Consider the following 71,402-nt stretch of genomic DNA (forward strand, 5'->3'; position numbering starts at 1 on the left):
CATGGTGGGCAGATGCGAGGTCTGATGGAACCACACAAGGGGTAATTTCTTTTCAGCTGCATGTTTTGTCCTCTCTGCTTACAGTTTCTCTCACAAACCGGTTGCTCTTACTATAGCGGCTCTTAAAACACTAAGGAAGAGATTCAATAGCATCAGGTGGGGCTGCCCATGAATTGAGTCCTGCCAAAATAGGTAGGTGGTAGATGTTGCCGGTGAGCCTAATAATTCAAGTGGATCCTTCCTTCTAAGACATATAAATTCATGGAATTCGACGGACCAACTCTATACAGTAGTGATATGAAAGCATTATTTATGAAGAAGAGTAATAATAAGACAATGATAAGTCACTACAAATAGAGTGATGTGTGTAATGATGATGAATTACAGAGAGGGGAGGAGGAAGAGAGAGAGTAAAATGATTATCGAGAGAGAAAATTGGACATTTTCCCCAACAACAACTATATTGAATGCAACAAAGGATAGGATAGCCAACTTTAATCATGCAGAGTATACAGAAAGGTTTTATACAGGGCTAAATTAAAAAATAAATCCGTTATAATTATTTCGAGTAATTTTAGGTAAAATACCCAGATCCCACGAAACATCTCGCCTTGATCCACCGTCAGCCTCCAGTCTTGTTGGCCAATTGTGAGACAGGCTGACCAATGGTTTCACATTTGACCAAGCAAGACTGCTACCTGACCTATAAATACAAACCTCAACCTGAAGCACCGCTCTTCTTATTATTCCACTATGCTATTTGAAAACATTGAGATATGGTACACATAATACGTGGACATTAGCTAATAAAGGAGATCATAAAATATAACCTCAACATACATAGAGATCTCTTTCACAAAAACATTGCAAATAAATACCCAAAACATAGGAACTGACACTACTAGAGAAAGTATTATCACCAATGGGCCATCACCGCCGTTTTAAAAGAAGCCAATGGTGATACATTTACACCGTCGGATTGTAACATGATCCTACGGTAAAAAATACAACCAACGGTGATAATAGAGTATCACCGCCAGTTTGTAATACAAACCGAAGGTGATAGTATCACTGTCGGTTTGTAAAAGGAGCCAGTGGTGGAAGTTAGCCGGACCGAAAGATACATTACATTGGATTTTGACCGAGACACACTCTGCCCTCTCTCTCCCTGATCTCCCTATCTTTCTCTCCCTTCTTATCCATCCGTATCCTCCTCTTATCCAAGTTGGCGTGTCCTCCCCTCTCTCTCTCCCCAATCACGTCGTCTTCTCTCCGTCCTCCTCTTTCGCTCTCCCCTACGACGGCAGCCGGCAAGTCCCATGCTGCCCCACCCCTGCCCCTCCGCTTTCCCCTCCCTGGGACAGCGAGGAGCAACGGGGGGTGAGGGACAGAGGCAGCGCTTGGGTGGGATGGGATGAGGCCATGGATGGTCGGCAGCGGCAGGCCACAGACGCGCTGGCGTGCAAGGCTACGATAGGAGGTGATGCGGTAGCGGCGGGCCGTGGACACGGCGGCGTGTGGGGCTCCGACAAGAGGGGATGCGGTAGCCGAGATCTAGTGGTGTACGTACGGGACGGCAACGCCCGGGCAAAGAACTAACTTGCCCATGGACTAAGATTTAGATTAAAAACACAACACATCAAAATCTACTGCTAAAAATGCAAACTCGTGACTTGTAGCACAAGAGTTTACCTTTGAAATTTAGGACAAACAATATCATTGAAGCCTTTCTCAGAAACCTTGTGTTGTCATCGACTATCAAGGCTCGGACATCGTTTGGAAAGGAGATCCCCCTGGTCCATCGATGAGAAATGGCGCGGTGGACTAATGACAAGAGCAGGCTCGGCTTGAGGTTTGTATTTATAGGCCGGGTAGCATTCTCGATCGCCGGCAATCGCGTGAAACGATTGTTCAGCCTGGCTCACACCTAGCTGGCATGACTGCAAACTGATGAAGGATTGAGGCGAGATGTTCTGTGGGATATGGACATTGTAGCAAAAATTAACCAAAATAATTATAATTGATCTTTTTAATTTAGCTCACTTTAAAATCTTCTGCATAATCTGCATATATGGTTACAATTTGCTATCCTATACTTTGTTACATTCAATGCATGGAAAAAAGATACAATTTTCTCTTTAGTAACTAGTCATTTTACTATCTACCTCTTCCTCTCTCCTTTGCTGTAATTCATTATCATTATTCTCTAATGACTTACTATTGTCTTATTATTACTCCACCTCATAAATGCTTTCATATCCAATCTATGCTAAGTTCGCCCACTGGATTCCATGAGTCTATATCCCTATCTTAGAAAGGGAAGTATCCACTTGATGACTTGAATTCTTAGGTCCAGTGGCAACATTTAGCATCTACCTGTCATGGCAGGACGTAATCCATGCGCAGCCTTCATATGGTATTATTGAACCTCTTCCTTAGCACCATAAGCATAGCCATAGGAAGAGTAACCAGTTTAGGTTACATCATTAAAGATGCGGTCATGTGTGGCCACAAGGCCTGCGAGGAATTGGAATTGGTCAACCATAAAGGGCAAAGCAGCAGGCACTAGAAAAAAGAAACTACCTCACAGGCCAAAAAAAAGAGAAAAAAATTCCATATATTGGATGGTTGTAACAAACGGCTCATGTATGTCGGTCATGTGATGAACCTTCCTATTCCTACATCTTGCATAAGCATATGTTAAATCATCGTTCGGCAAGCCATCGAGTTGTGAGGCCGTGATTTTGTAGACAAAAATTACCTAGGATAACAATGCAACTTTTAGCTCAAAGACAATTTTAAAACTATTATGCACTTATTGCCTTCTGCGTTACTTTTATTAATTTCTAGGAATGCATAATATCCTTGTTAAAATTGGCAATTTTATATGATAATAAAGAAATCAGCGTGCTCACTGTGAGCAAACATTGTGCGATTCTCTCTCTAAGAAATATAGTCGTATCTCTCTCTCACACTCTCTTCATTGATGATTGCAAACATCATTCCATCTCTAGTGAAATGTGAGTCGTCTTATATTATTTTCCACAGTTGCACAGGTTTTTAGATTCCATCTGTGAAGAGTTAGTCCACGCACAAAAAGTACTTGTTCACTTAAATTCCAGTGCATCTATGTCTCTGGTTGATTAATATCTGTGCATCGACCAGTTTGGCATGTTTCAATTTATGACTGTGCAGCCTCGTTCCTCTGGCATATACAGAGAGTACCCAAGAAGTGGAGATGTGGGTCCGCAGCATCGATATGCATAGGAGGCTTGCAGATCAGCAGCTAAAAAAATTGAATGGGCTCCGAGCTTTTTCTATTCTATCTATCTTGGAGCCATGGATGCGCACAAACCATGCATATTTAACTTTCCTTGATCTTGGCTTTGAGCAAACAATACAAATCAGGTACCAGTTGGCATGTCGTTGCAAGGCTTGCGGCCAGATCTAGCCTGCGATTTCTATCTCTAGTACACACTCAACACGTTAGCGGCTCAGCACAGTTGGTGTACTGTAGTGATGAGCATTGGATGTTTCCAGACATCAATGTGGCACGGCATTTTAGAATGCCACCGCCAAGGCCCGTAGTCCAGCAACAGTCACCAAAAATAAATTCTGTTCTACTATATCTCTTGCAGATGTTGATGCGTGTTTTACATTCCTAAGCCTCGGGCTGCACCAGCATACAAATAAGTTACCAATTGGCACATGATCATAGCCACATCTAGCCTGGTTCTATCTCCTAGAATACTCCCCGTCACGCCCCCTCTATAGCGAGAGGACATGGGTTATCGAGCCAAGCGAGAGGGAAGCAAAAAGATGACTTGCGATTGGATATCCTATCCTTTGTTTACATTCAGTGATACTGTGGAAAAAAGTTCAATTTTCTCTCAATAACCATTTTATTTGTTATAATCTGATACCCCTCATTATGCGCAGCAGCCCCCGATCTAGAAATGATATTGCGAGTACGACACGAGTTTGCATCGTATCAAGAACAACGTAGATGAATTTCATAGAAAACCCTAGATGACGGTGTTAAGGCAACCACGACAAGAGAATATTTGGCGAAGCCGACCGCAAATTTTTTAAGCACAACTTCAAAAGAGTACAAGTGATTGTCGCTCCCTCACAACCCTACTTAACCCTTTAGGACCCTATGATTCCTGCCCTATACAATAAATTTAGTGCTATAGAATTGTCTAGCCTATCCCTCTTGAGCGCTCCTAATTGCCTCTCACAAGCCTTGGATGAGATCTTGGTGTTTGCCTCTGATGCATTGTTAGAGGCTACACCCCCTTGTTTATATAGTCCCCTCTAAGACCCTCATACATGCAAGTAGGAGTCCTACACCTAGTAGAATTCAACACTCAAGTCCTAGTAGAAATAGAAGTTCTAATAGCACACCCCTATTGATTCATAATCCAACCTCCACCTTGACTCTAATCCTTTGAAGTCACCGTGCTTCTCCAAGTATTTGCTCCAAATCGGCTTCTTTTTTATTTTATTTTTATACTCCCACCATAGGGGCTCATGCACATCATCGAGATGTGTGTGTTAGTGTCCAGGCTTGAGTGTCTGGACCCTCCACCTGAGAGCTCCTTTGTTGTGTAGTTTGGTTAACCACACCGTCTTCTCCTACAGCCCTCCATGCCATAGGTTTATACCGCCTTCGAGCTCCACCTGCTCACTAATACTATGTGGTCGGTCCCACCACGTCTTCCTCCTTCCAACAGCTCGCAGCTTCGCCTCTATGACTTTTAGGTTTTGCAACCACTTTTGCAACCTTGCACTTGACCACAAATGAGATTTGAATACAGTCATTGACGAGATGACTTCCTTCTCCTTATTAGGATTTTTACCAAATCTCCTAATGGTTGCACCACCTTTAAGATTTCCTATCACTCGGTATCCTCCATGAATTCAGGTACTTTTCATGATTGCCCTTTGCAAGTAACTCACATAACTCCACCTTGAAGCAATAAGACACAACCTTGGAGTTCTAGTGACCTCAGAGATATTAGATTCTTTTTCAAAACTGGGATATACCAAACTCCCGCTAGTGTGCAATATGTTCCATTATGCATCTCCAATGTAACCGTTCCCACCTTAGTGATTGCATACTCCTTGCAATCTGCCAAGTGAACAATTTCATTCGTCAGGCGAAGAGATCCTTCGTCAAACATCTCCCTCGCCGAACATATATGGAAGCAACTCCTCGAATCTAATATCCATTCATGAGTAGTATCTGGTTGACTAACGATAAGTACATCACTTTCATCCTTACTTGCCACTGAGCATACTCATCTCATAGTCTTCAAATTTGGACAGTCTTTTATCATGTGACCCTCTTTGTCACAAAGATAGCATGTACGACTGCCCTTACTCTTGCCTTTCTTCTTCCCGTGATTCTTGACTTTTCTTGCTCCACCTGAAACAGTCAATGCTTGATCACCCGAGGATGAAGATTCTTGTCGCTTCTTCAAGGACTCCACCTCCAGTAGGTATGCGACTGTCGCGTTGAAGTTGAGAGTAGTTTTCCCAACGAGAATATTCATCACTAATTGCTCCCACGATGACGGTAAGGATGAAACCAATATGATGACCTTATCATTCTCCTCAATGTTCAGCTGCGTGACAAGCTTTTTGAAGACATTTAGATGGTCGACGAATCGTGCGCCTTCCTCCATGCACAACCTGAATAGTTGACGCTTCCGCACCCACCGATTTGTCAGCGACTTTGCCATATACGAGTCTTCTAAGCTCTTCCATAATTTCTTTGGTGAATTCTCCTTAATTACCAAATACTTTACCTCATCGGAGAGACAGTCTAATTGTACTGATAGCCTTCCGCTCCATCACCTTCCATTCTTCAGCAGTTGTTCCCTCCGGTTTGTTCCTCTCAAGAGCATCAATCAACCCTTATTGGACAAGCACATCTGTCACCACACACTACCACACACTGAAATTCTCTTTGCCATCAAATTTCTCTACTTGATTCTACATCCCTGACATTGTCTTGATTTCGTGCTTCCTAGCACTGCCGACCTTCTCACAAAATAAAATCAATCCGACCTCAACTTTGATACCATTGTTAGAATCTGATATCCCTCGTTATGCGCAACAGCCCCCGGATCTAAAAAGAATATTGTGAGTACGACACGAACTTGCATCGTATCAAGAACAACGTAGATAAATCTCAAAACCCTAGATGACGGTGTTGAGGCAACCATGACAAGAGAATAGGATTTTGGTGAAGCCGACCACAAATTCTTTAAGCACGACTCCAAAAGAGTACAAGTGATTATCGCTCCCTCACAACCCTACCTGACCCTTTAGGACCCTATGATTCTTTCCCTATACAAGAAATCTAGTGCTATAGAATTTTCTAGCCTATCCCTCTTGAGCGCTCCTAATTGCCTCTCACAAGCCTTGGATGAGATATTGGTGTTTGCCTCTGGCTTGATTCATTATTAGAGGCTACACCCCCTTATTTATATAGTAGGATTCAACACTCAAGTCCTAGTAGAAATAGAAGTCCTAATAACACACCCCTATTGAGTCACCATACAATATTATTCTCTCCCTCTTCCTCCCTCCCTCACTGTAATTCATCATCATTACACATGTCACTCTCTCACTAGTGACTTTCCATTATCTTATTACTACACATCTTCATAAATTCTTTTATATTCAATATGTGTAGAGTTACTTGTGGTGTCAAAGATGCGGTCACTTGTGGCCACAAGGTCGTGAGGAACTGGTCAACCAGCAAAGACAAAGCAAGCTGCATAAATTCTTCTGGTCCCTGCATGTCTTCGCCATCTGGTCCCTGCATGTCTTCGTTGTCTGTCATGTTGCTTGCCATCCACTGGCTCTGAAGGCACTATCTTCTACCTCACTTGCATCGTTTTCATCCCCTTCTATGGGTCGCCGGCAATGTTCTCCATCTTCAGTGTTTTCACCCACTTCAAACCTCCTTGGGAGGCCCCTCCTCATCGCCCCAAGCATCTTCATGGGTGTCTGGTGATGCCGATGCCTCCGGTGGCCCTCACCGGCAAGCTCCCTAGTGACGACGATGACAACATGCTACTTGGCCACGAGCTTTTCGTGTCCCTGTCTATTTGGGACTTGTTTGTAATTGGCACCTCTTTTGAGGGCATGTTTATAACGTTGCTGCTTCTTTAATATATATATTGGGTTATTATAAAAAATGGCATCCGAGTTTTTTATTCTATCTTGGAGCCATGGATGTCCATCACGAGACACAATGCATATTTGACTTTTCTAAGTCTTGGTTGTGAGTCCGTGACTTTTCTGAGTCTTGGTTGTGAGTCTGTTATTACCAGTTGTTAGCACATCATTGCTGCCAGATTAGTTACTTACTTCTACCTCTGTTGGAGTATAAGTGAATTGTCCACCTCTCCTCATCAGTTTAAGCTTTTGGGTTGAACTGGTTGGCGCATGCAACTCAATATGGTATCAGAGCCAGAGGTCTCGAGTTCAAAACCTAGCGAGCGCGATTAAAATAAAATAATTGTAGCCCACTCCAATCTCCATGTATGCGGCTTGAGGGAGCCTGCATGTGAGGGGGAGTGTTGGAGTATAAGTGAATTGCCCACCTCTCCCCATCAGGTTAAACTTTTGGGTTGAACTGGTTGGTGCATGCAACTCAATATGGTATCAGTACTAAAGGTCTCGAGTTCGAATCCTGGTGGGTGCGATTAAATAAAATAATTGCAGCCCACTCCAATCTTAACGTATGTGGCCTGAGGGAGCCTGCACGTGAGGGGGAGTGTTGGAGTATAAATGAATTGTCCACCCCTCCTCATCAGCTTAAGCTTTTGGGTTGTGCATGCAACTTAATAATCTTCATAGCACACTCCACCCATCGGCGGTCGAGGATGGCATGCATAGAGTATATAGTCTTATTAAGCATGTTTCATGTCTCATCATGTTGTCCAAAACTGGAATAGGCACAATATCGCGAAGTGGCTGCCACTATAGCGTGTCAAGTTTCTCTCCTTCCAATCAGGATTATATTTTTTAGTGTGAAGTGAAGTTCACCAGAATCGCTAGCTATATGCTTAACACAGGGTAGAGTTTTACCATTTTAGTTATAGATCAATGATATATATATAGACGCATAGATACATAATATATTATATGTGTCCTTGATTTTTCAAGGAAAGAAAAAGCCATAGGGCCAGCCAATATATGTCATGTCGGCATCTAATTTGTTGTCTATGCATATAGATCTCAAGGCAAATCTAACCGGTGGATTCCTGCAGAGCGGGCGCGTAGCTAGTAGCGGCGAGGCCCGCTTGATAGCGCCACTGGCCGTCGGCGCCTGCGTACGGCTTTAAGCCTGATATAGTTGGGATTATGGTCGGACTCAAATATTGATGTGTCATGTCGTGTTGTTTACAGTAGCGATAGGCGGATGTAGCGGCACACGGTGCACGGCTATGGCAGGCATCTCGGACGCGTTCAGGCCGTCGATGTAGCCTTTGGAAATTAGGATCAGCGATCTTGTAGGCGTTGGTGAACGTCACACATTTGACGCTCCTCCTATGCCTCGCTCGGGCTGCACCAGCATACAAATCAGTTACCAGTTGGCACATTATCACATCCCCGTCTAGCCAGATTTCTATCTATCTATTGGAAACACTCACCCGACCAGTGGCTCGGAGCAGTCAGTCCACCAGGGTGCAATTGCACATCACTTGCGCGACAAAAGAAAATGTCACCTACAGTAGAACGCGGCCCAGCAACAAGGCAGCCCACAAGATTTTCATCTTCCTGCCGGAGACGTGGTGGTGCGGTAGTTATTCTTGACTGATCGGATTTTCACAGGCAGCTTTCTCTTCGGTTCCTCTTTACCGTTGGCCAACGGCCGTCAGCCTCAACAGCAACGACGTGCCCGACGCGACGGCAACTACGAACCTGAAGACACTGCAGTGATGCCGAACAACCCTGTTTGCTCTGCCGCCGCGACGTTGACCAACCTAAAGGCACTCCAGCCGGCAGCCGCATACGCATGGCACAACCCTGCTCATTTTGCGGCCACGATATCGACGAACGAACCTGCAGGCGCTCCTGCCGTGTTTGTCAGCATTATCCATTCATAACCATCACTTATAAAACGAAAATGATCTGAATATCCATTCATAACCATCTAACACGAAAATTTTCTTTCAATTGTTTGCATAATGCAGCAGCGGATTTTCCACTGTTTGAGGCTAACTGTAGAAAAATCAAAGCATTTCCAGATAGTTTCCTATAGGACATCTAACTGGTTCCAGCAGGGTAGGTTGGCAAAATATTCCCCACTGGAAGCTGCAGCCACATTCAGGCCCTCGATGTCTCGATTCCTAGGCTAGGTAACAGAATGGTCAGGGGAGTGCGCCCTTTTCCGCACGAACTAACGGCTATCAATTTGCTCCAGTATGCTCCCTTCTATCCCGATGATTTTCACTGATGTATTTGAGTGGCCCTTGAGGAAGAAATCTGTGATCTGCAATGAAATGGTTCACAGTAAGTATGGTTTTCTTAGCCTGAAACAACTACTGATGCTGTCATGTCATGACTTAGTTATGACACTACCAATCAATTAACAGCATTCCTTACACATGATTGGAATTGCTTACAACATGTTAACAGAAACTGCATTATGTTGATATAGTATTACTTATTTACTACGAAGATCATCATACCTGGGTACAACCAAATAGCTTGAGAATCCTCAACGATGGGCAGCTGTCGGCAATCAACCCCAAAGCTTCATTGGTCAGTTGACGGCAGAAGGAAAGATCCAGAGCCTCCAACCGAACAGAGCACTTGCGGGAAATTGCAAGAGCAGTAAGGTCTCCAACCTAGATGAAATGCAGCAGATCAGAACTAATTATTTGCGGCAAACTGTTCATACTTGAAACAGCTGAAAGGCAAAAAAAGAAAACAGCATGTCTTGACAAATTCAATTTCCCAGTTGAGACAAGAACTTGCAAAAATAACAGTATAATATACATACACTCCAACCAACAAAGATTTGACAGCATCTTCAGAAAGTTCACCTTCTAGATCAGAGGGCCTTTTATACAGGAAAGATATTTGAACTAAGGGATTGAAACAACAGGTCCATGCTTTAAAGATAGAACTTCCAGTCATGGTAACAGCAATTTCAGTTAGCTGAAACTACAACAGGTTGGTTCTCAGTTCTTACTGCCAAACTAGTATGGGCGTGCTTTGTTCCCAGCCACGGGCTGCCATGCCACAATGCGGCGTGCCACAGCCTGTGGCGGGGAAAACCAGCGCCACAGCCACAGGCTGCTTTTGCTGTTGACTGTGCTGTGGCGGGGGAGCTGTGGTGTGGGGCACTATGGCCGGGTGAGCTGCGGCGGGGAACCAAGCACGCCCTATATCTATCGCCATATAGACACTGATGCATGTTCGATGCAGCCAGAACAAATCTCAAACATGGCCATGCCCAAATGGAGATTTGAAGTCTGTTCATACTCTCCATTGTGCCCAAACAATCATTTCTCTCTAAAGTCAAGTTATATGCCTACACCAAATAACCAGAAATGTTCAAATATGTACTCTTTCGTTCCAGCTTGAATGAATGGACTATCTGGGTGCATAAATGAAGTGCATCTCCCCATTAAAGTACAGTGTGATCCTTGTTACCGACTCTCTCGCCCATGCACATTATAATGCTCCTGATCAACCAACAGACATTTGTTGAATGTTAAGCCTTCCCAAAGGCTGCTCACTGGCATTTTGCCAAATGCTTACCTTTTCTATCAGAAACAGGTTGATTTATAGGAGTAATGCATATCTCATGTTCACATTATGTCAGATCAATGTTATTAGTACAAAGTTTCAATTAAAAAAGAAACTCGAAATCAATGCATAAATAGCCTTTTTCTTCCGCTGTATGCGGCATTGAACCATTTCATATGGTCTATTCCTCAAAAAAAAAGGAAAAAGAATAAAGGATCTGCATCTCAAACAAAATTAGAAGTGTGATATCCCAAGAATAAGATTTGTATCAGTCAGGGGTTATCACATTCAAGAAGACAGAATGGAGAAAGTACCTTCTCAACACTGTTAAGCATCAACTCAGTTAGGCATCCTCCAGATTCTTCCAAATATCGAGACATTGCTTCATCACTGTAATAAGGATCAAATATAACATCAGGAAGGATTTGCTGCGATCTCATTACACAACAGAGCATTTTATGATCAATACAAAAGAAGAGTACAATTAAATGAAATAACAGGTAATCATCTTAAAATGGAAGATATAAGTTCCATAATACTCAAAGTGTTAAACTCCTTGCTGGTTCCAACTTTGAGAACCCCTTCAGGAGAAATGGATACCAGTAAGAGTTCCTACCAGTTACAGTGGTGTATTCCTTTCCCTTTCTCTTAATACTCCATCAGGTCTAAGTTTTTCATAAATATAAATAGTAGTAATTTAATGATACAGATGGCACTAGTGCTACAAGTGAGAAAAACAAGCCATGAGACATTAATATGTCATGTTACTCTCAAACTTGTCATGATACTCTCAAATTCTCAGCACAATCTGGCAGAAAAACATATCAGCACTTCTACAATGCACAAATCATATTAAAAAGAAGGATACGAGTTATCATAATGAACAAGATGGTTAGAATGCTAGATAGAAGCTAATTAATGCATACATAATAATCATCATCCACCCATCTGAGTCTGAATACCTTTAAGATGCGGTGATGTATAGTAAAAAAGTGGTGGATCAATAGGAATGTTTGCACAGCACTTTATTCTGCTTAGAAATTAGACATTTCAAACTTGGAACAGCAAAGAAAAGGGGGGAGGGAAGATACCTGAATGTGTTTCTTTGAAGCTTCAGTTTCCTTATTAGCCTGCAACCATTGCGAAGATGCCTCATTGCTGAGTCACGCAACCTATTCAAGTTGCGGAGATCTAAAGAAATTAATTGTGGACAATTCTCCCCGATAGTCTTGATGGAAGATGAGGTAAGTTTCCTACATTTAGACAACACAAGAATGGCAAGTCAAATGCAGATTCATATTGTTTCCCTATACTTGCATAATAGTAATATATTAGGATAACTATGGGACTGCTCCTTCAAAAAGAAACTACCGACTAAAATAGGAAACTGTAAAGACTTACAAGCAACCAGCAAATGCTAGTTCCTTCATATTCGAACCATGTACAGGAATGAGCTCATTCACGAACTTGTCACACACAGATTGTATTCCAGACATTGACAAAACCTCTAGATGATTAATCTTCTGTAGAGCAGGAAGAATCGTCATAGCCTCCACGTTTGTGCAGTCATCTATATATAGTTCTCTAAGTACTGAATGTAACTTGTCAGCAAGAATAACTATTCCAGATGAAGTGAGAAGAGAACACTGGCACAAATTTAGTGAGCTCAGAGAAGGTGCGGCAGAGATAATTGTGTCTAAGCCATTATCAGAAAGACGATAATTTCCCTTAAGAGATATTTTTCTCAACAGCGGCATGCAGTTAGGAGCCTTAGCCAAGGTAGTTGGCAATATGTAGTCAGGCATGCATCTTCCAGATATATCGAGCTGTAGATCCTGCATTAAGACAAACACTGAGTGAGTCCTCAAAAGTTGACTTGACTTAACCAAAAGAAATAAGGTCTTATCAAAAGGTATAAACAAAGTATCCATAACGCAGAAAGTGCATAAAGTGTAAAAACAGTAGTACCTGCAAGCTATCTGTGTTGCATTTTCCAAAAGTTTTCTCAAAGTCATCATCACTCAGCCATGAACACTCACTGAGATGCAGTTCTGTAGGACTATCACACATGAGTTCATTGAGAAGATGGGTATTCATCCTCCTGGAATGACACAGAATCTTTAACAGCTTGTGCTTTAGCTCCTCTGGGATACCTCCAAGTGATTCAATACCTTCAGAATGTTCTGCAAGAGTATTTAAGCATAAGCTTGTAAGTGATGGGGCAGCCCGAGCTGGAAATGGATTTCTCTTATCCTTTGAAGGCGACCAAACGATGGCCTTATTAGCAGACTTGTCGACCTTTGAAGAATTCAATTCTCGAGCTCTCAACTTAGCTTCCCTCTCTTCATATATCCTGGCAGCAGTTGCAAATGGACCAGGCCAGTCCTGAGGGGCAGCACCAGGCTCTAACTCTTCTTCCTCATCATCTTCACTATGTTCATCTTTATCTGCTTTGAAGAATGCAAACTTAGGGGCCAGCCTGATAGCTCGCTCTCTTGCTGCTTGCCTGCGAAGTGGCTCCATAGAAGCAGAAGCAGAAGCAGCAACCGATCCTGAGTTGTTCTGAATCTCCTTAGAATCCACTGGTTTCGAATCCGGCTCATCCTCACTAGAGCTCAGAGATGATGAACTATCTTCTACTACCCTCTCTTTAGAATTCACTGGTTCCGAATCAAACTCATCCTCACTTGAGTTCAGAGATGATAAACTATCTTCTGCAGCCATCTTCCCCTTTCCTTTACTATCAGTACCAAATCTGCGGGAACTGGTACCAACTTGACTGCCCACATTAGCATCAGCACGGGAATTGTTGTTTCCCAACACTAGCTTCTCTTTGACATTGCCTTCCTTTCTAGGATTGTATTGGCCCAACTCTTCCTTGAAATACATATCCGCAAACCTTTCTGCTTCAGGACTTGAAGCACTTCCCACAGGATATGATAACTGCTCAATCACCCCACAAACAACTTCCTTCCATACCAAATTATCCGTGGGTTCCCCATTGCCTGCCTTGGCAGGATCATCCCTAGCCCCCACTTCAATCATATCCATGTTCATAGCAGCAGCAGCATTCAGTTCCACCTCGCTTGGACCAGAGCGTACCTGCGCCACTGGCATCTTCACGCCATCCTGCCCCAGCATGACGCTGTCCTCGTCGGAGTCACTCTCCGAGTCAGCCACATACTCCGTTTCCACTCCCCCGACCAATATGCTCCGCTGCCGCTTCGTCGGTGCGCCCGCGGCCCGGCGCAGCATTCCGTCGTGCACCTGACCTCCACCTGCCGACGACCCAGGCCCCGCCTCCCCGTCCGCCTGAGCGCCCGCCGCCTCCATCCGCCGCTTCGCGATCCGAGACCCCGACCGCAGGCTCATGAATGGCACCGCGCCGTCGGGACCGCCGCCCGCAGATGCCCCATCCGTCCCCGCCCCGCCGCCATCGCTCCCGGAGTTCCCGTCCCGCGGCGAGGCGGAGGAAGGGGAAGACGCGGAGGCCCGAGCCCGGGCCCTCCCCGTCCGCTTCACGCTCCCGCCGGAGCCGGAGCCGGAGGAACCGCCGTCTCGCGCGGCGGGGGTGTTGGGAGTGCCGGCGGCGGCGGCGCCGCCAGCGAGGCGCAGGCTGCGTCGGGGCGGCGCCGCGGCCGGGGATTTGAGGCCGAAGCCGTCGTCGTCGGGGGAGGCGGGGCCGAGGCCGAGGCGGAGGGAGGTGGACGGGGACGGCGCGGGGGTGCCCTGCGGGACACCGGCCGGCGGCGAAGACGGGGAGGCGGCCGCCGCCGCCGCCTTGGCGCGCGAGCGGAGGTGGGGCATCGCGTAGGGCGTGACGGCGCGGCGCGGCACGCGTGGGAGGCGTGCGTGACGGCGCCGAGGGGTTTGGGGTTTGGTTGTGGGGGGGGTGGGCAAGCTGTGGGTTTGGAGGGATATGGAAGTTGGAAGGGGAGGGGAAGGCTTGCAGGGGAAGGAGGCGGCGCGGGGCTTGGCGGGCCAGGCGGGGCGGCGTTTTTCTCCTCATTTTTTATTGGCTTTCCCGCGCAAACGGTGGGGAGAGCGGGGCGCGGCGCGGGGCGGTCGTCGTGTCTCCGGGGCGAGGCCCGAGGCCTGCGGCGCGGTGCGCGTGCGGGGGGAGGAAGCCTGGTTGGTTGGGTTGCCTGGTGGACTCGGTGTTCCTCCCCTGCCCCGGGTGCCTGCTGGGGCCCGTCTCTGACTCTCTGGAGCTCCGGTGCATGGGGTGTGTCTAGCCGTCTCGGCGGCTGTTGGGGGTGCCCGTTGCAGGGAACGGACGAATCGGAGCACGAAGGAGATGGTTTGGAAGTCGGACCATGCGGTGACCGCTGACCCGACCGGAGACGCCGCCGGCGAGGGTTTGCCGCGGTTTTGTGGCTTGCGTGCCGCCGTGCCCCCTGTGATCTCTTTTCGGTGGACGCGGTTAGCGGAATCGTGTGGCCTCTCTTCGATCACCACCCGATGTGGCCAGATTAGTGGAAGACGCGTCATCTGAGAACAAAAGCAGTTGAAACCTGAAAGGATAGTTGTGTGTGTGACCGATGGACGAAGCTTTGGCGGCTTCAAGGGCTCGTTTTGGGCAACTCTGGTATTCTTTGCTGCTTCGCTATCGTGTTGCCACTTGCCAGCCCTGTTGCTGTCATTTTTGGACAGTCCACAGTAGTTCCTTTTTCTGGACAGAAATAGTAGAATCGCAGGATCGATTCGTAGCGCCGTATAACTCTGTCAAATGGAGACTTTTAATGCGGTATCCTTTGCTTACTTTACGTTGTCGACCTCTTAATTTGGCTACACGCCGGATGGACCTTGCTGGCTGTATATAAGACCATCAGCAGATCAGCGACAGCACAGTTCGTGTACACAGCATGGACATGGCTGCGGATGCCGTTGATGCCATCCGACACATTTTATCAAAAGTTTCTTACAGTCCCAGCAAACATCTGAAGATTGTGCACAAAACTACTTTGATGAACATTCTGAACAGGTAACCGACAGTCTCAAATGCTGAACAATGATATAGATCCTTACATAGTTCACCTGCTCTGCTCAAACAAGCAAAAGAATGGCGCAACACTGCAACAGGAGGGTGTCCTGCTCCTTTCCTCACAAAGCAAAAGAATGGTGGGAAACAGCATCCCTACCCAAGCTCACAAAGCCAAGGCACAAGCCATAACAAAAAGAAGGGCTGCCACCAGCCTCGACGCACCAGCGATGGTCGGAACGGCGCCATTCGTCGGACTCGGACCCGCGCAGTCGTCGTTGTTGCCACTGAAGCATCCCGGGTGCATGGCGGTCTTGGGCACTTCGCCGTCCACCTTGAAGCTGGTGGCGGGCTTCCCGCCACTGAACAGGACGCACCAGAAGTACGGCCCACCGCCGTCGGTGCCGCTCACGGCCACCCCGATCTCCGTGTGGTTCTTGCTGTGCAGCACCTGAAGGTCCTTGGCGTCGTTGACCAGGATGTCCAAGGCCTCAGGTGGAGAGGGGTACTTGGACTGGCAAGCCACGAGCCTCCCGGTGATCTTAGAGAGCGTTGCCACTTGGACACCACAGTCCGGGGCGAATTTCTCGGCGAAACTGGACTCCGGAGGCTTCTTGTCACGCACATCGCTGCATTGGCCTTGATATGCTTTGATGTATTGCAGAGCAATGCATCCCAGACCTTGATTATCAGAAAGAGAGGAGGCCTTGCTGGCAGTACGGTTGCTGTTGACCAATGACACGAGCTGATCGGCAGGGTTGTCTGAAAAGAAGATAATTCAAGCACAATATTATAGAAAATTTAATTTTCACTTTTCAAAAAAAAATAATTTCAGGGTTTAAGAGGAAGTGAAGATGTAAATGCATCCTAGATGAATGCTACAAACACAAGGGTGTAGAAAGAGGAAGTGAAGATGCAAATGCATCCTAGATAAATGCCACAAACACAAGGGTGTAGAAATCAACAAGTGCGCTAAAATAAATATAGATGAGGTCTATGGAAGATTAACATCCTATTAGTTTAACAAAGCTTATGTAGCAGGCTAGCAGCTTTGTGGTACTTTCTGCTTTAACAAGTCTCCGAGAATTGCTAGCAGTATTGAGAACTTTCCGTGGATAAGAGAAGTATCACAGTGGCTAGTGAAACATAGCATTCCTTTGAAACAACTGATTTACAAGAATAGAATAAAATTAGCCATAACAAGGGTCCTACTAATAGAATGTTTATTTAAATAGTTAGGCATGGGAAATGAGCCTCTACAGAGAACAATCTGGTAGAAAGCATCCAGTTGTGCAGTAGGTTTGAATGTAAGGATTGATGAGGTAAAGAACTACAAGGGCGCATCATAGTTAAACACAGTGCAGCAGCCGGCCTCTTTCTATGGCTGATGTTCCATTTCATGGGCACATCAGGCTGTAAATTTAGACTGAGTGAGCATAATATTAAAGGATTTATTATCATAAATATCCGATTGCTATAATGTTCCAGTCAGCAACATAAGTAAACTATGTAGATTGTGCTATTGCCATCAATAGCAATAACACAACATATCCGCACTTATAACTTAACCACGAAGATGAGTGATAGAATTGCCACCAAGGTTCCCACACATTACCAATATAACCAATCTTAAAGAAACCAATATAACCAACCAAGTCACTTAAAGACATGTCAAGACAGAAGTTGGCAAGGTTACCAGCCTTTAAGAAATCCTCACAATTTGACCCATCACAACTAACCAAATACAATCAAATCCCCTCACTCAACCTCAACAAAATTTTGCGAATTGACATTTGAAAATTGGCCACGGATGCCAAATGTAGCAGTCAAGCAGACAATACTACCATACAGTACCGTCGCAACTTCGCATACAAACATATGCCAAAATTGGTAACGACACAAAATTCCCCCAGGATTGGGCATTTGGGCTCAATATTCGACCATTCAGTAACCACTAACCAGTCAATTATCCGTTCAGGGAAGCTATCTTTACTGAAAGGACATGAAGCGAGAACCATGGCTCAGTGAACACTCACTGCGGTGATCCCGTTACCCCATGGCCCAATGCCCGATTCCCAATGGCGTACAACCCACCGTCCTCCCCCGTAAAACCATCCCACCCCGGCACCCCCGAGCCGAGATCACAGTCCGAGCTAGGCATCCATCCGAAACACCCAGATCCAGACACCAGACTCGCAACCGTGAACATTATTCCTAGACAGATTGGAGTGCGCGCAAGAATAACAAGCAAGGAATGCAGCACGCGACAAGCAAACAGGAACCGGAAGCGTGAAGGTGACAGGAGCAGTACTCGTGCTGTCGGCGGCGGAGGCGGCGGAGAGCAGGAGCGCCGGCAGTAGTAGGGCGGCCAGCAGCGGCCCCGCGGACATCGCCATCTGAGCTCTCCTCCTCCTCCTCCCCCGGCCCGCGCGCGCGCTGGGGACAAATTGGGATCTGGGAGCTCGTGCGAGCTTGGAGGGTGAGCTGGCTCGGCAAGTGAGTAGCAGAGGATCTCTTCCTCCGCTCGATCCCGCTTCGAGCTCTCTTTTTATGGCTTTTTTTCGGTGCGCGCCTGCTCCGCCCGCTGCTCTCTCTCGCCGCATGTGTCATGTGTGTGTCCACCGTGCGATGGCCGTCGCCGTGGTGGATTGACCAAAGTGCCCCTGCCGACTATTTTCGGTTAGAAGGCAGCCTTCCATGGGTAAGCAAAAAGGGATAGTAGCCGACAGTTCTGTACGCTTGATCAGCTCCTGCAATTCTCAACAATTCTCTCTGTTTAGAGATTATAATTTGTCGACCCTAAAAAAAGAGATATAATTTGTCCGAAAGTTTGTAAAAAAAAAAGACGATCATATATTTTTAGAATTGCTGAGAAAAACAAGTGATTATAGACAAATATTATTTCAAGAGCACACAGGCAACGGTGGGAGTAGAAAACCGCCTTAATAAGTAGCCTTCCGTAAAGCCAAGAAATTTCCTCTAACGAAAAAAAAAACAAAAAGTTCTAGTGCACCGTCCGGTGAGTAAACTGTTTAAGAGATCTTTACGAATAAAGTAAAGTGGTAAGTAGCTCTGGAACCAGTACCGATTATAAACTAAATAAATCATGAACTGCTTAACCCCCACTGTCGGTGTGGTCATTTAAAGAATATAATGATCTACGGTTTGTATTTAAATAGACAATTAAGCGCAACTTTTATTGGCAATCATGCGTGCCGTCACCGAACCTCGAGAGGTGGCCAGCCCAGCGATGTTCGCTGACGAAAGGAAATCCCGCTACACCGCGCGAGCATTTTGCAAAATCTCAAGGAGTCAAGGGTACGCCTCCTTAGAATTATTCGCACGATGGAATCATCAAGATAAAAAGGAAACCCTATGCTTTTGTATTTGGGTTGAATTTGTATAATGAGAAAGGCCGAGTCAACGTCAGATCATAAGTTCATGTTCTTACTTCTTACTGACAGCGCAGTAGTAACAGTCAGATCCTCTTTAAAGATCAGTGCAATTTTTTTTTTTTTTTTGCAAAGGGGATTTTCGCCTTGTTGCATGTGAGCAAGAGGAGAAAAGATCTGACCAGGCTCCAGAGCACATGTGCGAAACACCAAATTGGTCGCCAAATTTGATGTTCCAAAATGAATTAATTACAACATTCCCTGTGCGAATGGTTTCTCTGTGGAGTGCGAAATCCGAACGAAGGTGGGCGTCTGCTGATTGGTCTGAGCTGTTTGACAATTGACAGCGTAGCCGATGCTAACAACCATAACAAATTGGCTTGAACCAGTGGAACCACCTTGGGCTATAGTATGCTGTTGAGAGGAGCGGCATAGTCTACGCTTTACCGAGCTACCGCAAGATCAAATCTGATCCATCGTTTGACTTGCAAAAGCAGTCCAATTTGTAATAAGAAAATCTTCATCCAAATTGTAGATAATGTGGAGAAAAGAAGATTATGTAACAACAGAGAAAAGTCTGTCTATGTCTCTGTGATCCAGCATAAACTTGCAAATATAGAAATGTATTCCTATTTTGCCTTTTTCTAAAGAAGAAAATGATGTTTTTTTTGTGTACTTGATCTCTACGCCAAGCCATAATTGAAAGGAACTAGTCTAGTACTATAGTTTACCCCCGAAATTAAGAAGGTAAGGCTAAGGATGCAAGTGGGGAGTGAGGACACTAATGAGCTAGTTAGTTTATTTTTATCTTACTGTCCCTGCTTTGAATTCCGAATTTGTTCATTTTAATGACTTCTGGCTAACACCAATGAATGACCCAAGAAAACAGACTGGCTAGGGAGGCTATTTGCAGCCCATAAACAGAACTCGCTTAAACTGGACCGAATGAATAGATAGATAGCAGGCCGCAAAACAAACGATAGCTCGGCCCTACAAGACGAAGAAACTAGAAGGAAGAAGTCATATTTACCTCCAGTACTACGAGCCGAGTCCGTTTTTTTAAGTAGGAGAGTAGCCGATTATATTAAAAAGAACCAGATCAGAAAAAAAAAATTCACCCGGTTGAATTGGGATATCAGTACGGATAGCCACACAACTCAGAAACTGCCATACCCTACCGGTTGGATTGGAACATCAACGCGGCCTGATCACTCCGCTCGCCACGGCGGCATCCACCAACATCCACGCTCATAAATCGTCAAAACCTCCAAGCGTGGGCTAGCGTTGATAGGAAACTGATAGAAACAGACTGCACCGCACCGAGAAGGTCACCACCACGCAGGACCCTCTGTTACACCACACTCCACCTGATAGAGTAAAACTACCGAATCCGAACCTCTCGCAGGCTCCCTCGAAGTCGCCATCGCGATAACACAACGCGCGGGGGCCTCGCCACATCCGCCGTTGGACTCCACCTTACTCTCATCACCTCGAAGAAACACGCGCATGGGCCTCGCCACGCCCGCCATGGCACTCCACGTCACGGATCTGTTTCTTTTGTCGCTATCAGAGTAGCAAGCAATGTTGGCCCGCTCCACAAGATCTCTGTCGATCAGCCAAGCCAGCGCCGCAGGTCGACTTTGCCTTGTTGCTTCACCCGCGCAATGGCGCCCGCCACCATGTCAGCAAGCCAGAGAAGTCGCTTGTGCCGTCTTCCGACGATGCACCGCACCGGGTAACCCAGCCACACTGAGCAACCCGCCGCGGTCCGCTACAAGCCCAATTGTCCCACGATGCCGTTGCCGCAAGCACCGTCCTCCGACGCAGTCCCACGCTGCACTGACCGTTGCCAAGCAACACCAGCCGCTGTGGTCCGCCGCAAGCGGCCAAGATCGACATCCATGCAACAACCTCTAGCCGCCACCATAACTGCGATTGCCTCCACGTGGCCTCGGCAACACCCGTCCAGCTTGCCACGCGGCGGAATTGTCAGCACCGGTTGCGGCCGTCCATGGCTAATGGACCAGGAATGTCAGAAACCAAGATGGGTCTCTAGAGAGGACGCCTCCAAGGAGGGTACAGCGCCAATGGTACCGTTGTCGCTCGATCAGAATCTGGATAGGGTTTTCACCTAGAGAACCCAGTGCAGCAGGATTGTTGCTCAGAAATGACGCCCCCAACGGGAAGAACGACACCCTAGGGCGCCGTCGTCATCTTCATCGGCAAAAACGCCGGTGGGGACTTTCACCCGGAGCATCCCAACCCCTGCACGCTCACGGCTTGGCACTCCCGGCCACAGTCACGGCAGCTCATCCGGGGCGGTGCCTCCGCCACGCCTCCTTGCACCATGCCTCCGTACCTCCACCTCTGCTTGCTTGCCGGCAGTCACCTTCCTCGCTCCGCGCCCTGCGTCGTCCCGCGTGCAGCGCCTCCTCTGCACCGATGTCCTTTGCACTGGTGCCACCTCCGCACCGACGCCCTCTCCACGTCGCTCTTCCACGGGCCGCCGCACCTCCTCCACGTCTCCTCCTCCTAGCGGCCCCTCTTGCCGCACGCCTTTATCTCGCCACGGTCCCGCGCTTTCCTCGGCGGCCTCCATCATAGCGCGATGCGGCCTTGACCTGCAGCCATCCGGGTCCGTCGTCGCGGGAATGGGCCTCCACGGTGCCGGATCCGCCTTCCCGAGCCACCGCCATCGCCCTGGCCGACGGGTCCACCATGACCGCCCATTTCCCCGCCCGCGATCGGACCGGGGCAATAAGACCCCGCCGCCGCCGTCCTGGAGGCCGGCGTCGACGCGGGCTTCTGGCCAACCCCTCCGACGGCGGCGAGGGGAGGGAAGGGAAGGGAGGGGGTGGCGGCGGTGGGGACGGGCGGTCACCGCCTAAGTCACCCGAGCGGGGCGACGCGGGGGCGTGCGGCACTGGAAGTCTCTTTGCCAAGACTTGGAACTTACTATTGTAGTAAGGGGGCACACTGATCGGTCTCCGTTTGCTTTAGTCCTCGTTTCCTCACTCCAAAAACCAGTTGTTCTGCCTCCTTAAACTTGGGAAACCGATTGTTTGGCCACCTCAACACGAATCCACAGCTGTTTTGTCCGACGTGGCTCCATGTCAACATTCCACGCTGGCATGGGTCCCACATGTCATAGTTCATCTCTCTCATCTTCTTTCTTCTCTATAATTTGCGTAGCGCTGATGATGACGACGGCGGACAGCAGGCTCGGACTCCTGCTCGCGGGCCTCGCACCGGCGCTGAGGGGGACGACGTTGGCTAGCGCGGGCGACGAGGAGGCACGTAGGAGGAGCGGTTCGAGGCTGATGGTCACCTGGTGGTGCGTTGAACGCCAAGAACAACGGCGATAGGATCCAGGCCAAGCTTCTCGACCTGCTCGCTAGGTAACTTGTTACCAGTACTGCGTTCAATGGGTTAGCAGGATACAATTGTACCTTGCTGGTTACTAAAAAGAAAAAGAAAAATCCATGGCAAATCGCTTGCAGCTAGAGGCCCGGCAGGAAAATTACTTCGGCCGTTCGGCAAGCTGGGTCGCGTGGCGTCGTCCTTCGACCCAGTGCTGGGAGACGGCATGGCGGAGGTGTACACGTTCAAATGAACCGTTCACTATTGGTTAGCATGTGCCGAACGGTAGCTGGATTCACAGTACGCATCAATCAACACAAGTACGGAGAATTTCATTTGCAGGAGAGCTAATCCATCCACGCAAAAAAAGAGAAGAAAAATAACCTTTGCTTGCTGAAGTCTCTGGACGCCGCGTGCGCGTGGTTGTCGGCGGCGTGGCCGGCGTTGAGCTCGTTGCAGTAGCCGACGAGGCAAAGAGCGGACTCGGCGACGAGTTGGGGCCTCGGGGCTTCTTCTCGGGCGGCGCAGTGAGGGATACAGCGTAGGAGGATGGGATCCGGTGGAGGAGGACGGGTTCCGGCGGAGGAGGATGGGATTCGGAGAATGAGGAGGACGAGGAGTCGTCGGCGGCGAAGGAGGAGCGGGAGGGGGAGTCGAAGAAGGATGAGGAGGCGACGGCCGCGGTGCTGGGGGAGAAGCAGGAGGACGAGGAGTCGGCGGCGGCGAAGCAGGAGAGGGAGGGGGAGTCCGAGGAGGAGGAGGCGACGGCCCCGGAGTCGAAACCTTTAAAGAAGAAAAATAGCGGCGGCGGCGTCGAGCAGATGCGCGGTGGCGGCGGAGTCGAGCAGAGGAACAGCGGCGGCGGCGAGCAACTGGAGTCCGGCAGGCCGAGGAGTCCGGCAGGCGGAGGAGGAAGATTATGTGGGGCATGTCAAAACAATACAGACGTCCAAAAAATCAAATACCAAACGAATAAGAAATAAATAAATGACCAGCACGAATCTTGGCACAGTAATGGGCGGCATAGATAACACCCGCCCAGCGGGTACCCGCCATGAGGCATTTTCCGGCGGCTTGCCAGGTGTGCGTGCGGGTTACCCTGTTTCCTCTCGTGTGTGCATCGATGAATTGGAGCGGCCTGCTACAGTGGTTTTGGAGAGTTTCAGATGATAGGATTAGCAGATCAAGGCGCATTTCATCTGTGTTCCTGAAGATTTCTGGTTGATTGTTCATTTGTTTCTTCAGGAACGAAAGCTTGGGGAGCAAATATAATATCTTTAGCCATTTTGATAGCAAGCTTTGCGAGTAGGGTTTTCATTCCTAAATTAACCAACGATTTTGTGCAGCGATAAGCAAATTTCACATTTACATTCAGATCACCAGCTGTATATGCACGTCATACTACTGTACATGATTCGCCATGGATGATGTCGATACCAGCACTCATCAGTCCGTCACCATCCAATCGTCGTTTGGCTGTTGGTCGGCCGCCGCCATCCCCCGCTGCTGCTGCACGGCGTTCTCCACGTAGAACCGGGTCGGCATCCGAACGCCGCGGCGCCACCGCGCGTACTGCACCACCGTCGCCTTGCTCTCGCCCGCGGACAGCGTGGGCACCAGGACCTCCCCGGGGCCGCCGACGAGCGGGACGCGGCCCTGCGCCGAGTACATCCACGCCCGGTCATCCGGCTGCGGTCCGTCCTGGTGGAGCGCGCAGCAGCCGCCGACGCCCGCCAGCGCGATCTCGTGGCACTGGCACCCCAGCGCCGTCCGGCCGCGCGAGAGCTCCGGCGCGCGGAACTGGTGCCTCAGGATGAGCCTCGCGATCGCGTTGTGCCACTCCCGGAGCCGGAGCCGGAGCCGGAGCCGGGTCGCGCGGGCGCCGTCCCGGCGCCGGCTCCTAGTCTTCGTCCTGGTCCTGGCCCTCTTGACCGGAGGCGGCGGCGGCTCGTCGTCGTCGTCGTCCGATATGCAGGACGGCCACGGCGGAGACCTCCTCTTCTCGCCGGCCTGCCGTTCATCGGAGCCCGTTCCGGCGGGCCACAGCACCTGGATTTCCTCTTCGCTGAACATCGGCGCCAGGACGTCGACGTCGTCCTCGGAGACCGGCGCATTGAGGTTGTCCAAGGAGAGCGGCGGCGACTGGAACTGGCTGCAGAGCAGCTGCGCCTGCAGCTGGAGGTTGTTTTCCCGGGATAACAGTAGCGGCGGCGGGAGATCGTCGTCGTCGTCGGAGAACGGGACCAGCTCGCACTGGCGGCGCATCAGCGCCCGCAGTTCCACGTTCGTGAGCGGCGTGGTCCGGGCATCGTCCCCGGCAAAGAGCCGCGGCAGCGGCGGCGGCACGGCGACACCTGATGCTCGTGACAGACGGGACCGGCCGTGGAGGGACGGCGGCGGGCAGCTCGGGACCATGGCGGACGCCACGGCCATGGGTCGCAAGGCAGGCGGTCGGCGGCGGCGCGCGCGATCGTGAGGTGATCCGATCTACTAGCGCCGAGGCGGACGCCCTCGGACCTCGGGGCCTCAACGCATTATATCGCCGGGCAAAGTAGCGTCCAAGTCGGAGTCGTTATCCCGTACGGTGGAGTCGGTTCGCGGACGCGGCATCGGACGGCGCTGCAGTCCAACTCTACGAGGGGGGAGCCAGCGTGGCGATGAGGAGGTTAGGGGTGTGGGACCCACAAGGTGCCAATGCCACAGCGTTCCTCAAAGGGGGTTTTGTAGGGTGCATCGGGGATGTAAAAAGCATCCCGTGCATACCTCTCGATCCACCGTCCGTTGAACAAACCTACGGCAACGGTTGCGGGTCTGCAGCGGGAGGGGAGACTGGCGGGAGGGGCCGACCGAGAGGTATGCAACCGGATGCACCCAATTTAATTCCCGATCGAAGTGACTGTAGTGCGGGTCCTTAAAAAAAGATTGTAGTGCCTAATTGAATATTGCAAATATAGGCAAAAACCTCTATTTTGAACTACAGGTGCCTACAACTAATGTTTAAATTTGCCAAATGTATTTTAAAGGAAAATTCTTTTTCTAGAAAAATACTAAGTTCCAAACCAAAATCAATCAAAACTTTGAAAAAACAATCAGTGCATTTAAAAAGTTCCAAAATTCTAACTTCCTCCTCAATATTTTTTTTTACTTTGGCATAACGACCACGGAATAAGGTGCCATGGTGATTCTGTATGAGGGTAATTCATGAAATAATTCGAGATAGAAGAGTAAGAAGTCACGTTTCACGTTACAATTTTCAACTTTCCATCTCATAAATTGAACTTTTCAAACCTTGAATTATTTCTTTTTCTACTGTTGCCTTGGCAACGAGGCAAGCAAGGTGCAATGGTGATATTATAGGGAGAAGCTATTGCAAGCAGAGATTCGGTATTGGAGGCACACATCAGGATGGAACAGTTCAAGCCGAACGAGAAGAGGGTAAGAATGTGGAAGAATGGCACGAAATTAATGCATTCTAGTGCGCGCTCTATCTATTAGTTTTTCCAATGAATACACATCTATCAGAAAACCCTCTCCTGGTCAATGATAATGGAAAATTTATTAGTATATTAAATTTCAGCGGAGATTTTGAACAACATTTTTTGTCGATTAGTGTTCCGTAGTTCAAATTTCGATTCGAAAAGATTTGACCAGTGATATCACAATAAGCTAATAATAATGATGATGAATACGCAATCGAAAGAAAGAGGGAGATGCAAATAAGATATGATATGCTCAATTGAAAGAAGTCATTCATGGCATATTTTTTGAGTGACATACATTAATAAGCCCTTTTCTCATGGCTAAAGCCTAAAGCTCTAATGGCTGCCCTGATCTTGGCACCTAGAGGCTAGAGCACGACGCGGCGGCGTGTCATGTCTTCAATTCAGTCCTGTCCGTCCGGCGTCGATCGCGCGGACATGCTGCATGTAGAACCGGCTGGGCATCCGCACGTTCTTGCGCCACCGGGCGTACATCGGGAACACCTCGGCGTCATCGCCGGCGCCCGCCATGGGCACCAGCACCTTGCCGTCGCCGCCGACGGGTGGAACGCCGCCCTTCTCCATCCATGACCACCCCGGCGTATCCTGGTGCAGCGCGCAGCGCGGTCCCCGCGGGAGCTCCAGGCACAGGCACCGAAGCGCCGCCCGGCCCTCCTGGCGCCAAGCGGTCGCGGCGCCGGTCCAGATCCGAGCCAAGAGGCAGCCGGCGACCTTCTTGTCCAGAGCCAGCCTCCTCTCGGTGGTCACCGCGGCCGCGGTCACCACCACGCTGCTGAACGAGGCCGGCGGGGTTTGCGCCTGTGCCGTCCTAGGCTTCTTTGTGGCGCCCTTCCCGGACGGCGGAAGCCGCGGCCCCCTCTTCTCCATTCGCTGGCCGGTGACGGCTGCGGCGGGCTCGTTGAGCCGGAGTGGCGGCGTCTCGGTCGCGGCCCTGGCGAGCAGCGCCGGAGGCAGCGTGGCTCCGGGCCATCGGGAAGGGGAAGGGCTGGGGAGAGCCGGGCCGGCCGGCTGCGGCTGATTTTGGACGGAGTCGGCCATGTTGGTCAGGGCAGACGAGGACATGAAAAGCGAGTACGCCATGAGGGTGATCGATCGATCTGGGGCGCGGGGGTGAGGAAGGAGGGATGGAGGCGGCGATCAGCGAGCGTCGCGAGTTGCGAATTGCGAATTGCGAGTTGCGAGTTGCGAGTCGCGGGCCATGAGCTGTCTATATAGGCTGCTATAGCTGGGTTTTTTTCATGGGCTGCTGTAGCTGCATTTCTCATGGGCCGAGCCATCGGACCGCCTGGCCAGTCGGTAGTCAGTCTTCGTGTTTACCTGTTGTTGGGTTTTAGATTTAGGCTATGCATGGGCTATGGCCCCGTTTTGTGATAAATTCAAGCAATTGTACAGTTCTATAAAATCACAGGATAATGCTTACTTCCTCGGTTCAGCAATATTTTTTTACGAAACAAAGCATTTCTAGAGTTTCTAGGGGAGGTTAAGAATTAAGGAAATAGACTTATATGCCCTTGTTAAAAGCTATGAAGTTATCTTTAATTAAGTATGTTGTTGGCTTACCATTACCTTACGCCAGTCTCAATGAGGTGTCATGAGAGTTTCATGGGCATTCAATTCTATACCACATCACCACTTTTGCTTACTTGACAGAAGAGAGGATATGAGAGTTTCATCCCCATAAAACTCAACTGACACAGTTACCAAGTTCCATGAAACCCAATGAAACTTGCACTGAGAATGTTATGGTTTCATTGCGTGACACATCTGATCAAAGCATCATACAAAAATTAAATGCTGAAAAACTGTCTATGAAACTGTTCAACCTACCTGGTGCGCCAGATGTCGGTGTTTTATACCTGGCAACCTACCAAGAGGTATCCCGAGGTAGTAGATTAGTTGGTGGGGGATCACCGGACCTGGAATTTGATGGTAAAAGCGAGGACACAAGACACATATTTATACAGGTTAGGGCCGCAAGAATAGTGTAATACCCTACGTCCTGTTTGGTGTGTTGTATATTACGCCCTGCGCTTGGGTGTTATTTGGTGTTGAGGATTTGATCCTCTGTTGGTTCTGTCGATCTAGGTACCCTTGCTCTCCCTTATATACTCCAGGAGGCGGGATTACTAGTTGATTATATGTAGAAGTCCCAGTAAAATTACAGAGTAAGAGCCAAACATTCCTAAAATAAGAAGGATCTATCCCTGACAACTAGTGCACTAAGAGTGATAGTTTCATTTCATTAAAAAGCTGACAAGCATGCACTGACAATGGCCTTACTTAAACCTGGCTGTTTGGTTTGTAGCTCGGTTGTTTGTGCATAATTGTTGTCATTAAGTTTCGTGGGTCCAGAGACTATTTTTCCGACAAATCAAAACCTCCCAAAACACTTTTTTGGGCGGAGGGGTAATCCTTAGACCATTCCTAGTAAGGATTGGCGTGCTACCTAACAAATATAATGATATGGAAAAAAAATATGAGGAGAGAAAAGAGATGAGTTTCATCTAGATGAAATTAGGTGTAACTTCCAAAACTATGAAACATAGTGAAAGTTGAAACTTGCATCAGGATCGGCTAGAGAGCTCTTTTTCCCGTTGGTATGCATCCAATCCGATGTATCGTAATTAAATTGACTAGTATATGAAACAACAAAACGAATCATTGTATTGTAGGTCTTGTTTCATTCTTCAATTCAAAATCTCACAACAACTTTAGATAACGTGGCACCAGACACATGGTCGCAAGACGAAATGGTGGCTGACTGGTGGACGTTTTTGGGAGAGGCACCTGGTGTTCCAAAGAAGGGGCAACGCACGCTTGTCATCCTCGTCACTTGGGAACTGTGGAATGGGCGAAATGCCCGTGTCTTCAATCGCAAGGAGCAGGCTGTGAGGTCCCTGCTTGCAAAAATCAGGGAGGAAATTAGAACGTGGAGCTTTGAGAGATTTTTGTCCAACTTTGTAATGTTTGTTGTATAACTTCGCTACCCATCTGAACTCTTCTTCTGAGTCAATATAATAGACAGATCTCATACCTGTTCGTTTAAAAAAAAGATAACGTGGCACCGTGGAAACATAACTCTCCACCGGAATGGGCTTACGAACTCGTCGAAAATTCAAAACAAGATCAACAGTGTGGCGCACTATTTCATTTGGTTCACTGCGCAAAACGTGGCGCACGCTGTCACGTTTACGGCTGCGGCCACCAGTCCTGCAGACCAGGCGAGGCGACCACGCTCGCTCTAGCGAAAAGGTATCCCAAATTCCCGATCCCTCATGTCCCCTGCTTCGATGTCTGTTGTACACATCCGTTTGCGGGTTTGCGCATCATGACGCTTGACGCGACGGCCCGTGGTGTCCAGTGCAGCAAGCACCGCATCCCGCTCGTCGCCGGCTCTGATAATCCCCACCGGTGTCCGGTGGCCCGGAGTGAGGACAGATATCACTGATGTGTACGGCTGTGCGGCGCGCTGCCTTCCTTCAAATGTCAGCGCGTGTTCGCGGCAGTCGCCGTACTTACAGCCTTGCTTTTACCCGGCACCACCCCACACTACGGATCGAGAGCCTGCTCATCTGAATCTATCTCCTTCCGGGCCAATTCGACATTCTTGTGCTTGCACTTGCTTCTCCCAGCGGCAGCCGTGAGCGGAGTGGAACGGAACCAGCTCCTTGCCGTCAAGGCCGAGCTCCTCTCTTGCACGAGGTTCAAATCGTTGGGCGGCGAGCTCGTCGGGTCGGGCATCCAGGCCATTCTGTGCTCGCTGGGTCGCAGAGTAGGCGCACGGAGGCGTACAGGGAGGACGCACTCGCCGGGTCACCTGACGCAGCAGGGGAGCTGAACCTCCACCGAGCACAAGGGACCGAACGCCCCTGATCTCCCCCAAAGCTTGATTCAGACCTTGTTTCATTGCTTGATTGACGTGTTGTTTTTCGGAGGCAGAGCAGCTTCTTTGTTGTTCTAGCATATGGTGTGATCTAATTTGATGAAACTCATGTTTGCCGTGGTGTTCTTCTCTTCTTGCTTGCAGACAATAATGCTTCTAGTGTATTTGCCGTGGAAGGAATGGAATAAAGGATGGAGCTGGTATGTTGTGGACGTGGTTGCTCGCTGAAATGAGAAGGATGAATAAGCTGCTGCATCAGCTGAGATTAGGAAAGAGGAGTAGTGATTAGGAGGAGCTGCAGCTGGGTGCATGTTGGAGGGACGAGGTATGGGCTGTATCTGGCTCTCACATGGATTGTGGCCCAGAATGCTAGCCCATACATCATTAATGTATTGGAGATGAGATATTAGTAATATGCTACCTATACCCCAAAATGATATTGGTGGTGCTCCGCCATCCCGACCCCCACGATGGCGGAGCACCACGCGCAACGGTCCACGGAGGGCTGCTCATCTCCGAGGCCACCGTCGTCTCGCCCGCTGCCCTGGGGTAATTAACCTCCTCACGCCACTCGTCCACTCCTGCTCTCGTCCCCCTGGGATCTATCTTCCATGACGAACGGTGGCGGGGTCAGTCGTGGATCCGAACACAGGAGAGAAGTGCATCGAATCAGAATACTCCATTCTTTTCAATTAAAGCGCGAATTTTACACATTTGAGATCCCATGAACGCCAACCTAGCCAACTTCACCGAATCACTGCTATTCTCATGCTCTGTAACAGATATACCATATCGCAAATTCCCTATGCTTTATTTCATAGACTGTTTCCACGAACCTCATCAATATTGGCAGTGCAACGTACTCCATCGCACTTGCACGGTTATGTACTTACTCCCTCCGTCCTAAATTGTCGCGTGTTTTAGCTTTTGTAGGTGCATAGTTTTTGTTATTCATCTAAATATAGTGGATATCTAGATGCATAATACATGTATGAATCTAGAAAAAGCTAAAACAACCTACAATTTAAAACGGAGGGAATATATGGATGTAAACATGATATATCGAGTCTATTCTAATATTATGTTTTAACGAGTGAGAAGATATCATATATAATATAGAGGGAGTGGTTAGGCTCTTTCTCACGTGTAATAATTTATGAATCATGATGTTCAGCAATATAAAATAACATATGTTAATATTTTTTTCCCGAAACACATGTTAATACTTAATAGTCATGTGCCATCCTACCAAAGCCATCAGATACTTTCAACTTTCTTTTCTTTTTTCTAAAAAAAAAATCTCAAATAGCTTTTTTCTTGAAAAAAACCCAAATAAGGTTTGGACAGGGAAACCTCAAATAGGGAGCTCAGCAGTCAGCAGTCAGCAGTCGCATTCCCATCTCCGTCCACTGCTCTTTGAGTCTTTGCCCACGCGACGCACATGCTCAAAATCGTCCCTACTAAAAGGCGACACGGCGACGCGGCTGCCCAACCAACTACTCCAGACCTCCGCTCCTCCGGACTCGTTCTCCCTCCGTCGCCCCCTGCGTCTAGGCTGCTCTGCTCCCAGTCATCGTCGATTCGTCGTTAGAGATGCGGCCACTTGCGTGATTCGCTTTCGAACCGCACTCACTTCCTCCCTCCCCCTGTTTCCCTCCCTCCTATACTCGGGCTTCTCGCCACCCTCCCCTTTCCCCTCCCCCCCCCCCTCCCCTTCCCCCCCACGATGGCTTCCGCGGATCGCTCGCCGGCGGCGGAGGACCCGCGGCCGCGGCCGACCCTCTTCTCGCCGTACCAGACGCCCCGCTTCCGCCTCGCCCACCGGTGAGCCTCTTCACTCCCCGCCCGCCTCCTGAAATTTCTTCCCCTCCTGGGGCTGGGGACTCGGTCGTCGTCTGATGTGCGCGCGCGCGCTCCACAGGGTCGTGCTGGCGCCGATGACGCGGTGCAGGGCGCCCCGCGCTGTCCCGGGGCCCGCGCTCGAGGAGTACTACGCGCAGCGGTCCACGGAGGGCGGCCTGCTTATCTCCGAGGGCACCATCATCTCGCCGGCCGGACCGGGGTAACCTCCTCTCCCCTCCTCTGCTCGCCTCATCTCCGCCATGTTCTTTTTTAGCTAGCAGTTCCCGTGATCGATTTGTTTGCCGTCCCCGGTGACGGGTCTTCCTCGGTCTACTCGGTCTGGCGCCTTCGTGTGAGCCATGTGCGCTAGTGTGGGATGGGGAAGATGCGCGCTAGATCTGGCGGAGATGTGGTCCTCCTGCTGCGACGGGTGGTTGGTGACTCGGGGCCAATTATTAAGGGCATCCCAATTATCAATGCGTATTTGGTTGGAATACCGAGCATTTCTCTATTAGCACGCCACTCATCATGTGGGTTTGCTATACTTCTGTTAGTATTCTAGTGGGAGTGTGCCTGATCAGATCTCTACTTCGAACCGTGACAACATTCCTAGCAGAACCTGTAGGGCGGTAGGACCCAATTGGCTAAAGTGTGCTTTACTTGTTTACTGGCCTACACAATTGGGGTTTGGTATTCGGAACATCAGTTTACTACAGGGGTTGATATATACAGGTCCAATATGATGTAAGACTCTATGGTGGTGCTAAGATTTCAGTTCTCTCTATATCTGGGAATTCAAAAGTGCTTTACTACAACTATATATATTCAGATATGTATACTGTATGATCACTTTTAGGTTTGCTTTTTTAACTGAAACAGTATTGCAATTTAAGAGCTATGCTAAGTATGCAGTGTCACTCTAAAACATAAACCTAAAAGGAATTTATGTTTCGCTTTTTGTTTCAAATGAACACAAAATTTGCTCTAATTCATTCTCATGCTATTATTATGAAAGCATTCCATGTCACGAATGAGCCAACACATTCCGTAACAATTTTTTTCTGATAAAGGGATGATCTATTTCATTAAGGATATGAAAGATCATGTTATTATTGTTCCCTACAGATTCTTCTCATGTTCATTTTGGATGAGCTTGTAGCATGCTGTTTTACTTCTGAATCTTCAGATCAGAACATTAAGTGACAGAACATTGTTGTGTCAGGTTTCCTCGTGTCCCTGGGATATACAATCAAGAGCAGATTGATGCGTGGAAAAAAGTGGTTGATGCTGTTCATGCCAAGGGAGCCATATTTTTCTGCCAACTGTGGCATGTAGGCCGAGCTTCTCATCAAGGTATGGTTAGTATATGTACAAATTTCCACAGAAAAAATATTTGGAAATGATTCAGTAATTTCTCAGAAATTACACTGAATTGCCAAACATTTGTTGCATTTGGGTTAATATGGCATTAATGATTTTCAGTCCAAACATCGTGACATCATATTGCAGTTGGAAAAGTTTGTGTTCTGATGTAGTTGTTGTTTGTTGGAAATTAAGGATGATGTAATCTGGGTTGATGGGAAGTAGGGAGGAAGTTTTCCTTAGTCTTCATTTGAGTTAGAGTAAATACACTAACAGTTCTTAAACTTGTCATGTTGTGTCACTTAGATCCACGAACTCTCAAAATGCATTTTTGGCACCCTAAATTTGTTAAGTTGTTCACCGCAGATCCATACCTTGTTTTTTTAATCCAATGTGGCATGCCAACAAAGCACCATGTGGGTGATTATATGCAAGAAAGTCCCTGGTTTTTGTCATCCTCTCTCTCTCCACGCCCTTCTCTCGTCTCTCCTATCCACGGTTGACCTCGATGACATCTCCGTGTTCCTCCTGCACCTCTCTCCTGGGCCACGTACCTGCCATAGGGTTGCTCCTCTCCGCCGTGCTCCTCTTCCCGGGCTTCCTGTACAATCTCCATGTCCCCTCCCTCGCAGCCCTTGATGTGAGCTGCGTGCATGAAGCATATATACGCGTGGGTGGGCGGGCAGCGCCGGCGATAGCGCAGCAGCGTGCAGGAGGGGCAAAGCTGCGACTTCAAGCCTCTGACGCTTGGGCATACAGGCACGGCCGCACGGGATGGCTGAGCGAGTGAGCGGTGCTGCGGACCAGCGCATCAAGCGCGGCTCTGCAGGAAGGGCCACGACCTGCCGACCTGGACATGTCTCGGCGTTACCGAGAAAAGAGAAAGCAAAGCAGCTCACAGATGTCAAGAGAAAAAAACATAAGAGGGATCTTACGCAAGTTCTTACCATTGGTATATTTCATCAAACAAGTAGAGGGCATGCAACTCTGCATTGTTGTCTCGAGCTCCCGTTCGTCATCTTGTTGTGCAGCGTCGCTGTAGGCGTTATTCACATGTTTCTGGCTGCTTAATACAGACAACACACTTGCCGTCGTGAACCCTATCCCCGATAGATCGTTGGCAATCAACGTCAAGATTGAACTCAGCGTTCCCTATACGTCGAGCTGACGGAATACTGTGCTCCCATGTGAAGAAACGCTAGGACGAAGATTATGAACTTGCCGGCCAACGAGATTGAAACCGCGGGTGGTCGGGAGGGAGCGTGGTGCAGAGGAGGCGCCCTGCAGGGGGGACGTTGTCCGCGGAGATGGCGTCCAGGTCAAATGGGGAGAACCAGAGAGGAGACGGAGGGCGCAGAGGGAGAAGACAACAAAAACTAGGGGCTGTCTTGCATATAGTCATCTCTGATGGTGTATTTAACTCTTTTGAGTTATATTGCTTCTCTGAGTGAGTCAAGGAACGAAGGTTGCCTTTCATTGATTGTTCAGTACTGAACTTTAGCACCTGTCATATTGAAGGTTTGGATACTAATTAGGAGTATAAACATAGTCTAATTATAAAACCAATTGCACAAATGGAGTCTAATTTGCGAGATGAATCTATTAAGCCTAATTAGTCCATGATTTGACAATATGGTGCTACAGTAACCGTTTGCTAATGATGACTTAATTAGCCTTAATAGATTCGTCTCGTGAATTAGACTCCATCTGTGCAATTAGTTTTGTAATTAGCTCATATTTAGTCCTTCTAATTAGCATCCGAACATCCGATGTGACCCTGCTAAATTTTAGCACCTCGAACATCCGATGTGACCCTGCTAAAGTTTAGCACCTCGTATCCAAATACCCCCTTAGTCAATGCACTACAGTCTGCACCTCTGTAGAGTCGGATTGCAGTGTTTAATGTAATATACACGTTACTTCAGTAATTCACACCTTGTTGATCATATTGCTCCTTGCTCAACAGCGAACAGATACAGTGCATGTCCTTGATTCACTTAGCCAGTTCAATAACAATCATTAATTTTCTTTATGTTATTTGACCATGAATAATATTTGTACTTTGGTCTCTCAACGTAGGCGTAGGGTGTCACAGCATCAGATGTTGACTAATGCCTTTTTTTCATCATTCAGTTTACCAGCCAGGTGGTGCTGCTCCAATATCCTCAACTGATAAGCCAATCTCGTCAAGATGGAGGATACTGATGCCTGATGGTTCCTACGGCAAGTATCCAACGCCGAGGCGCCTTGCCACGTCGGAGATACCTGAAATAGTTGAACAATACCGCCAATCTGCTATAAACGCTATCAAAGCAGGTATAAAGTAAACACGCACAAATCCTCAAGCTATAAACATGGGACTCGCTCCAATCCTGACTCCATCAGAAAATCCCTCTATTTGCTAATAGAAACGAAATGCCTTTGCAGGTTTCGATGGCATTGAAATCCACGGCGCCCATGGCTACCTAATCGATCAGTTCCTCAAGGACGGCATCAACGACCGGACCGACGAGTATGGTGGCTCACTCTCCAACCGCTGCCGGTTCCTGCTGGAGGTGACCCGTGCCGTGGTCTCCGCCATCGGGGCAGACCGCGTCGCTGTCCGGGTGTCCCCAGCCATCGACCACCTCGACGCCTCCGACTCTAACCCCCTGCAGCTCGGCCTGGCCGTGGTGGACCGTCTCAACGCCCTGCAGCAGGAGGCCGGGCGTCTGGCGTACCTCCACGTGACGCAGCCGCGGTACACGGCGTACGGGCAGACGGAGTCGGGGCAGCACGGGAGCGCCGAGGAGGAGAGCCGGATGATGCGCTCCCTCCGCGGCGCGTACCGGGGCACCTTCATGTGCAGCGGCGGGTACACGCGGGAGCTCGGGGTGGAGGCCGTGGAGTCCGGGGACGCCGACCTCGTGTCGTTCGGGCGGCTGTTCATCGCCAACCCGGACCTGGTGGAGCGGTTCCGGCGCGACGCGCCGCTCAACAGGTACGTGAGGAAGACGTTCTACACGCCGGACCCCGTGGTCGGGTACACGGACTACCCGTTCCTCGGCCAGCCTAAGGCGCGGATGTGATTAGTAGGTTGGTAAGTTGATTGAGTGATATGGCTTGAGAAAATAAGTAAACATTCCGTCATAGCCGTGATTGTTACATGCTGCTGATATCCGGTGCAACAGACTGTATCTTGATTGATATCTTAAGGAGAAAAGGAGAAAATGGTGTACTTAATGGGGAAAATGGCAGTGTTCTTATTCATGCTTTGTCCTCATCCGTGTCCCTTATTAGAACCCAGTGCTGAGCCTAATATTATTAGCTTGGCCTGTTCACCGATCTCATGTCACGATGGGTTGTATGTTTATAATAACCTTTTTTCAAACAGTTTTTTTTTTACAATGTAATGAAAACCAGTCCTGTTTGCTTGTCTAACCAAAGGTTCAGGTTGCATGCCGCATAATCCCTCAAATCCAGACAAACCTACCAGTTCAAATTATGAACACTAGTCCATCAACCCGTGCTCCTGCACGGGCTAATGTTTTTAGAAGCTATTGTATTTAAAAATTATTTAGAAATTAAAATCCTAGCTAATAATCAAAATTGTTTACCTACTACTCTCTTATTTTTTAATACTTCAACATAATACTTACCTATCTTTGCCCAGTTGTGATTGATTTTTAATTAATAATTACTCAATGCACTTTTTCATCCATATTCATATTTTTTCCATTTTGTATCACACCTCCAATCCTCCATACATTATGTTTAGCATACAAATCAATACTTTTCATAATTCCTCACATACATATATAAATGATCTAAATGGTGGCACTCATCATGTGTATATACTTTAACTTAGTATTTTTATATTAACAATGACATAAATAGATAATTTAAAATCATATATTAGTTTATTTTTTGACATTTCTGTATGATGCACATGAAGATAATTATATTAAGGTTTATGTGTTTACTTTAGGTTATTTTTAATAACGACATACGTGGATAACATAGATAAAATTTTAGAATGACATTTTAAGTTATGCTTTATAATGATGTGTATTAGTAAATTGGATGAACGTTATGGGGTTACTTTAGATTATTTTTTATAATAGCTGAGCTCGGTAATTGAAATATAGGTTTAGAGCTCATTTTTGAATATTTTCACAATGATAGTGGTGGGTAACTTTTTAGAAACTATAATAGATCAATGGTTATGATTATTATAGTTTACAGGATTGGTGTTTGATGTTTTTAATTTTTATGAGATTTTTTTTCTGACTTGTCTCGTGGGAAGTAATGTGGAGCCTCCAATGGAAAAAAAGAGACTACATTGCTAAAAAACTATTACCATAAGCTAGCTCTCGTTTGTTAAATATTCGAACACACAATGCTTATGTAGGTATATACTTAATATCTTCATCCAATTATGATAGATTTTGAGTTAGTAATTACTCTATAATATTTTCATCCACATTTATAATCTTTAACTTTTCATTTTGCATCGCAGGTATGTGCTTGAATTTGTTTAATGAACCTTATGTTTGAGATACAATTTTAGCATAGAAATCTATATTCTCATCATTTTATATCCTTATAAATGGTGATACATATCATGCACATAGACCTTAATTATTATATCGTATACCAATAGTGAAAGATATAGATGATTTAGAATCATATATTGCTGTATATTTTTAATTAAGGTTATTTGATTCAAACGTAGAGTTACCTCATGTTATTTTTAATAATGACAAGTGTGGTTAATATAGATGCAAATTTAAGGGGTTACTTTAAGTTTTTTAAGTAATAGTGGTAGGCAATTAAATTGCAAATTATGGGGTTATTTTAAATATTGTTAATAATGGCATAAGTGTGTAATTTTGATAAAGATTATGGGGTTACTTTAGTTTATTTTATATAATGGCAGAGGTGGGTAATTTATATATAGATTTAGGGGGTTATTTTAGGCTATTTTCATAATGGCATAGGTGGGTAATTTTTTAGAAAATATAATAGATCCAATGGCCACGATGATTTAAATCTATCGATTGATGGTCGGATGTTTTGCTTTTTTATGAGAATTTCTAGGATTTCTCTCTTTTTCTAGAGTGTCCACCTAGGAATCCTAGGTGGCTTCACCTGGAGGCTTCAAAAGGAGTCTCCAATTAGTAATAGTAAGATCGCTATTGAAAGCAGACTACTATAACAGCCCTTCTGGCCTTCTCACAGCACCAATGGTTTCTTGAGCTCATAGCTACACAACGAAACTGCATTCATGTTGTCATATCTCCAAGACAAGCAGAACTGTGGATTCTATCCTTTGCCTTCACAGCCTGAAGATCAAGATATAAACTCTGAGGCCAAGATGAAAACAACCAAATCAAATGTATTGACAGATGTAACATGTTCTTCTTTGTTCCAGTTGGTGCATAAGGTAATGCAGATTAGCAAGATCGTCTGCACCACCAGTCCACTCAAGAGTCCAAACCAGAGCCCCTGTTAAAAGTCCAAACCAATATTTTTCTTAATACCATTAAACTTTGAAAAAAAGGGAAACAGTTTATTCTCTTAAGACATTAATGAAAGGGATCAATACCATTCCTCCGACATGGCAGACAAAGGCGAAGAAGTATCCCAAAGGGATCGCAACAAGGTAGTAGGAAGCAAGGTTGACGGAGGCACCGATCTTTTGCCAACCACAGCCCCTAATAAAACCTGCAATCAGAAAAGGCAATCTTTGACAAATTTTCTGAATTCAGTTTCAGGATTCATGTCATCACGTGAGTGACAAATTCACATGTTTGGTGGTGCATTGTCACTTGTCAGTGGGATTCTCATATTGTTTACCTGAAAGCACACCCTGTACGCAGTCGAACAAGAAAGAGATTGCGAGGAGCGGCAGCATTCTGGCAATGTACTTGATCACCCTCTCATCTTTGCTGTACGCGTACCCCCATAGATTGCGGATGAGCACCATCACCAGACCTATAAAGGCGGCGACCAACAGAGACAAGAGCACGACCACCCAGGCCGCCAGACGGGCCGCCTGCGGCCGCCCTGCGCCAAGCTCGTTTGAAACATGCGTGCTGTATGACATCACGAATCACGATGGGGAAAATTATTGCAAACATGAGTTTATCGTCAGCAACTATTTGTATTTTCCAGAAAAAATGGTTGTATGGTTATGTTGTTGGAGCTGACCTTGTGGCACCACCAAGTCCAAACGGGACCATGAATGCCAAGCTGATGGTGTTGATGCTACAAGAATCGCAGCAGTAAGTGACCAAGTGTTGAATGGCGGAGTAAACGGCATGACAAATTTCATCCCCAAACTGAAGGAAGAACTCTCACCAGATGGACAGGACGGCCGTCTCAAGCTTGGGATTAGGGAGAAGACCAGAGAGCAGCACCAGGAGCTCGAAGGACCACTACTCTATGCTGCAGAGAGATACGGCTTCAGTTGCCTGAGGTAGCGTAATCCATCGCTAAATCGATCACACGGTGACCAAGAAGACAACAACTGCAGTGGACTCACCAGACCATCATGGCCGACGGCACGGCGAGCCTGAAGAAGGCGGGGATGCCGCGGAACGCCTCGCGGGAGAACCCCGTCCTGGTGCTCCGGCAGCACGGCGAGAGCCTGACGTAGAGCGCCAGGAAGCAGAGGTTGGCCGCGTACGAGACGGCGATGGCCAGCGCGGCGCCGGCGCTGCCCAGGCCCAGCGCGCGCACCAGCAGCCAGCAGACGGGCAGGTGGGTGGCGGCCGTGATTCCGGAGCCCATGAAGCACCCAAGCGTCATCTAAACCCTTTCGCACCTTTAGAAGGGTATGTTTCGATGATAAATGACAACCATTTACTTATGACTAGCTTGTGTATTTTGAAATGTGGCCCCTCAATTTGAATTGAAAAGCGGACATGGAACTAATGCGAAAAGGCTAAGGACCTTTCTAGTATTAAGTGTCGTAAGGAGACGAAGAACACTTTAGTGTAGTATATGTTTTTGTAGTTTGTATCTCATGGACCGTACAATTAAGAGGGGTTTCACTGATAGTATCTTGATCTCGCAAGGCTAGACATAAAAATGATGCACACTCAGTACTCTCTGACACTTGGTAGCTCAAATAGCTCATGGAAGAACTAAAGAAGCGAAGAAATCGATGAAAAACTCAAAAGGGTTTGCATTGGATGAGTTGGAAACAAAAGGGGACCATCGGATGTTCCGACGCCCTAATGATGCGTCGGATCAATTTTCTAGGGCTGAAAACTCAAGTCAGACATTAGTTGTTCCGATGGTCAGGCATCGGACGAATTAGTCTCGGGCACCGGATGATCCGATGTCCTGCATGAAGATCCATCGGAGCAAGTATATTTTCTTTGCAAACTTATAGAGAGGTTTTGGCCAAAATGTCTTCAGCACCGGATGTTCCGACGGCCATCGGATGAATGCGTTGGAGCAAGTATATTTTCTTTGAAAACTTCCAGAGAGGTTTTGGCCAGGATCCTTCAGCACTGGATGATCCGACGCCTACAAAATGACCATCGGAGCAAGCATCGGATGAACTTTTCACTGTTACTTTTCCAATGATCAGATTTTGGATCTATCAGTGACCGGATGTTCCGACACCATGGGGATGTAGACCATCGGAACATCCGACGGTGTGCTTTTCTGCAAGCACTTTTCTAACAGGCTAGCTCTTGGTTCCTAGCCTATATATACCTCTCCACCGGGTCATTTGAGCTGCTCTTGACACCTTGAAGACTTCAAGCGTCCTATGAGCAGTTGAGAGTGTGCTAGAGCCAGAGTGATTTATGATTTGCTAAATCTCAAGATTAAGGACTTCTTTTAGTGTTGAAGAGTAACAAGTGTGCATCTAGTTCATAGCTTAGCTGAGTGCTGGTCAGTGAAGCAATGAAGCTTGTTACTCTTGGTGGTTGACGTCACCTAGACGGTCTTGGTAACCCAGAGGTTCTTGGTGAGCTCTTGGAGATTATGGGAGCCTCAAGAAGATCTTGTACACGGTTTGAAGCTCGCTACTCCGGAAATGGAGAATGAGCATTTTAGTGAAGCACTCAAGGCTTAGTGGCTTGAGGGAGCTAAACCCTTAGTGGGGGCTCCAATGTGGATTAGGCGGAAGCGTCAACTCCTTAATACCACGGGAAAAAATCCGGTTGCCGCGTGTCCTCACTCTTTACATTTCAGCACTTTTTTTTAAGCATTTACTCTGCAATTTACTTTTCTTTTTGCACTTTGTTCAAGTTGTGCTTGATTTGCTATCTTACCTTAGGAAATGATGATCATACTAGTGTGCTCTTCTTGCTAGGCTCTTTGATTGCTAGTGTGCTTAGTTTCTAGGTATCATCCTTATAGATTGGACAATCTTATTGTAATTTGAAAAAAGTCCCGATCCAACCTCTTCTTGCACCACCGATCCTTACAGCCCAGCATAACCGGCACCACGGCGTTCTGCGCCTGCAGGAAACGCATGTGGCAGTTGAGCGGCCCGTTGACGAACAGCGCCGGGATCAGGCCCCGGATGTAGCCCGCCGCCGCCGCCGCGATCTCCAGGTCCTGACCGAACCGCGCGAGGATCTCGCCCGTGTAGGCCCACAGGACGAGCACCAGCATGGCGCGCTGCTTGTAGACGCCCAGCAGGTGGTGCTGCTTCGCGCCGAAGGCCTGCCCGCACAGCGTCTCCAGGCTCGTCGCCATGCCTCCCTGGCAAAGGAAGACTCGCGCAGATTGCAAGGTTGCAGACGTGCTCTGTCTCTGGCATGGTGTGGTGCAGGGCGTGTTTACGTACGTACCAGCAAGCTGAAGCCGGTGCGGTGGCGAAGGAGGTGGCCACGAGAGGCGCCGGCGAGCTCGAGCTCGCCGAGGTGGCCGACGAACATGAGCGACAGCAACTGGACGACGTACTGCAGGAGGTAGCCGGGAACGAGCGGCCCGGCGAGGTACAGCTGCCTCTTGACCTCAGCCCACACCAAGCTTTCCTCCTCGCATCCTCCTCCGTGCTTGCTCCCGGCGCCCGTGCCATTCAGGAGCGTGCTGTCTCAGAAGCAGGGGAAGGTAGCAATGGTGGTCGACCCCGACCTCCCCGTTTGATTCATCTGCTTCTGATCGAGCTCGCTATTTTTTAGTGCATCTGACATCTGTACCTGTTATTTTCTTTAGAAAAAATGCGACAGTCAACGGGGTATATACAAGCATAGTGCGATGCAGAGATTGAGATAAATTTATTCCATACTGAGGGGGTGTTTGGGAGGAGGGGGCTAAATTTTAGCTCCCGTCACATCGAACGTTTGGACACTAATTAGGAGTATTAAACCTAGACTAATTACAAAACTAATTACACAACCCCTAGGCTAAATCGCGAGACGAATCTATTAAGCCTAATTAGTCCATAATTTGACAATGTGGTGCTACAGTAACCATTCACTAATGATGGATTAATTAGGCTTAATAGATTCGTCTCACGATTTAGCCTAAGGGTTCTGCAATTAGTTTTGTAATTAGCTTATGTTTAGTCCTTCTAATTAGTATCCGAACATCAGATGTGACAGGGCTAAAGTTTAGCCCCCTCCTTCCAAACACCCCCTGAGATGACTATTCAGTGTGCAGAGACGACAAAACCTGTTGTTAGCAAGGCTCAACTGTTTTATGTGAAGTCCTAAATTATTTCAGACTACACCGTCAACGGTTTGGTCCAAAAAAGATTTTGGAGCATTCGGAATTTGAATTTTGTGAAACTAAATGGATGTCATGAAAGTTGACGCCTTTTCCTATAAATCTAGTCAAATTTAGAGAAATTTGACCAGTGATGAAGCTAAAGTGAACTATAATTTAGAACAGAGAAAGTAGTTACTAAATTAGTAACAGTTTTGTTTCTGCAAAGATACACAAGGCAAAATTTTCTTGGAAAAGTTATGTAAATTCATGCTAAGAAATATATTCATCTGAGAGAGAGAGAGAGCGGATGGGCGCTCGGGGGTCTCCCGCGCTAGGAGGCGCTCCTCCTCGCCGGTGACCACCCTGGTCCCGGTGAACATCTCATCCGGCAAGGTCCGTTTCGGCCTTGTCGGGCTATCCTCCTACCTCACCTCTTCCTCCTCCCCTGTTTCTCGAAGTGGTCTAATCTCAGGTAAGACTCGATGGCATCTCTCTACCTTGTCCAGAGTCATGGGCTAGCTTTCGCAGCCAAAGTCCGGGATCTTCTCAACTCTTCCGTCTCTCCCTCGTCGGAGCATTCTCCTGGTTTCGCTATGCTGGCTGCTTTTAGCAGGAATTCATTCAGACTGGACTCGTCTTCAGTTGCTTCTAGTCTACAAAATGTCTTGGGAGGCACTGCTTCTTGTTTTCGGGTCTCTCAAATTTCTCAGCAAGTCTTCAAGTTCTTTGTGGCATCGAAACATGTGGGTTTCTTGTGCGAAGACCTCAAGGATTTCTCTTGTGATGCGTTCAATATGGGTTTCTTTTTCTCTAATGCTTCGGGACTATCTAAGGCGTCTATTTTTGCTCGAAAACTATCTGGACCTGCTTATCACTGGGAGCTTCCTCGCCCCAGATTTGGAAAAGCAGCATCTCACGCTAAAAGTCACTTTTCGGGGCATCATCGGTTTTATCAGAAGCCTTATGGTTCTTCATCTGTTCGATCTGGGTATCCTTCTTTCAAGCCTCGCTCGTTCGTTGATGTTGTTAGAGCTTCTTTTGGTTCTGCACAAAAGCTGACAGGGGCCAACGCCACCCCTTTAGGGGAAAATCGGGCACACATCAAGAATCATCTGAATGTTGGTCTGTTGGGTTCTTCTTCTTTCCATCCACAGATGAAGAGATCGGTGTTCGATAGGCTTTCCCTCAGAACTGAGTCAGGAAGGAAGGAACTCTTGGTCAACAGGTTTTTGAATTCTAGTGGACCCCCTTTCAAGAAGGTTAATGAACAGAATGCGACCAGGGGCAGAAGCTTCTTATGTTCCCGATGCCTGTCTCCTGGACACAGGAGATCTGTCTGCAGAAGCAAGATTTCCTGCTGGCACTGTAGAAGGGCGGGACACACGCTTAATGACTGCAAACCTTTTCACAGTCTCCAAGCGTTCATCATGCGCTGCGGCTCTACTTTCGGCTGTGGGTTTTCCCCAGGCATCAAAGCCTCGGACTGGCCTCTGGATTGCTCCTCTTCTTGGTTCAAGGCCGGCCCACCTGATGAGAGGAATACAGGCACAAGCGGCCCAAGGATCTTTGCTAATCTCGAGGATCTAGCGTCCTTCCTTCATGGCAGTGTAACTGGAAGAGCATCCAGTAACCCAACCGCCGGTCTGCCTGCCGCTTCGTCTCCGCCCATCTTCCCCCTTTTGCAACAGTACATCCCACCGGACTCGAGCGCCGATCTCCATCAACCCCCCGAAAACAACCAAGCTCAAACAATGGCCTTCCTCAACATTGATCCCCAGCCCCTCATGCTTGCCGGCTTTCACCGGGTGATGGTTCAAGGGCGGCAGCAGTACACTAGGGTGGTGGTTCCAAGGGCGCTACCAAGAAACAAAGACCTGGCAATCGTCACTATCGGGAATCTTCCCCCCGGTGAGATTCCTTTCGGTCCCTTGAGAAATGTAATCTTCAACTACCTGGTTCATGAGTTGGGTCTTGAAGTTCGAGAGGTTCAAAGAAGTCCTTTTGGTAGGGGAGAAGCTTTTGTCAGAATGGGGAGACCCTCAGATAGAGATGCTCTCATCGCTAGAAGCCCCCTTTTCAATAATGGTTTGAGTTTCACTTTTGTTCAACATAATCATGCTTCCAATGCCCGTAGGGTCAACTTCAACAGAGAATGTTGGCTTATGCTTATTAGGTTTCCTATTGACAACCGCTCTTCCCATGAAATTGAGGACTCCATTAGATCTTTTGGCAGGATGATTCTCTGGCAGAAAGATGATGTTTTGGCCAGGGTTATTATAAAGGCTAGAGTCACGGACCTTGTGGACATTCCTCACTACTTAATTCTGTCAGAAGGAGATGATTTTGAAGGTGTCTCTTATACAGTGCAGTGTGAAATCCTACAACAGAACATGCTGGGAGCCCAATTACAGGATGAGGATATACCACCTGGAGGACCAGATGGGGATTTTATTTTTCCAGGCTTCCACTTAAATGCTCAACAACAACAAAACCAGCCACATAACCACAATGCTGATCTGGAGGGTCCTGGGGGTCAGCTACCAGATCTAAATGACAATCCAGATCAAAATAACATGGCCATTGAACAGGAGGAAGAAGAGGAAGAAGAGGAAGGGATGGATGAGGAAGCTCTTTTAGATATGCTCATTGAGGAGGCTCAGGCAATTCATGAGGAGGAAGAGTGAGAAGAGAAAGAGGAACCCCAGGTCATCTTGGACCTCAACCTTAATGTCTCACCACCACCACCTTCCTCGAGCTCCTCTGAGCAGAACATTGATCCCCTCCCAATAGTGGTTTATTCAGGAGGGATCCCCCAGGCAATTGCCTTCAATCCAATTGTTCAACCTCTTGAACAGGCACCAGTACATCCAATGGGTCAAGCAATGGATATTCATGCACAGCAGGCTGCCATGCAAGATGGACCCTTAGTCCATCCGGAGATTGTTCTTTGGCTGCCTGCTAACAACCAACCAGGGCAGGTCATGCCAGCCAACCAGATTGCTTTAGGCCAGCCCATGGGGAACATCAATGTTAATCTTGTGCTGTTACCAGAATCTCAGTGGCATAGGGACCCAGTATTGGCACAAAAGAGCAACAAAAGTGTGATTATTCCAGAAACGCCCTTACCCTCTGTGGAGTCAAATAGAAAGGATTCGGGTGCTCTTCAGAACCCCAACCTCTTTCGGCTTTGGGCCCAGCATTTCTCTCCAGTAGGCTGCCCTGAACAAGCAACCCTCATCCCAGCGGATTGGGCCTCCTTCTTCATCAATATGCTGCTGTCACCTCAGCATTTTGATTGGGCCAAAAACGTTCTTGCTTCCTCTGCTTGGAACTTCATGATCAGCTGTGTGGACAATCCAGCGATGATGGCCTTCAACATCCCACCAGTCTGTCCCAGAACTAGTCCCTTGCCTTGTCTCAGTCAGGAAGGAGAAGATGCTATCTCTACAGATTCATTTGTGGATAAGACTCCCAAGACAACTCCTATGAAGAAAGCTAGGGAAAGACTTGGGAGCTTGGTGGCTCCGGAATGTGAATCATCTGTCAGAAGGAGTAGCAGAATCAAGGCTAGAAATGAAGGATTTCGCGCTGCTACCTGCCAAAACAATAATTGCTTGGCCTGCCACTCCAAAGCTCCCATCTTATCTCCAACTCACATTCAAGGGCTGGGCGAAAAGGTATGCAGTATTGACTCGTCCAAAATCTCCTCTGCTAACTTAGCAGCCAAGGCCAACCCCATGAAGGTGGTAGGTTCCAGAAGCTCTTCATCATCCCAGGAGTCACCGAAGAAGGCCAAGAAGTCCAAGCACCAAGGACCGAAAACTGGAAATTGAAAGTTCTATGGAGGATGTTTTATTTTTTAGACTTTGTCTGTTGGTTATCATGTCATGTTGCAATTCACTCCGTATGTCAGCTGCAAACTATCTTCGGCTGCTGTTTAGGGGACTCTTTTGCTGGATCGTTGGTGTTGGTTACTTGGTTCTCATGTTTTTTTTATCTCAGTGCTTGCTTTTTTCAAGGGCTGCCATGGTTTTCCCTTCCTGGTTTTGAAGGGTTCATTGGTTGGGTTTTATTGCCTTCTTGGAGTGTGGGACCCTTGGAAGCGAAGTTCTCTATTTTTTGATCATGAGTCGTAAACGATTATGGAATATCCTATCCTGGAACGTGAGAGGTATTAATTCATCGGTCAAATGGAATGCGATAAGAAGCAAAATTGTGGAATCGAATGCAGACATCATCTGTTTACAGGAAACTAAAAGAGAGACCTTCTCTGACGCTTATCTCAGGAATTTCTGTCCTTCTCCTTTCACCCTTGTTGATTTCATACCGTCTATAGGCAATTCAGGAGGTGCCATTATAATTTGGAATGATAATAAGTTTCATGGCCAACCCATCTTTCAAAATAGATTCGCTCATTCAGTGGAATTACAATGTAAGTTGTCAGGGGAAAAGTGGATTCTAACAAACATCTATGCTCCATGTACTCCTGAAGGTAAATTAGAATTTCTGGATTGGTTCAAGAGAATTAGGATGCCGGATGATGAAAAGTGGCTAGTGGTAGGGGATTTCAACCTGATAAGACGTCCTTCGGACCGAAATAAGCCTAGAGGTCATCAGCAGGAAATGATGCTGTTTAATGAAGCCATCAGCCGCCTGGGGCTAACAGAGATCCAACTCAAAGGAGGAAAATACACTTGGACAAACAAACAGGCTAACCCGTTGTTGGAAAGGTTGGACTGGTTCTTCTCATCTTCTGCCTGGATTTCAGTATATCCAAACACTTGGGCAACAACCCTTTCAAGAGACTCTTCGGACCATAATCCATGTGTCATTTATATATCAAATCTTATGCCCTCCCCTCAGGTTTTCTGGTTTGAAAATTATTGGATGTATCATGAACAATTCAATGACATACTGCATAATGTCTGGACTTCTCCGGTTTCATTTTCTGACAGAGCCCAAATCATTGGTGCAAAATTCAAAAAATTAAGAAGAGAGCTTAGAATATGGAAAGCAGGGTTACCAAGTCTGGCAAAAACCATTCAGAATACAAAGGAGGTCATTCTTTTCCTAGACATTCTTGAAGAATCTAGAGATCTATCTCTACAAGAATGGAATTTAAGAGATGTTATCATGAATCACCTAAAGAATCTTCTACAGCAACAGAAAATGTATTGGCAACAAAGATGCTCCATCAATTGGGCTAAAATGGGTGATGAAAGTACCAGGTTTTTTCATGCAAAGGCCTCCATACGAAACAAGATCAATCACATCTCGTCCCTACAAGATCAAAATGGATTGATTGTCAAAGAACACGAGGATAAAGCAAACCTCATTTGGGTGGAATACAAAAACAGAATGGGCAGGTCGGATTATAGCCACATGTACATAGACCTAAGTTCTACTCTCTCTCCATCAGAAGGGCTACAAGCTTTGGAGGAGTCTTTCTCCAAAGAAGAAATAGATGGAGTCATCAAAGAGTTACCGGCAAATAAATCTCCTGGCCCGGATGGTTTCAATGGGGAATTCCTCAAAAGATGCTGGCAGGATTTGGCTGAAGATTTTTATGCTTTATGTGATGACTTCCATAATGGAGAAGTCTGTATGCGTAGCATCAACTCATCTTTCATTACCCTTATTCCGAAAAAAACTGGCCCTTTACAGGTGAACGACTACAGGCCAATATCACTGTTAAACTCATCTCTAAAGCTCATCACAAAAATTCTAGCGCTGAGGCTTCAAAAGGTCATCTCTAATCTCATTCATAAGAATCAATATGGTTTTATCAAATCCAGGACCATACAGGATTGCTTAGCATGGGCTCTTGAATATCTGCACTGCTGCAAATCTTCAAAGAAGGACATCATCTTATTAAAATTGGATTTTGAAAAGGCTTTTGACAGAATTGAGCATAGGGCCATCTTAGAGATCCTCAAACACAAAGGCTTTGGAGAGAAATGGAATGGATGGATTAAGGCCATCCTGGATTCAGGCACATCGTCAGTACTTCTCAATGGTGTCCCAGGTAAAACCTTTCACTGTAAAAGAGGGGTACGACAGGGGGATCCTCTATCACCTCTTCTGTTTGTGCTTGCTGCTGACTTACTCCAATCCATTATCAATAAGTCTAAGGATGATGGACACCTCTCTCTTCCGATACCTTTGAGAGCAACCAATGACTTCCCCATCGTTCAGTATGCGGATGATACGCTTCTCTTCATGGAGGCCGACCCAAATCAGCTAATCCACTTAAAACACCTTCTGGACATTTTCGCGGAGTCTACTGGACTAAGAGTTAATTACAACAAATCCATGATGATTCCCGTAAACACTCAGCAGGACAAGCTTGATCTTTTGACTGGTATTCTAAATTGTCAAACAGGAACTTTTCCTTTCACCTATCTGGGTCTACCTCTGGGGCTCCGTAAACCGAATATACAAGACTTTCTCCCTTTGATCAAGAGAATAGAAGGGAAACTAGGAGGTATATCATCTATGCTTTCGCAAGGAGGGAAGTTACAGTTGGTGAACTCAGTGTTAACATCCTCAGCTATGTTTCAGATGGCCACTTTGAAGCTACCTAAAGGAGTCATCCATCAGATTGATAAATTTCGCAAGCACTGCCTCTGGCGTGGTTCAGATCTAACATCCTCCAAACCGTCTAAAGCGGCTTGGCCTTTAGTCTGTTTACCCAAATCCCAAGGGGGATTAGGGGTGCTCAACATATCTACACAGAATGAGGCTTTACTTTTAAAGTTCTTACACAAATTTTTCTCCAAAACGGACTTACCTTGGGTCCATCTATTATGGGACAATCTGTACAGCAATGGTACTCTCCCGGGTGTTCAGAGGAAGGGCTCTTTCTGGTGGAAGGATATTGTCAAGCTGCTCCATAAATTCAAAGGATTTGCTTCTGCTAGGGTGGGGGATGGAAGTACTGTGCTGCTCTGGCATGACCTGTGGAATAATCATGTCCTACAATCTGAACTTCCCCACCTCTTTTCGTTTGCCAGAAACAAAAATATATCGTATCACAAGGCGATCAACACGTCAGATCTCGGTGTCCTGTTTCACTTACCTTTATCCATAGAAGCCCATTCGGAACTTCTTATGTTGCAGGATTTTATGCATAATTCAGTTTCTCAGGAAGGCTCTGATACTTGGACATACATCTGGGGATCCTCAACCTTCTCAGTCAGTAAAGCTTACAAGACTTTAACAGGACAAAGGGAAACACATCCAATACATCGCTGGATATGGAAATCGAAATGCCAGAAAAAGCACAAAATCTTTTTCTGGCTTCTGATTATCGACAGGTTAAACACAAAAGATGTGCTACAAAGAAGGGGGATGCCTTTGGACTCAAACGTCTGTGAAATGTGTATTCGTCAAAAAAGGGAGACGATAACTCATCTCTTTCTAAGATGCAATTTTGCAAAAGCCTGCTGGAACTCGGTTGGGATATCCTATGTCTCTTCAAGATCGTCTTTGAATATCTTCAATCAGATCAGAAGGCAGATGAACACTGCCTTCTTCATGGAAGTCATCATTCTAATGACTTGGAGTATTTGGACCACAAGGAATGACTGGACCTTTAATAATATGGATCCCTCGACTTCAGGAACTCGATCTAAGTTCTTGTCTGAGCTCTCGTTAGTGGCTTCGCATAGGATGAATTCTCTTTTAAGTCAGGCTTGTTTTGATTGGATTCTCTCCCTCTGAATCCCCTTTTGACCTTTTTCTCTTGTTTGTTACTCGGTATTGTAATTTTTTAAGAACTTGCTTTAATATATTTCAGTAGGGCTCGCCCCTCCTGTTTCTTTCAAAAAAAAAAATTCATGCTAAAAACTCTCAAAATGGTACAGTAACATGCCTTTTACTCTCGGCGGCTCGGACCATGAAAACCAATATTGCATCACTAATTTTATAGCTGTGTAACATAGGGTTTCAGATTACTGAAGCTCAAATAACATACGAGTACTACATATAATAGACAAGATCGCACAGTAAGGGATTAAAGCAACGCGAAGGCCATGACTGGTCAAATGTGGATACCAGGGTCTAATCAAAACAAACAGAAACTACTCCATCCGTTCCAAATTGTATTGTAGGTGCATAGTTTTTCTATGCACATATGGCGTATGTCTAGGTGCATAATAATATCTATAAATTTAGAAAAGAAAAAACGATCTACAAATTGAAATGGAGGGAGTACATGTTTTATGTGCTGGATCTACTGGACAAATCGAAATATAGTTCATGACGACACCGATATAGTACATGTTTCATGGAGGGAGTACATGTTTCATGACCATCCTGACAGCGAACAACACAAGTGGCGTATGATCAGAACCTGCGTCTGATGATGCCTGGAATAGGCCGGGGGCTCCCTGCTGCGCTGGTGACCATGTTTGCAATGGAGAAAATGTATCTGATTCCACTTTTGGTCGAGAAATCTGGTGATGATGTCTATGTGGTAGTGTTGGGTGAGATGTATTCGAGCTGCTGGTAGGCTCCAGTTGAATGTAACGCTTATGTCTGGGATCGAACCTGAACTTATGTGCTAAAACACTGGCCTAGGGTTCTGTTGCAATGCATACGGACTAGGTGCATATTGCTCCTGGAACTAAGAAAAAAGAATTGATGGTACTGCCGGGCCGCACTAGCCACCAACAAAACTCTCAAAAGATCCATTACTCATCCCTTTCCCACGTTCATTACTTGCTACCTGCACACTGTAAACTGAAATCAGTACCATCTAATGCTTTCCTCTCGGGCTCCTGCTATATGGCTCAGTGGTGGTAGGTTTTGTTAGTCCGGCGGATTACGATTTAATTCATCTGTATGGAATAAGGGAGCTCGCAGACATCAAGTTAGTTTTGTTCCTTTTGCTTATAATATAATTATTTGCTCTGTAATTTTCTATAATTCTATCGTAGTTATAGTGATATAGCATTCGTCTGTCTAGTGATCCATCACGACGACGACAGCTATAAACCATTCCTGGAAGCCCACATCCACAACCACATTTGTCTTGGCCACAAAAGTTTTGGTCGACCACACATATTCTCCACTTGAGAGATACTTGTGACGACGACATACGTTCAACATGACAGGGGTGCATGCGCGCATGCAGATTATTCTCTCACACGCCACAAGTCCACAACAACGAGCAACGATAATCCTGCCGACCGTCGGGCGGTACTGCACTCAGGCCGAAGAAGACCTTGATGAGCTTCAAGATCTCCGCGATGCTCATGAAGGTGACCTTGTTTACGACGGTAATGCACTCGGACCGAAGAAGGCCTTGAGCCTCATCACCTCCGATTTTTCGATGAAGGTGACCTTGTTGACGCGCGTCCTCCGCCGTCAGGGTGTTGCCGAAGAGCGCGTAGTCGGTGATCTGCAGGCCGGGGTTGTCGCTGCTGTACGCGGCGAACCCCACCGCCGTCTCGTTGCCGGTGTTGTACTGGAAGTGCAGCAGGCCCTGCGGGAACACGAAGAGCTCGCCCTCCCTCACCTCCTTCACGTACACTTCGTTGCTCTCGGCGCTGATGAAGCCGGCAGTCATGCTTCCCTTGAAGACGAAGAGGAGTTCGGAGCCTTCCGGGTGGGAGTGGAGCGGCACGACTCCGCCAACGTGGACATCGACGCGCGTGGCGGCGAGGCCGAGCCCGTTCACGCCTGGGAACTGTTTGACGGTGGCCGTGGCCAAGCCGGTGTTGAAGGGGGCGATGGTCGGGCCGGCTTGGGCAAGGGCCATGCAGTGGAAGTCGTCGGCGGTGACGGCGGGCTTGGGCTTGCACGGGTAGCCGGACGGCGTGTCGGGGAGGAGCAGGTTGGCGACGCAGAAGTCCTGGGTCAGAGCGAGGGAGGAGAAGGGCAGCAGCAGGGAGAGCAAGCAGGGGATCGACGAGCACAGCGGCCTTGGGCGCCATGGCTACCGGCCTGGCTAAGCTAGCTTAAAACTGCGCGTCCGTGTAGGTGTACTACAAGGTAGGATAGCTAAGTGCGTGTGCTTGGATGTGTGTGATTGTTCAGGTGTTTATATAGGAGAATCGGTGTCTTCATGTACTAACAAATGTCCACGATCGAATGAGTACATCTGACTACGTTGGTCAGCTCAAGGCTGCGACAAATGGGCATTGTGTGTACGTTGGCCCATAATTAAGCAACGTACTAGTACTAGAGCAACGTTTGTCCATATTGTGTGAGTAGAGCTACCGTTGCGCCCACGTCGGCCCTGCTCGGCGACTCGGGCGGCGACCGCGCCACCAGCTTCCGCCGCCCCCTCCCTCCCCTACCTCCCCTGTCGCCGCTGGAGGGGTCGGTCGGAAGTCCGTGCAGGCCCCTAGGATGGTAGCAGCAGGGCTTTTTTTTTCATCGGCGCGCGTCGCTTCCGGCGGGGGAGCGACACGGAGAGGCTCCGCCGGACAGGCGACGGTGGCGGCACAAGGCGGCGGATCCGAGGTGAGGACCGGATCCGCCCCCCCCGGTTGTCGGATCTACAGCATACGGTGGCCAACACGGACAGAGCGGCGGCGGCAGGCCGCAACACCGGGCCTCACTGGGCGAGGCCACGAGTGGCTGACGGGGTCGGCGAGCGGTACGACGTTCAAGTGGAGAAGTGGCGGCGGGCCGCGCGTGCACGAGATGGTGACGGCCGCGACGTTCGAGGAGCGGCGTGATGAGGTTTCCTCCGTGGGTTCAGAGCAGCCGCGGGAGGAGACGAGGCGGTAGAGGTGACGACGAGCGCCTTGTGCGAGACGTGCCCCTGCCGAGGGGCGTGGGCAGGAGGTGGAGCAGCGCCAGCGCGTGGTCTGGCGGGAGGAGGCGGGAGAGCGGTAGAAGAAGCGGCTCCTGGGACCGGCACGGCTCGGAGGCCACGCGGTGGAGCACGGCGGCGAAGGCGCGCGCGAGGCGGACGACGAACGCCGAGAAGCTGATCGGTGTGTGGGAGAAGCTGCGCTGGGAGGAGCCCGTGCTGAATGGGGGCCGACGACGGTCTGTCTTGCTCGCGCGCCGATGCGGTCGGACGGATAGGAGAGCGCGAGGCTCAGAATGAGGCGACTGTGGTTGCATGCGGGTTGGCACCGGGACAGCTGGTGGTGGGAGTGGCCCTTCTCTTCTCCTCGTCGGCGACACAGATCTATAGTTTTGCGGCACTGCCGTGGTGGTGGGGCCGGAGGGTGCAGGGTACGCTCGTGGTACCATGGTAGTGAGGCGTGATGTGCCGAGCCATCCTTATGGTGCAGATGTCACGAAGGCGACGGGGAGTGAGAAGTTGTTGCAAGCGATGCTCAGCGGCAAGTCTGAGATGCTGGGAGGCGCGCCGCTACCGGGAGGAGCGCGGCCGGAAGAGCACGCGGTGGCTGGAAGGAGTGCGGCGGCTGGAAGGAGCATGGCAAGTGGACGCGGGGCATCGGCAGGGAGGTGCAAGCGGTGGAGGGCGCTACACGTGGGCAGCGATGGAGGGCGGCGATAGAGACGGAGGTGGAGGTACGGCGGCTTGGTGAGTGGAAGCGCGGCAGCGGAGTCGCCCCGGCTGGGTTCCTGTAGTGGTGGTCCGGGAGTGCCAAACCATGTACATGTAGCGAGGGGTTGTATTGCTCCGAGCGAAAGTCCCCACTGGCCTTCGTGCTGGTGGACTTGATAGCGGCATCCTAGAACATCGTTTTCCCCGTTGGGGGCGTCATGTTAGAATTACGACCCTGCTGCACGGGATTCTCTAGGTGAAAACCTTGTCCAGATCCTGGACGAGCGATGGTGGCACCATTGGTGTTGTGCCCTCCTTGGAGGCATCATCTCTAGAGGCCCAACTTGGTTCATGGCATTGCTAAACCATTGACATGGGAGGTCATAGCCGAGGGCAGCATCTCCGCCGCGTAGTGAGCTGAATGGGTGTTGTCGACCTCATGTGCAGGTGATCGAAGCTATGGTGGCGGCTAGGGGTTGTTGCATGGTTGTCGGATTTGGCTGCTAGCAGCGGACCGCGGCGGCTGACGTTGCTTGGCAGCGGTCAGCGGCCTGATGCAGCAGCAGGAACCTCCACTGAGCGAATCACGTCTTGAAGCATCGACATAGTAGCTCCAAGACGGCCAGCGTCAACCTCGGGTATCTCTTCAACAATGAAGTCCTCCAGAGGAATAGATGCTATAGTCAAAGGTTTCGGCACTATCCCTATCTCTACAAGGATAATCTCCTCAGCATCCCTGCACCAACAAAGTATCACTGCATGACTCCAAGACAAACCCAACATCATTCAAAAAGAAATGAAAGCTCACCGGGTTGAGCGTGGCGGCAGTCGCACACGTTTATTCTCGGCGACAGGCGGCCACGTACTAGGAGCCGCGGGAACAGCCGCCGGCACCGTCCTCTCACCAAGACCTACAAAACCGAAGTCAAGACTACAGTACTACTCAAATGAAAACAATCGGAAGGGACAACGCTTACCACTGGTGATCACATTGGACAGCAAGGTACCAGTAGCAAGTACTGGTGACACCTCCTTCGCTGTACCCGCTACTCCAGCAGGCAGCCCCAGGACCGCCTGGTCAGCAACGGGCGGCATGGCAGCCGACGGAGTTGGCACGGTTAACTCGGGGGCTACCACAGTTTCTGTTGATAGCACCCTCTCTGGCACCGTGTCAACAGCCGCATCACCGACTTCAGGGTCGGACACGGCCATTTCTTCATAAACGGCCTCATCTGCAGCCTTTACGAACCAAAAACAAGATTCATCACATCAATAACGAATTTCAAGATCATCAGTAATACACAAGTTACCGACTACACACTTTGGTACCCCGAGACTTCTCAGGGGTTGAAGCAGACTTAGCCGCAGACATCTTGCGGACTACTCTACGTCTCTTAACAGGAGGAGAAGGCTCGTCCTCCGACTCCTCGACGACGGCTTCCGACTCTTCTTCCGACTGCGCCAAGTAGCCGGCAAGAACTCGGGACTTCAAACAACAAATCGGTGTCAGTAAAAAGAATCACAAGTCAAAGAAGAACAAGTCAGGAGGAAAATACTTACCACTTCTAGCTCGTACCAGGATTCATACTGGCGAAGGGCTGCAGGGATTACTGGTACTCCCAGATAATTCCTAAAAAACTTAGCCAACAGCGCCTCTACATCATCATCAGATATGTCATCATCAGACATACGCGATGGATCCTTCAGACCTCCGTACTCACTTCCCGAGTGAGCACGTTTTTGAAGTGGCTGGACCCTTCTCTTCAGGAAGCTGGCTGCCACGTTGATCCCAGTCAAACCGAGTACCTTCAACTCGGTGATCTGCTGCATCAGGAGATCAAGCTCAGGGGTGTCCTCGGGCTCGCTGACCCAGTTTTCCGCATGCTTGGGCGCGTGACTAGTCACCACAGGCAAGCGAGGATCATGGTTCCCGATGTAGAACCACCTTTTCTTCCAATCCCCATGGGAGTCGGTCAGATTATACTCAATATACGCATTTGAGTTCCTGAGTTGGAACCCAGCACCTCCAAAGACTTCCGTCCGCTGGGCACTCGGCTGAGGCTTGCAACGGAACAGTTTCCTAAATAACTTGAGACTTGGAGGTACTCCTAGAAAAACTTCGCACAGATGTACAAATATAGACATGTGCAGTACTCCATTGGGATTCAAGTGGACGAGCTAAAGATTGTAGTACTCGAGAATACCTCTGAAGAAGTCGGAGGTGGGCACGACCAGTCCCCTTTCCACAGAATGAGCAAGCATCACCGTCTCGGCAGGATGTTCCTCAAACTGCCACGCATTGGGAAACACGGGGCGCCACTCAAGGATTTCCTTCGGCTGAAGGAGCTTGGCATCAACTAGTGCTTGGACTGCTTCCTCCTTCATCACCGAGTGTTGCCAAGTTACCCCAGGTGGCGGCGGAGCAGTCTGGTTCGTCGGCCCCACCTTCGGCGTCGGCAGCACCAACTCCTTCCCCTTCTTGGATTTAACCTTGCCCATCGCCGGAGCCTTGCCTTGGATCTTCTCGGGTTTTTTGCCCATCTTCTTGGAGCGCATTCGATGGACTCAACCTCAAGTTAAGGAAGAGGTTTCCACTCGGATCTATCTCAAAAAGCGGCAATGGTGGAGGCGGCAGCACTGGCGGCGGCGAAACGGCGAGCGAAGGCGCAGAGGAGGAGGAAGAACAGATCTAATGCCCCTGCGGTGTCACAGCAATCGAAAAGGATCTTTCCAGATTTATCTCCGCCAGCTCCGGTTTTGACGCGTCAGTTGCGCCACGGATAGATTAATTGCGTATTAATCGCAATAAATATCCAACGGTTACTGCATTCAACGGATTGATGACCACTTCAACGACAGGAATCGCCTAAGTGCTCGGGGGCTGCGGGTACCGTACCCGTTGGTCAGTTTTTTCTTTTTTCAAGATCTCCGAGGGTAAAATGGGCAAAAGCTGGTTTGACCCTAAGCCTGATTCTTCGACTCAACCTAAGGCTCGGGGGCTACTCCATATGGAGTGCGATTGACATCGCACCACCATATAAAAGTACTCGGGACGGGGACAACTCGAAGGAGCAAAACGAGTACCTTCCAGCCACGCGACAGTACTCGAACACTTCAGTCTGCAAAACTACTCGGGTAGTACCTGCAGTGCCCAAGACTATGGTGCACGACTACAAAGTACTCAGGGGCTTGTCGGGCATACTCCCCAGACCCACGAGTAGGCCTTAGACGGCCCACTAAGGGACGTACTCGGACATGATCAGAACAAGGATAGGTGTATCCTTCTCGGACTAGTCTTGTATGTTTATGGAAAACTACTCGGGCCGATACCGAGTAGAACTCTGTAATAGTACCCGACTAGGACTCAGACTTGTAACCCTGTCCTCCCGGGTATATAAGGTCGGGCAGGGACCCCCCTCAAACACAATCCTCAGGACCAGAACATACATCAATACAAACCAACACACAGGACGTAGGGTATTACGCGATCTAGCGGCCCGAACATGTCTAAATCATGTTCCTTGCATCACCATTGATTCCTTGATTCTCGACGACCCTTACTGCATAAAAGACCACCTAGGGTACCCCTAGGCGGGTTGCCGGTCTAAAACACCGACAGTGTGGGACTGCGTCGGAGGACGACGCTTGCGACAACGGCAGCATGGGATGACTGGGCTGGCAGTGGACTGCGGCGGGTTGCTCAGCTTAGCTGGGCTATTCGGTGCGGTACATCGTCGGAAGATGGCGCAAGCGACTTCTCTGGCTTGCTGACATGGCGGAGAAGGCTATGTACGAGGGTGAAGCAATGAGGCGAGGTCGACACTCTGCGGCGGTTTGGCTGATCAATTGAGATCTTGGGGAGCGAGGTAATATCGCTCAACACCCTAACAGCGATAAAAGAAACAGATCCGTAACGTGGAGTTCTGCGGCGGGCGTGGCAAGGCCTCCACGCATGGTGTATCTTCGAGGCGACGTGAGAAAGGCAAAGTCCAATGGTGGATATGGCGAGGTCCCCGCGTGTTGTGTTGTTGTGGCGGCGGCTGCGAGATAGTCTTCGAGAGGTCTGAATTTGGTGCTATCACCCTGTCAAGTGGACAGTGATGTTACAGCGACACTACGACAGAAGGTCCTGCATGGCAGTGGCCTTCTCGGTGCGGTACGTCTGTTTCTCGGTTCATCGTCGACGATAGGTTATGCTAGGAGGTTTCGAAGGATTCTTGACTGTGTGTATGGTGGTACGGGCTGCGGTAAAGCTACGGTTCTGTCGTCGAGGTGTTGTGAGGAGTGGAGTTCGGCATCGGTTGATGTACCAATCCAACCGGCCGAGGGGTTGTAGCATTGAGTTTGTGCCGTCTTTTTTTTTCCTTTTTATTGTTTTCGTCCGGTCTGAACTTCATCTTCTTTATTAATATAATCGGCAGCTCTCCTGCTTGATTCGTTTCAAAAAAGAAAAGGTAGCCCCGTCCAGCGTGGCTGATCCACTAGGTACCTTGTCTTTTAAAAATTGTTGTATCTTTTCAAGTAAGCTCTGATGGAAATGAATTTTAGATGAAATCTGTGGCTTTCATGAGAATCAACAAATTTGGAATTTTATCACGTTTTCATTCGAGACCATTTATATTAGGTGCTACAATGTTTAGATCTATATTTGTGGATGTAGAGATTGTTAGTAGTGTAAAACTGTAAATGACCTCAAAACAATATAGATCTACAAACTTGCCAATCTAATCGAGACCTATAATTCTTTATATGAACTTTATTTCCATCTGAGATCCTATAAAAACAATATGTTTTTAGAATTTTTCTAAAAGAACAAACTGCCGGTCAATAGAAATGAATCACCCACTCAAAGGGCAAGAATCCACGGTGGCCCCTTTGTGAATAGGGCAATAAGGTAAGAGTTTTGATATTTATATGTCGACATATTTTTGAAAGAAAATCCTTCGAATTTTTTGATGTTGTAAATGTAGTCACTTGATGTTGCAAACATTATTATCCAATGTTTAAAATATTTCATGATTTTAGGGGAGGAAATGTGGCGGATTCTCCTGATGTTACATATACTATTTACTATATTTCAATGTACTGTTCTTGCATGCTGCATAGTACTTCATGTTTCAATCATATACAATATGGACGAATAACATCTGCAACACCATATAATAACACATGCAACATCATAAAATTTAACAGAGTTTACTCCTAAAAATCTATCAACCGATAAATAGACGCTCCCATAAGATAACATGGGTTCGGTCCTCCAAGGCTTGTTAGAGCTCTCTTCAACATGCTCATGGCTAGATCGATCCGTTTTTGGGTACAATCCCATTTCTCCAGCACGGAAGTTGAACGGGCAGGCGAAATTATGTCATCCTTTCATCATACAATCTATATTCTTGTAAATTTTGAAAATGGACATTTATTATTTTACTAAACGGAAAATGAGAAATTATAAAAATACAAAATACAGGTTTTGTTGACAGGGCCAAATCTTCTGCTTGGGGATGCTCCGGCTTGGCCTACTGGCTAGCCCGTGGCCCGTAGAGGCATTTATGGGGCTGGGCTGCTACCCGCAACTTTAAAGGCCGAGGTGGTGATTAATTCCATTAGTTTTTGTGGACCGCAATTGATTGATGACCGCACTAGCCAGCTTTGATGGGCCGGGCTACATAAGGGCGGTAGCTAAGCTGGGCTGGTCATTTCCACCAATCCAACCAAATGCGACATCACGGTCTAGGATTGTTCCTAGAAAAATTACATAATTCGTTTGAATTGTGGGTCTGTATATGTCGAGTGCCAACGCCGCCTAGGATCTTCAAGCCGCCACCGCCACCTCGCTCCGCGGATGACTATGCATCGCATATGCGACAGGTAAACGCTTGTTGCCTGGGTAAGAGCAGGTACATAAATTTGGTCATTAGGGTATTTTCAGCTTGCTGCTGGCCCAAAACTGTTTAATGATTCGTTCGCATGCTTAATTATTTCTTCGCCTCATATTATATTTTTTTGGGAATGTGAACTTATTTGTTCGCTATTCATTTTGTACTGTTTGTTCTATACAACCAGTTGTTCACGGGTTTAACTTTTTTATTTGTCGTATATTATTATATTATTCGACAAGTTTAATCATTTTTTCGTCATGTATTCATAAATGTTTTTAAAAATAATATCCAAATATAGTTAAGTCGGATCTTGTTTCGAAGGTTTTATCATAAAAACATAATGGTACAATCAAAATTTAATTTTGATACTCGGTTTAAGATCTATGACTTCATTTAGATTCAGATTTGAATGCATGCTAGTGATATTATTGTTTTTGTTCTTTTCCTGCATGGTTCTATTTCTTCGTGCGACAGTGTCACCTTTGGCGATGTCTAGCAGCACACCTTCAGTCCCCTTCCTTTATTTCTTCCAACTATCTCGTCATTACCAATTAGATGAGTGGAACCGTCCCCTTCGTAGATTCAATTTTCTAGTAGGTCTTAGTTTTAATTTATATAGGGTTTGGTTTCCTTGATGGTGAGGTGGTGGTGACGATGGCCATGGGCGGAGCTACAGGGTATGCCGGGTGGGCCGCGGCATACCCTGGGACCCAGCACTTTACCAGAAATCAAGCTGCAAAAATCGATTCCCAGGCCCAACAAACGATGCAAGGCAGACGATGCCCAGGCCCAGCTTTTGGCCCCCTGCCGGTTGCGACTTGCGTTGCGTGGATACGACGTACATGTACTGTGTGCGAACTGCCTGCTTGCCTCTGGTACAAGATTGGCTCACGAATTGACGCATCAGACTCCACATCTCGACGATCACAACTCCTCTGCCGGCCAGGACTCTCGTCCTCCGCGGCTCCGCCGCCGGCCGCCGCACCAGGCCACTAGGGACATCACGTCTACGCAACCGCGCAACTGCGTGGGGGATTTTGTGCCGTTGCGCGAAAACTTCTTGTTGGAGGTATGCCCTAGAGGCAATCATAGAGATGATGATATTCCATTTGTATCCATGATTTGTATATTGTGTTCATTGAATATCCATTAAAGGCTACTTGAATTGATTTGCAATTATGTGAATTGTATGTGAAACTCTTTACTTGTATGGTTATTCTAAAGTTGTCCCTAGTCGGAGTTCATGTGAGGACACACATGAATATTAGACTAGCACATGTATTAGTTGATGACTATGTTTCACAAGTCATGGACATGGAGATGTTGAACTAATAATGTGGACACATGTGGAGACATGTGTTAGGACTGACCCAACACGAGAAGTAGTTCTCTCTTTAAACAACATATACGCTTTGTCCTTAGACCTGAGATTGTCGCATGTATTCTAGATGTGGATCGACCTACTTAGGGGCTATCAAACGCTACGCCGTAACAGGGTAGTTATAAAGGTAGCTTTCGGGTTTGTCAAGAAGCATGCTATGAGACATGGTCAATCAAGATGGGATTTGCCCCTCTCTGATTGAGAGTGATATCTCTGGGCCCCTCGAGTGATCGGATCCGAAAATGCATGGCCATGCTACGTACGGTTAAGAGTTAACCTACAAAGGGATTCCGAATCACAGGATCGAGAAAGAGCGGTCGGCTTGAAGCTAGACCAAATATCGTGAGGCAAAGGGAATAGCATGTATATTATGTTGTGATGGTTCGTCTGATATGATCTTCGTGTGCGTATAGGAGTTGACACGTCTTGCTAGAGGCCGCTACCGACTATTGGGCCGAGTAGGAGTACTCGGGCCATGTCTATACGTATCCGAACCCATAGGGTCACACACTTAAGGGGCTAGAAGCCCAATTCAGATCAGATCCGAGTTGGATTAGGTTTAGAAGTACTAATGGGCCTCGGACCCAGAGGCCCGTCAGGAACCTCTATAAATAGAGGGGTGGGGGCGCCCTAGGGTTTACACCTTTTTGGCGAAACACACCTGCCGCGCCTCCCACGCCCTCGCCTGTTGCAACTCGCGGATCTAGCATTCCGGCTTGCGACGCTTCCTCCCTGCACGTGTGGATACCTTGGAGGTGTTGCGCCTGCAGCACTTGGACGAGCCGCCGACGAGCCACCGACGAGCCACGACGAGCTGACGACGAGCCGCGGCACCGGAGGCGATCTTGCTGCACGTGGACGAGCTGCTGAGGAGCTGCTGGACGTGATCGAATACGTACGACTACGTTAATCGACTACGTACGACTACGTGATCGTCTTCACTGCATCGACGCATATCTACATCTTCCGCACCAGTAGTGCGTCGAGTGGTAATCCCGTGATCCTTATACGGCAGTTCTTCCTGGTTATACGCGGTAGAAATTTTGATTTGCGCTAGCGTAGCCTACCTCGTATCCCAACAGTGGTATCAGAGCCGTAGCTGCTTAGTTTTGGATTCGGGATGTGTGCATATGGAGATATGCGAGTTTTTCGTTTAATCTATGTCCTGTTTTTGTGCCCTTGTTGCAATGGTAGTGTAACGACATACTCCTACCGGTCGGTTTCCGCCATCGGAGTTAAGTGATACACGTAAATCCAGTTGCAGTGAGCGAAGATCAATATGATTGGTCGAATCGAAATCCAGGGTCATACGCCAGGCACATTAGATGTGCAATAGTAGATGGGATCTACTGCCGGGGTCGGGATTTTTGCCGTATGCGTATGCTTCGGTAAATCAGCCGTAACTTTTCGGTACGATCTCGGATCGGGGCGAATTTTATATGAAAATTGATCTACAGAAAAAGTTACACATGAAATTCAACCGCTTCGCCATTTTCGGCAAAATTAGATTTTCCAAATTCAGCTTGGAAGATGGAGTTTCGGGCACCTGAAGTTTAGAACGTTAGGACGCCTAACTCTGTTTTGCAGGATGTTTGTATGTATCTTGTGATCAGTATGGCCCCCTTGTGTATGTGATGCATGTGTGTAACTCATTCGTGACCTGCGTGTCGCGCGTACGGCAACACGGCAGGAGCCATATGTGTTGTCACTTTATTGTATTTAATGGTCTCCGTACCAATCTGTGATGATCCAAGCAACTATGTAATCTTCATTACTAGATTCTTTACTAGCTATTAGGCGTAATAGCATGCTCTAGTTCTTGGAGGACTCATCACCAGGAGGATGGCGCACATGCAACATGGAGATGGAGATCACCATGGTGAACAGGTTCTATGGAGATGGAGATCACCATATGAAAACGGGCCATACTGTGTCACAGCTGTGTGAATGCTATTCTGTTTATGTTTTACTTTCTGCATGCTGTGATGTTAGAAGTAGAACGATCCCTCACAAAGTTTAAGTTAGTATGCCCTCCCAACTAAAACTTGCACCGTCCCATATCTTGTACAATTAGTGGTGGGTCTATGAAATTAGGGTGCCACTAGTTTTCCTTGACTAGACGGGTTTGTGTCGGACACTTACACGCATAAGGGTTGGTTTGCTTAACAAGGTTATCTTAACGGTTAAGGACCTTGGGGCATAAAGGTTGGGCGCCGAGACATAGAGATGTCACCCAACAACAGGAGTCATATGTGATATGATTAGCAAAAGTTGCTTACCGATCTACCTCGTTTGCTAGCGGTGATGCTAAAGCTCACTAGTAGACTTGTTAGTTGTGGATCCTGAATCACTAAGTTTCAATAGAGGGATATTGATTTTAGTGGGAGTAGATTCTGTTAAAATAGTTTAATGTAATTTGCTCTATCATGGATACGTTTGTCTTAGTGTATTTTGCATTACTTTTGTTGTAGATTAAATGGCACCTAGCAACACCACCACATCGTTTGCTTTGCGTTCGGTCCTTGAGAAGGACAAGTTGAATGGAACAAACTACTCGGATTGGATCCGTAACCTGAGAATTGTTCTCAGGGTTGATAAAAAGGAAGATGTTCTAGACACCCCACTACCACCAGTACCTGCTGATGATGCATCTGCTGCTGTTAAGGCTGCTTACAAGAAGGCATTTGATGCTAATCTTGAGGTAAGCTGCCTTATGCTTGCTTGCATGGAACCCGAGCTGCAGATGCAGTTCGAAACAAATCATGAGGCACACGATATGATCGTGGCGCTCAAGGACATGTTCCAGACACAGGCTAGGACCGAAAGGTTCAATGTGTCCAAAGCCTTTCTGGAGTGCAAGTTAGCAGAAGGCGCAGCAGTAGGACCACATGTAATCAAGATGGTTGGTTACACTCAGCGATTGGAGAAGCTGGGCTTCCCAATGGGCAAAGAGTTGGCCACTGACTTCATTCTTTCATATCTTCCGCCTAGCTATGGGAACTTCATCTCGAACTACCATATGGATGGGACGAAGAAGGGTTTGAATGAACTGTGTGGTATGCTCAAGACAGCAGAGGTGGACATCAAGAAAAGCGCTAGTACCAGCCATGTGATGGCTGTACAGAACAAGCCTAGCTTTAAGAAGAAGGGCAATTCTTGGAAGAAGAAGAGCAAGGCTGGAACGTCCAAGCCAAACCCACCGCCCAAGGTTAAAGCTGGACCTGGACCTGCTCCAGACAAAGAGTGCTTTTACTGTCATGAACTTGGTCACTGGAAGAGAAACTGCAAGCAGTACCTAGCTTCGTTGAAGAATGGCGGAAGTAAGAGTACTTCTACCTCAGGTACGCTTGTTGTTAATGTTATAGACAACATATTTCTCGCTGATACAATTATTAATTCTTGGGTATTTGATACCGGATCGGTTGCTCATATTTGCAATTCGATGCAGGGAATGATAAGAAGTAGAAGCATGGAAAGAGGAGAAGTTGATTTCCTCGTGGGCAATAATGCAAGAGTTGCTGCGTTGACCGTCGGGACGATGCAACTCCACCTCCCGTCAGGATTTATTATGGAGTTGAATAATTGTTATTTTGTTCCTAGTTTAAGTCGAAACATTTTGTCTCCTTCATGTTTGATGAAGGATGATTATTCATTTGCGAGTGAAAACAATGGTTGTGTGATCTCTAAGAATAATATGTTTATGGCTTTTGCACCCATTGTGAATGGATTATTTGTTTTAAATCTTGATGGTTCACCTGTCTGTAATGTAAGTGCTAAAAGGCCTCGGCCTAATGATTTGAGTCCTACCTACTTGTGGAATTGTCGTTTGGGTCATATAAGTGAAAAACGCATGAAGAAGCTCCATTCTGATGGACTTCTAGCTTCGTTTGATTTTGAATCATACGAGACATGTGAGGCTTGCTTGCTAGGGAAGATGACCAAGACGCCTTTCACAGGATTTCCTGAGAGAGCAGTAGACTTGTTGGAACTCGTACATAGTGATGTATGCGGACCAATGAGCACGACGGCTAGAGGAGGATTCCAATACTTCATAACTTTCACTGATGATTTTAGTAGATATGGCTATGTCTACTTGATGAGGCACAAGTCTGAAACCTTTGAAAAGTTCAAGGAATTTCAGAATGAAGTTGAAAATCAGCGTGGCAAGAAAATTAAGGCCTTACGATCTGATCGTGGAGGCGAGTATTTGAGCCACGAGTTTAGCAATCATCTAAAGAGTTGCGGAATTGTTCCACAACTTACGCCGCCTGGAACACCTCAGAGAAACGGTGTGTCCGAGCGACGTAATCGAACTTTGTTAGACATGGTTCGATCAATGATGAGCCAGTCGGACCTACCGTTGTCATTTTGGGGATACGCTCTAGAAACAGCAGCTTTCACACTTAATAGGGTACCATCTAAATCCGTAGTTAAGACACCATATGAGATATGGACTGGAAAGGTTCCTAGTTTGTCTTTTCTAAAGATTTGGGGATGTGAAGTGTTTGTCAAGCGACTTCAGTCGGACAAGATCACACCCAAGTCGGATAAGTGAATTTTCGTGGGATATCCAAAGGAAACTTTGGGATATTATTTCTACAACCGATCAGAAGGCAAAGTGTTTGTCGCTCGGAACGGGGTTTTCCTAGAGAAAGAGTTTCTCAAAGGAGAAAAGAGTGGAAAGACAGTGCATCTTGAAGAAGTTCAAGATGAGCCGATCGGGCAAGAATCAATGAGTGATGCTAACGTAGCAGAACAAGTTGAGATACCCATGGCAAGAGAAGCACCGCCACAACCACGAAGGTCGGCAAGGCTCCGCGAAATGCGGGAAATATTATTGTTGGACAATGATGAGCCTGCGACATATGCAGAAGCAATGATGGACCCAGACTCCGAAAAATGGCAGAGTGCCATGCAATCCGAAATAGAGTCCATGGGAGACAATCAAGTTTGGAACTTGGTTGACCCGCCTGATGGTGTTAAAGCCATAGAGTGCAAGTGGATCTATAAGAAGAAAAAGGACATGGATGGAAATGTTCATATCTATAAAGCACGACTTGTCGCAAAAGGTTTTCGACAAGTTCAAGGAGTTGACTACGACGAGACCTTCTCGCCCGTAGTGATGCTTAAGTCCATTCGGATTATTCTAGCTATAGCTGCATATTTCGATTATGAGATATGGCAGATGGATGTCAAGACAGCTTTCCTGAATGGAAACCTAGCTGAGGACGTGTATATGATACAGCCCGAGGGTTTTGTCGATCCGAAAATTGCTGGAAAGGTATGCAAGCTTCAGAGATCCATTTATGGATTGAAGCAAGCATCTAGGAGTTGGAACATTCGTTTTGATGAAGTGGTCAAAGGGTTTGACTTCACCAAGAACGAAGAAGAGTCTTGTGTTTACAAGAAGGTTAGTGGGAGCTCTGTAGTATTTCTAATCTTATATGTGGATGACATATTACTGATTGGAAATAACATTCCTATGCTTGAGTCCGTAAAGACTTCACTGAAAAATAGTTTTTCGATGAAGGACTTAGGGGAAGCGGCATATATTCTGGGCATTAAGATCTATAGAGATAGATCGAGAAGGCTAATAGGTTTAAGCCAAGATACTTACATTGACAAAGTGTTGAAGCGGTTCAGCATGGAAGAGGCAAAGAAAGGGTTCTTGCCTATGTCACATGACATACATCTCAGCAAGACTCAGTGTCCTTCAACTGCTGATGAGCGGGATCGCATGAGTAGAGTGCCATATGCCTCGGCTATTGGATCTATCATGTATGCAATGATAAGTACTCACCCAGATGTTTCATATGCGCTAAGTATGACAAGCAGGCACCAATCTGATCAAGGTGAGAGTCACTGGACAGCGGTGAAAAACATTCTTAAGTACTTGAGAAGGACTAAAGATATGTTCCTCGTCTATGGAGGTGAGGAGGAGCTCGTTGTAACAGGTTACACCGATGCTAGTTTCCAAACCGACAGAGATGATTCAAAGTCACAATCAGGATTTGTGTTCACGCTGAATGGTGGTGCTGTTAGTTGGAAGAGTTCCAAGCAGGAGACGGTGGCCGATTCTACGACAGAAGCCGAGTACATCGTGGCTTCGGAAGCCGCGAAGGAAGGTGTTTGGATAAGGAATTTTCTCACTGAGCTTGGTGTGTTTCCGAATGCGTCCAGCCCATTGAATCTCTACTGTGATAATAATGGGGCAATTGCGCAAGCAAAGGAGCCAAGGAACCACCAGAAGAACAGACACATAATGCGGCGATTTTATCTCATTTGAGACTTCGTTAACCGAGGTGAGATCAAGATATGCAAAATACACACGGATCTGAACATTTCTGATCCGTTGACAAAACCACTCCCGCAGGCTAAGCATGATGCGCATGTAAGAGCTATGGGTATTAGGTACCTTCTAGATTGACTCTAGTGCAAGTGGGAGACTGTTGGAGGTATGCCCTAGGGGCAATCATAGAGATGATGATATTCCATTTGTATCCATGATTTGTATATTGTGTTCATTGAATATCCATTAAAGGCTACTTGAATTGATTTGCAATTATGTGAATTGTATGTGAAACTCTTTACTTGTATGGTTATTCTAAAGTTGTCCCTAGTCGGAGTTCATGTGAGGACACACATGAATATTAGACTAGCACATGTATTAGTTGATGACTATGTTTCACAAGTCATGGACATGGAGATGTTGAACTAATAATGTGGACACATGTGGAGACATGTGTTAGGACTGACCCAACACGAGAAGTAGTTCTCTCTTTAAACAACATATACGCTTTGTCCTTAGACCTGAGATTGTCGCATGTATTCTAGATGTGGATCGACCTACTTAGGGGCTATCAAACGCTACGCCGTAACAGGGTAGTTATAAAGGTAGCTTTCGGGTTTGTCAAGAAGCATGCTATGAGACATGGTCAATCAAGATGGGATTTGCCCCTCTCTGATTGAGAGTGATATCTCTGGGCCCCTCGAGTGATCGGATCCGAAAATGCATGGCCATGCTACGTACGGTTAAGAGTTAACCTACAAAGGGATTCCGAATCACAGGATCGAGAAAGAGCGGTCAGCTTGAAGCTAGACCAAATATCGTGAGGCAAAGGGAATAGCATGTATATTATGTTGTGATGGTTCGTCTGATATGATCTTCGTGTGCGTATAGGAGTTGGCACATCTTGCTAGAGGCCGCTACCGACTATTGGGCCGAGTAGGAGTACTCGGGCCATGTTTATACGTATCCGAACCCATAGGGTCACACACTTAAGGGGCTGGAAGCCCAATTCGGATCAGATCCGAGTTGGATTAGGTTTAGAAGTACTAATGGGCCTCGGACCCAGAGGCCCGTCAGGAACCTCTATAAATAGAGGGGTGGGGGCGCCCTAGGGTTTACACCTTTTTGGCGAAACACACCTGCCGCGCCTCCCACGCCCTCGCCTGTTGCAACTCGCGGATCTAGCATTCCGGCTTGCGACGCTTCCTCCCTGCACGTGTGGATACCTTGGAGGTGTTGCGCCTGCAGCACTTGGACGAGCCGCCGACGAGCCACCGACGAGCCACGACGAGCCGACGACGAGCCGCGGCACCGGAGGCGATCTTGCTGCACGTGGACGAGCTGCTGAGGAGCTGCTGGACGTGATCGAATACGTACGACTACGTTGATCGACTACGTACGACTACGTGATCATCTTCACTACATCGATGCATATCTACATCTTCCGCACCAGTAGTGCGTCGAGTGGTAATCCCGTGATCCTTATACGGCAGTTCTTCCTGGTTATACGCGGTAGAAATTTTGATTTGCGCTAGCGTAGCCTACCTCGTATCCCAACACTTCTGATGGTCCACAAGGAAAACCTCTCATCGTCCACAAACCACAAGGAGGTTTAAGATGAATCTATCTTCTATTTTTTCTTATTTGAAAAGACATATATTCTTAAATATTTTTATTTATGTATGTATGAGTGCTTTTTTTTATTTCAGTTCGTGAGTTTATTGAACAGACCATCAATCCATCAACATTCTTAACTTAATATCATGTGAGGTTGTGATTTGTAAGTTTTCTACCCGAAAATTTAAAACATGATTCTATTGTTACATGGTTGTTTTGCTATAATATCTAGTTAATTGTTGTACTTACATTACATAGACATTATTTTTTCAGAACGGTTGGATTATGAAGAGAGGCGGAGATATTGCATCTCTTTTTCAGAAACATGCAGCAAAGAAGGCAGCTGCTGCTTCAAACACTATCCCATCTCCAGTGGAAACTTTTGTGGAAGAACATAATCAGGTGCATGATAGAGTGGTAGTTGAAGAAATCGCGGATCCTGTGCCCTCGCCTCCGCCACTGCAACCACCCGCATCACAGCCACCGGTTTAAGATATCAATCGCCTTCCACATGATCCAGGTGAAAGGCAGCCCATTGAAAGTTATCATGTTAATGATCAAGATGCAATTCGAAGAGCATATATTATTAAAGGTCGATGCAAACCTGTTAATGATGATTTTCCATCAAGAAAAATTGAAGGTAGAGATCGCCAATTCAATTATGTATGGATGTATAATCATGAGTGGCTTGAATATAGTATCAAGAAGGATTCTGCGTTTTTCTTTATATGCTATTTGTTCAAGAAGGGTGTTGGTTCAAATACATTTATTGTTGGAGGATGGCATAATTGGAATATAGGAAACAAAGCACTTATCAAACATAGTGGTTCTATGGCACACAATGCAGCCCAGGAGAGATACATTGGTTTTATAAATCCCAAGGTAGCAATTGATTATCACATTGAGAAGTGGACCGATGAGGATCTTTGTCTTTATAAGAAAGGGTTGACATATTCACTTAGATATATAAAGTTTCTTTTGCATCAAGGATTGGCATTTCATGGACATGATGAAAATGAAGAGTCTAGCAACTTAGGAAATTTCATTGACTTTTGAAGTTTCTTGCAGGAAATAGTGATGAAGTGAACAAGTATGTCTTGAATAATGCTCCAGGTAATTGCACCTTTACTAGCGCAGAGATACAAAAGCAAATTATTCATTGTTGTGCCATAGAAACTAGAAAGAAAATAATTGAAGAACTTGATGATGAGCCCTATGCAATTTTAGCTGATGAGTCCAGTGACATATCAGATAAAGAACAACTAGCTCTTTGCTTGCATTATGTTGATAAATTTGGAAGGCCTTGTGAACATTTTATTGGAGTTGTTCATGTAGATGATACTACCTCTTTGTCACTTAAGGAAGCTATCGAGGGTTTACTTGTTAGTCATGGATTGACTATGACTCAAATTAGAGGTCAAGGTTATGATGGGGCCAGCAATATGAAAGGAGATATTAAAGGGCTAAAAACATTGATCATGCAAGAATCACCTTCTGCGTATTATATTCATTGCTTTGCACATCAACTCCAACTAGTTCTTGTTGCTGTTGCCAAGAGAAATACTGATTGTAAGAGCTTTTTTGATCAAGTATCTATCTTATTGAATATTATTGGAGTTTCTTGCAAGCATCATGGTATGCTTCGAACTGCTAGGCTTGAGAATATCAAGAAAGCACTTGAGTGTGGTTAGCTTGAATCAGGGAGTGGATTAAATCAAGAGATGAGTTTGCCTAGGCCTGGTGAAACTCGATGGGGCTCTCATTACAAAACTATATGCAACATCATTACAATGTATTCCTCAATCCATGATGTGCTCATTGATCTTGGTGATGATATTTCACAGAAGGATGATTGGACAAAGATACATTTTGTGCTTGGAGCATTTGAAACTTTTGAGTTCATTTTCTTTGTGCACTTAATGTTTGTTATTCTTGGATACACAAATGAGTTATCCGAGTGTTTACAGAGAAGTTATCAAGATATTCTTAATGCAA

The 71,402-nt window shown here is 47.3% G+C and overlaps 3 protein-coding genes and 3 pseudogenes across 3 annotated transcripts; 2 read left to right on the top strand and 4 right to left on the bottom strand.

Annotated features, from left to right (window-relative positions):
* Positions 1-9,152: 9,152 nt before the first annotated feature.
* On the bottom strand, positions 9,153-14,684 carry LOC117860534 (uncharacterized). Its single transcript, XM_034743847.2, has 6 exons — positions 12,751-14,684; positions 12,184-12,617; positions 11,874-12,035; positions 11,097-11,172; positions 9,717-9,875; positions 9,153-9,517 (listed from the first exon to the last, which is right to left on the bottom strand). The coding sequence occupies exons 1-6, from the start codon at positions 14,587-14,589 to the stop codon at positions 9,425-9,427; spliced, it is 2,763 nt and encodes a 920-aa protein (XP_034599738.1). The 5' UTR covers positions 14,590-14,684; the 3' UTR covers positions 9,153-9,424.
* A 1,045-nt stretch (positions 14,685-15,729) lies between these two features.
* Positions 15,730-18,360, bottom strand: LOC117860535 (uncharacterized). Its single transcript, XM_034743848.2, has 2 exons — positions 18,075-18,360; positions 15,730-16,525 (listed from the first exon to the last, which is right to left on the bottom strand). The coding sequence occupies exons 1-2, from the start codon at positions 18,157-18,159 to the stop codon at positions 15,930-15,932; spliced, it is 681 nt and encodes a 226-aa protein (XP_034599739.1). The 5' UTR covers positions 18,160-18,360; the 3' UTR covers positions 15,730-15,929.
* Positions 18,361-31,388: 13,028 nt separating this feature from the next.
* On the top strand, positions 31,389-36,351 carry LOC117861398 (12-oxophytodienoate reductase 7). The gene is made up of 5 exons (XM_034744948.2): positions 31,389-31,722; positions 31,820-31,960; positions 32,963-33,093; positions 35,236-35,418; positions 35,530-36,351. Exons 1-5 carry the CDS (start codon positions 31,625-31,627, stop codon positions 36,168-36,170), a joined length of 1,194 nt encoding a protein of 397 aa, XP_034600839.1. The 5' UTR covers positions 31,389-31,624; the 3' UTR covers positions 36,171-36,351.
* A 1,997-nt stretch (positions 36,352-38,348) lies between these two features.
* On the bottom strand, positions 38,349-42,143 carry LOC117860372 (protein DETOXIFICATION 16-like; annotated as a pseudogene).
* A 9,892-nt stretch (positions 42,144-52,035) lies between these two features.
* On the bottom strand, positions 52,036-53,844 carry LOC117861898 (germin-like protein 8-13; annotated as a pseudogene).
* Positions 53,845-69,692: 15,848 nt separating this feature from the next.
* The window catches only part of LOC140223246 (uncharacterized), a 2,468-nt pseudogene continuing 758 nt past the window's right edge, over positions 69,693-71,402 (top strand).

The sequence above is a fragment of the Setaria viridis genome, chromosome 6 (genome assembly GCF_005286985.2).
Source record: "Setaria viridis chromosome 6, Setaria_viridis_v4.0, whole genome shotgun sequence".
NCBI lineage: Eukaryota > Viridiplantae > Streptophyta > Magnoliopsida > Poales > Poaceae > Setaria > Setaria viridis.

Excerpts from the sequence above, each read along its gene's own strand:
- LOC117860534 (XM_034743847.2), bottom strand. The coding sequence starts at position 14,589 with ATGCCCCACCTCCGCTCGCGCGCCAAGGCGGCGGCGGCGGCCGCCTCC. Across the intron at positions 11,173-11,873 it reads CTTCAAAGAAACACATTCAG|TGATGAAGCAATGTCTCGAT; the intron begins GTATCTTCCCTC and ends TCCTTATTACAG. Across the intron at positions 9,518-9,716 it reads AGCTATTTGGTTGTACCCAG|ATCACAGATTTCTTCCTCAA; the intron begins GTATGATGATCT and ends ATTTCATTGCAG.
- LOC117860535 (XM_034743848.2), bottom strand. The coding sequence starts at position 18,159 with ATGGCGATGTCCGCGGGGCCGCTGCTGGCCGCCCTACTACTGCCGGCG. Across the intron at positions 16,526-18,074 it reads CTCCGCCGCCGACAGCACGA|ACAACCCTGCCGATCAGCTC; the intron begins GTACTGCTCCTG and ends TCTTCTTTTCAG.
- LOC117861398 (XM_034744948.2), top strand. The coding sequence starts at position 31,625 with ATGGCTTCCGCGGATCGCTCGCCGGCGGCGGAGGACCCGCGGCCGCGG. Across the intron at positions 33,094-35,235 it reads AGGCCGAGCTTCTCATCAAG|TTTACCAGCCAGGTGGTGCT; the intron begins GTATGGTTAGTA and ends TTCATCATTCAG. Across the intron at positions 35,419-35,529 it reads TATAAACGCTATCAAAGCAG|GTTTCGATGGCATTGAAATC; the intron begins GTATAAAGTAAA and ends ATGCCTTTGCAG.